At 49.4% G+C, this 54,552-nt stretch overlaps 1 protein-coding gene across 3 annotated transcripts; it reads left to right on the top strand.

The window, feature by feature from the left end:
- The first annotated feature begins 226 nt into the window (after nt 1–226).
- Nucleotides 227–25,838, top strand: RAB7B (RAB7B, member RAS oncogene family). Of its 3 annotated transcripts, none has more exons than XM_015128959.3 (6): nt 227–462; nt 8,982–9,050; nt 9,583–9,709; nt 10,432–10,647; nt 17,445–17,570; nt 23,660–25,838. In XM_015128959.3, exons 2-6 carry the CDS (start codon nt 8,998–9,000, stop codon nt 23,735–23,737), a joined length of 600 nt encoding a protein of 199 aa, XP_014984445.1. In that variant the 5' UTR covers nt 227–462; nt 8,982–8,997; the 3' UTR covers nt 23,738–25,838. The 3 variants fall into 3 exon arrangements, with proteins under 3 accessions (XP_014984445.1, XP_077860813.1, XP_077860817.1); XM_078004687.1 differs by lacking the exon at nt 23,660–25,838 and adding an exon at nt 18,893–20,555 and having other exon boundaries at nt 228–462; XM_078004691.1 differs by lacking the exon at nt 17,445–17,570 and having other exon boundaries at nt 242–462.
- The last annotated feature ends 28,714 nt before the right edge of the window (nt 25,839–54,552 follow it).

Raw genomic sequence — 54,552 nt, 5'->3', positions numbered from 1 at the left:
ACTAAAACAAAAGGGCTCCTTTACTGGGTGCCTTCCAGCAGTGGCAGAAGTTTCTAAAGCCAACCAGAGGCTGTTTATGGTGCCCACAAATGGGGCATGTTACCCTGCAGGCCCCTGACCCACAGCTCCCATCACCATGGGCCAGGGTTCCTATAAATGAAATTCTTCAAGGGCCCAAATCCAGTCAGCCTTTCCATTCCACTCCACCCCCTCCACCCACACAGCTGAGGTCACCCGGCCCAGCCTCTTTTGCAACTTTCCCAAGTCTGTGCACGAGAGGGAGAGGAGGAAAACTCAGAGGGAAGTGGCGTGGCTTCAACAGACTTTTTTTTTGGCCCGTCTTTGTCCCAAAGCCTTTTGCTTGGCCCTGCTGAGACCATCGCTCTAAGAAGAGACCACGAGACTGAGAGAGGACTCCCAGCCGCCCTCAGAGCGGAGGCCGAGTGCTGCGCAGCCACAGCTGTAAGTGCCCCGGGAGTTTGTCTCAGTGCTTCTGTCTGCCCCCGCAGCCCTGGGAGTTATTTGGGTGTTTGGGTGGAGGAGTGGAGGCAGGGAATGCAAGGATGAGATTTCCAATCTGGCAGCTTCAGAGTTTAGATCCAGCCCAAAGATCCCACCCTGGAGAAGCTCCCAGGGTGTGGCAGCAAGAAAGGACTTCCCTGCCTGTGCGAAGAGCTAGGGCCCAGCTCGCGACCCACAGAGGCCATCAGTCCCAGGACGCAGCTGCTGGCCCCGTCAGAAGAGGGCGGCGCTGCTGCCTCAAACCTGCAGGACCTGCCAGAAACTAGAGCCCTGGATGAGGGCAAAACCCTGCTGGCACCCAGAGTCCCCTTGTGACATTGACAGAGTGCCTTCTGGGATGCAACTGTGTTGGCCAGGGTCTCATCAGGGGAAGCTTGGCCCTTGGAGTAGGAAATTGTCACTCCTGTTCTAAATCATAAATATTTCTCCTTGCCCAGTGCTGCAGTGCCAGGGGAGCCAATGAATAGGGTCAGACGGATCTGGGTTCTATACCCAGTTTACCACCAACTAGTTGTTCTTGACCCAGGAGTCCACTGGGCTTCAGTGGCATTTTGTAAACTGCAAGTGCTCTATAATTGCTAGGTATTATGTATTAATACAAATAATTTCTTTGGGCTTACAGATCAACCTCCCACCAAAAAGTTCCCACGGAGATAGTAACTTGTCTATATCTTTAGACCTACACAGTGCTGGGGCTTAGTAAGCACACCCTGCCTGTGCCGGACAGATGAACAGATGGATGGATGAGTGGATGGACGGTTGTTCATGGAAACCTCTAGAATCCCAGCATTGGTCAGGCTCTTTAGTGGGATACAGAGAAGTGTGAGGCACAGCCCTGCCCTCCAGGAATGGACAGTCTACTCGAGGAGACAAAACCCACAAATAACCTAAAGGAAAAGAGCACCGAGCCTCCTGAAACCAGGGCTGTAGGTGCACTTCCCAGAGGGAGCAGGTCTAGACCTGCTAGGGTTGAGGTGGGTGAGGCGGAATTGTGAGCATTACTGGGAGGTAACAAAGCCTTGTGCTCTCTACATAGCCTCTTTTCACAGACAAACTTTGCTTCCAAGACTGTAGGTCCCATTATTTTTTAGGGTGGATATATTTGTCCTTTTCCAAGGTATGGGATCGGGAGGGAAGGTCCTGAAAGTGGACGAGAGCCTAGTAGGATAGTATGATGGGGGCGGGAGACTCTGTCTGCTTCAGAATCCTCACCTGTCCCTGCTCACTAGTCTCCTGTCAGCAGAAGTGATACCCTACACAACACAGATGGGACAGAAGATTGTGCCTGGTTTCAGGTTGGAGTCAGCGGGGTAAGGAGAGAAAGGAAGTGAGAAGTGAGAGCGAAGGGGGTTCCAATGTTTTTGGAGGGCTGGTCCCAGGCCCGGGGGCTTGGCAACAACTCAGTGCTTCTTACTCCACAGGGGCTGAGCTACCCTGTAGCTTTGGCAAATGGGCAGGACCAGGACTCCAGGCTTAGAAGTGCTGCTAGGCAAGAAGGGGAAAGAGTTAGGGACCTCCAGTGGGGAGTGAGTCACTGCAAGTTCTGCTCTGTGTGGACCAGGGCTGGCAGAAGGCAGAGTCTTGCATTTCAATCCTGCTTTTCACTGTTACTTAACTGTAGAGGATGACTCAGCCTGGCCTCTAGGAGGATTCCCTGGTTTGAAGCATCTGAGTCAGCTGAGTGGGTGGGATGAGGCTTAAAAAGACAGCTACTGCCAAAGCCCAGCAGAGATGACATGGAAAGGGACTCCAACCACTGTATGAGATCTGAATGTGCCTCCTAGGTGAGCCAGCCTGTGTCACCCCACACGCCGCCCCCACTTCCCACAGACCTGGTCCCAGTCACTCTCTCGTTGCTCCTAGTGACACTGGGCCCAAGGACTAGGCTCTTATAAAATAGCAGCCTCAGCAAACTCCTACCCTTCTGGGATGGGGTAGGGGAACCTGCAGCGGCAGCACACCCAGAGTGAGCATCCAGGGGAAAGAAGCAGGGAGGAGGTGAGATGCAGGAGTCCAAAGTTAAGGCCGAGGTAACTTACAAGGATCTTGAGCACTTTTTGTGTGGCCCTCAGGAGAAATACTCCCAGGAGCGGGAGGCAGCTCCATGGGGCCAGTCTGGCTCTACCTTTTGTGGATGTGGAAGAGATGACTCAAGCACAGTGTGGTGCTTGGCATCAATGACATTTGAGGTCCTTGTAGGAGTGTACTGGAGCAGGCTCCATGCTGGTGGCTTGAAGTTAGCCATGGTGTAAGTGTTTACACCATAGGAAGTGGCAAGCATGACCAACCAGGACCGTGGCCTCTAGACTCACCCCGTCTCCCAGTTGGTAAACAATTATCTGGATCCTTCCCAACTTGGGGACCCTGCTGTGCTATAAGATCATGACACATGTCACCTGCAGAGGAAGCCACAGCCACGAGTGATGTCCATTTTACCCATGAGGGAACAAATGCCCCAAGGTTCAGTAACCCACCCAAGGTCACAGATGTGTGGAGCCGGGATGAGAATTCTGAGTCCTGAACTCACAATCACTCCATGGCACCAGACGGCCTCACTCTCTTGCCCACAGAAGGAATTTGTCCTATCTGAAATCACGCTCAAATTACTTTGGCCTGCCATCCACACGTCTTTTTAAAGAAATGTTAAGTGATTAGTTGATATTCTTAAATTACAAAAACAACTTAGGCTTGTGTAACAAATTTTTAAAGCAAAACATATATAACATAAAACGATAGCTCTCAGCCTCTAATCTACCTTTCCCATCTCTCTTATGAATCATTTAATGTATATCTCCCCTTAGCTTTCTGAATCACACCATATAAAACATTCAGTGATTTTCTTTTTTCTTACTTAAAGGCCTCATGTATAGCTTCCCACTTCATTATTTCGTGTTTTTAAAACTGCCCTTGGCCCGGCGTGGTGGCTTACACCTGGAATGCCAGCATTTTGAGAGGCCGAGGTGGGAGGATCACTTGAAGCCAGGAGTTTGATACCAACTGGGGCTACAAAGCATGATTCCATCTCTACAAAAAATGAAAAATAAAAAATCAGCCAGTCATGGTGGCATACACCTGTAGTCCCAGCTACTTGGGAGGCTGAGGCGGGAGGATCACTTCAGCCCACGAATTTGAGGTGGCAGGGAGCTATGATCATGCCACTGCACTCCAGCCTGGGCAAAAGAATGAGGCCCTGTCTCTAAATAGATAGATAAATAAATAAATAATAAAACTTCCAATTGTTCCAGAGTATTAATGGATCAGACTTTATGTAGAGAGTCTCATACTGATGGACAGTTAGATTACAACAATGCTTTAGCAATCACCTTTGTACACATATGTGTTTGAGCTTATGTGTGAGTATTACTGTAGGACAGATTCCTAGAATGAGAACCTAGGCTGTGTGCATATTAAGTTTTGATATTGTCCAATTGCCTTCCAAAAAGACCATGCTAATTCATGCTCTACCAATAATATACAAGAGTGTTTCCCCAACACACTTGCCAACCCCAAACATTGTCATCAATCTTTTTAAATTTTTGCCACTCTACTGGGTGAAAATAAATGGTATTTTGAAATGTCAATTTCCTTGATAGTAAGGTTGAGTGTGTTTTCAAAGCTTACTAATTCTTTATAAGATTTCAATTGGTAACTTGTTCATGTTCTTTGCCCATTTTTGATAGGTGTGTTGCCTTTTATTATCTATGAGTGCTTTACACATTGTGCATAGTGATCTACCGTTATGTGTCTCACACATACCTTCTACCTTCCTCGTCGTGGCCTCCCTGCATCAAACCCTCACCCATCCAGCCCCTGAGCTCTCTAACAGGGGCACTATGGAGCAGGGCATGTAAGTCTCATTCTAGTTTTACAGACAGTAGAACCTAGTAGTTAAGAGAGCCGGCTCTTGGGTTAGGCCTGGACTCCAATCCCAGCTTCAAACCCTGCTCTGACACGTGCAGGCTTTCTATCTTTAGAGCTGAACTGCTTAACCGCTCTAAGCGTCCGTTTCTTCAATGGTAAAACAGAGATAATAATAGTATCAGTCTCACAGGCTATCTTTGTGTGCGATAAAATAGCTAACGTTTCTTGAGTCCTTAATTTGTGCCAGTAAATGTATAACAATATTCTATGAATATTGTATTCTATGTGTTCAGTGTATTATAATAATGTATAATTTGTTTAACCCTCACAATGCTATTGTGTATTTGTGTATTCACAAAGCCCTCAGCACAGTGCCCACCAAACAAATGTTAGCTTGTAACATGAGATGTACTCCAGCACTGCTGCATGGTCCTGTGACAGCGTGTGAAAGCATTGCCCTCTGCCTAGCATGCTGTGTCTCTGACCCTGTGGTCAGTCCTTACATATAGCTCCTGTTGGGCAACTCCAGTTCTCTCTATCCCCACTGTACCTCTCTGCCACTTTGGCAGCCTTTCTCTGTCTTCTCCAACTCTCCTAGGATTTTGTTGAAATTCACCAAATCTGAGCCCAATCCCCTAGATTCCTGTGCACACAGATTCTATGGGTTCAAACTCTGATGATTAGGAGGCATGACACAGGAAAGTCTTCTCAGCGTTTTTTGTTTGTTTGTTTGAAACGGAGTCTCACTCTGTCACCCAAGCTGGAGTGCAGTAGCGTGATCTCGGCTCACTGCAACCTCTGCCTCCCGGGTTCAAAGGATTCTCCTGCCTCAGCCTCCTAAGTAGCTGGGATTACAGGTGTGCGCCAACAAGCCCAGCTATTTTTTTTTTTTTTTTTTTGTATTTTTAATAGAGATCGGGTTTCACCATGTTGGCCAGGCTGGTCTCGAACTCCTGACCTCGTGATCCGCCCACCTCAGCCTCCCAAAGTGCTGGGATTACAGGCTTGAGCCACCGCACCCTGCCTTCTCAGACTTTGATTCAAATACTAGCTCTTCTACTTACCCCCTGTGCAGGCTTGGGTGAATTGTGATTACTCAGCTTCTTGGAGCTTGGTTGTACTTGTCTCAGAGGGTGATGGTGGAGATGGCCTGCCCTCGGTGGAATACTTAGCACAGCCCACTGCAGGGGCTCAGCCAGTGCTGCCTCTTCTCCTGCTTTTTCCTGCCTGCCTTTGGTTCTGACTTTCTTTCTAAGGTATTGTGTTGCTTTTTAAAGCTAAGCTAGCATGTTGTATCAATGCCTTTAGGAAACAGCTTCCCTTTGCTCCTAGGCCCCTTCCAAAGTGATAACAAATACTTCGAGAGCCATGCTTTTTCAGGGGTTTCTGAACCATTTCTCCTTTGACTGATTTCCCTCGTGGACAGCAGCATCCGTTACAAAATGCCAGCCCAGGTTCAAGCCTTGAACTGCCTTATTCTACATGTTGGAATATAGGAAATGTTTGCTGAGTGAATGAATGAATGAATGATTGAGTCAATGCCAGGATCTTTGGTCAGATATTCACAGTCCATCTTAATCTTGCTTTCTCTCCAGCCTTTCCTTCCTTTACACCTTTCACCTCACCCTTCCCTGAAGCAAATCGGCCACTTTCTCCATTCATCTGTTCCCAAGGCTTTGGTTATTTCATTCCCTCCCCAACCACATGCTTCATTTCTTCAGGACCTAGTTCTGCTGAATTCTCAAGCACTTTCCCTGTGCCTCTCCTGGGGTACTGTGTACTTTCTCTCTGGTGCCATCACTCAGCCCCTGTCCTTTCTTCTTTGATGACTCCCTGTGGTGGATTCCTATTTGTTCCATCTCTGTGCTGTTCCCAGTGTCTAGTACAAGACTTTGCATGCAGTAGGCATGTAGGCATTTGAAGCATGAATGGATGGACCATCAAGAAGACCCATTGCTCACCATGCCAACCCAGCACTCTCAGGTTACAGCAGAAGTTCCAGTGCCACCAACTCCAGCTCCTGGGACAAACAGCTCTGAGCAGAGCTTCAAATCACCTTTGGTCCATGATATGGTTTGGCTTTGTCCCCACCCAAAATCTCATCTTGAATTGTAATCTGAATTGTAATTCCCATGTGTTGGGGAAGAGACCTTGTGGGAGGTAATTAGATCATGGGAGTGGTTCCCCCATGCTGTTCTTATAATAGTGAGTGAGTTCTCACAAGATCTGATGGTTGTTTAAGGGGCTTTTCCTCACTTTGCTATACACTTCTCTCTCCTGCTGCCATGTAAAGAAGGATGTGCTTGCTTCCCCTTCCATCATGACTGTAAGTTTCCTGAGGCCTCCCCAGCCACGCGGAACCAACTGAACCTCTTTCCTTCATAAATTACCCAGTCTTAGGCAGTTCTTTATAGCATGAGAACAGACTAATACAGTCCATGACATGGTTCATGAAGGGGACACTAACAATCCTAAATCTCTGGGGGATTCCCGTTTTAACTTTGTGTCTCAACTCTCATGGCCAATGAGGTCCAGCTCCAGCAGATAAGGCATTTTTCACCAACAAGACATCTTGAGTCTTTGGGGCTTAGCTGGTTCATTCTCCAGTTGGAAAGCCCAGACTCAGAGAGGGGAAGTAACTGGCCCATGGTCACACATTGGCAAAGTGAGAACCAGAACCAACACCTTAGGATGTCCTATTTACAGCTTTGTTCCAAGTACCAGGGGAAATACAAGCTGGCCGACTTTTGACACCTCATCTGAGCAGAGTCAAATCAAGGTTTACTCAGCATGCTTAGTGCATCCAAAGACAAACGACCCGGATGCATATGTGCATGTATGGGTGAAACAAAGGGCCAGTTAAGCGTGTATCCTACAACAGTTTTGCTTTACCTTGTTAAACACACACACACACACACACACACACACACACACATTTACATTTCTCTTATAGGAACAAGACATATTTATTGTAAAAAAAAAAAAAAGAACGTATTAAAAAGCATAGAGAAAAAAATTAAAATCATGTGATTTCCTACCACCCAGAATTAATAACCTACGTTTTTTAATTGACAGATAAAAATCGTACACACTTACCATATACAAGATGTTGTTTTGAAATATGCATACATTGTGGAATGGCTAAATTGAGGTAATTAACGTCTGCATTATCTCACATACTTATCTTTTAGTGGTGAGGACACTTAATATAAACTCTAGTAGGAATTTTCAAGAATACAACACATTGTTGTTAACTGTAGTCACCATGCTGTGTAATATATCTCTTGAATTTACTCCTAGCTAACTGAAATAGTTTATCCTCTGACCAACATCTCCCCAACTGCCCACCCAGCCCAGCCCCTGGTAACCACTGTTCTACTCTCTACTTCTATGAGTTCAATTTTTTTAGATTCCACATACAAGTGAGATCATATGGTATTTGTCTCTTTCCCTGAGTTATTTCACTTAACATAAGGTCCTCCAGATTTACCCATGGTGTCATAAATTGTAAGTTTTTTTTAAAGCTGAACAGTATCCATTGTGTACATGTACTGCATCTTCTTTCATTGATGGACACTTAGGTTGATTCCATATCTTGGCTACTATGAACAATGCTGCAGTGAACACAGGAGTGTAGACATACTGATTTCATTTCCTTTGTCTATATATCCTGTGGTGGAATTGCTGGAATTTTTAATATATTTCTTTCCAGGCCTTTTTCTATACAAGTGGGAACTCCTTTAAGTGTTGGGGTGGTATTTTGTGTACAGTTTACCATCTTCCGTTTTCTATTTAGATCTTAAGGCATCCTAGGATCCTATTTAGATCCTAGGGCATGAGCGTTTCCCCATATTATTGTAATATTCTCAAAAACTCCATTTAATGGCTGCTTAATAGTTCATTGTGTGCTATGGTTTAACCACTACTTTAGTGTTGGATATTTATAAACAGTACAGTGAAGAACATTCTTGAACAAGTCTTTACTCACATTTCAGATAATTTCTTTAGGACAAATTCCTAGAAGTGGAGGGTGGGAACATTTTTAAGGCTCTCAACACTTGCTGCCAATAGCTTTCCAGAAACATGGATGAATTACACCCCTGCCAGCTGCATTAGAGAGGAGCCTTTTGATTCTGCAGTTGCAGCAAGACCTCAGACTGGGGGAGGGGCACTCTTCCACCCAGAGCCTCTGGGCAGTCCTGACAATGGACCCCTTGTCCTGCCCACCCCCATCTCTTCCTCCTGCACGCCCCTCCATCCCTGGCTCCAGGCTGGGCTGTCTGCAAGGCCTGTGTTCAATCCGGTCCTGCCTTCTTGGCACTCCAGGCTGCCTCCAAGAGCTGGGTTGGTAGAGCTGAGGGATGAGAGATTTACCCGTTCTGGAGGGTCACCACCCTTCCAGCTTTGGGGAGGCCCCCAGGGAAAGTGAGGGAGAAGATGTATGAAGATTGCTGAATTATGTGCCTCTTTCGGAGAACCCCACCCAGTCTCCAGGGCAGTAACTTGCCCATTTAAAAGGGGAAAGCAGAGGCCACACTCAGTGACAATGGCTGTAAGGAACACTGGCCAGCATGTGGATGACCTCTGTTTCCTTACAGGCTCTGAAGCCCCTCCATGAATCCCCGGAAGAAGGTGGACCTGAAACTCATAATCGTCGGAGCCATTGGGTAAGCCAAGCTCAGCTCTGGGAGTTGGGAAGCAGCCCCTCACCCAAGGACAGTGAGACTCCCGGTGTGTTCCCATCTCCCATAGGTCCCTTTCTGATTCAGGGTGACACCAGCAACGGTATCCCACCCTCCAAAAAGCTTAGTTGGGAGAAAGAAGCTGTGTGTAAACAGATGGTTTCTAGTCCTAGATCTGCAGTGACTCTGCAGTAACCAGCTGTGTGAATTAGGCAAGCCATTTAGCATCTATCTGTCCTCCCACGTCCTACACACACAGAAAAAACCTGACCATCACTGTAAGATATTCCACTGTCTCCAGACTACTCTGCTCACTCTGCTTGGCTTCTACTTCTGGAAACCATTTCCTACTCCCTTGCTATTCAAAGTGTGGTCCATGGACCACAGAAATTTGAAATTCAGAATCTCAGGGAGAGACACTGGCAAGAGGGGCCTGGGGAGATTCTGAGAATGGTATGGAAGCATGTGCACGTGTGTTTGCATGTGTGTGTTCACATGTGTCTGGAATTTTCCTCAGTGTGGGAAAGACCTCCCTCCTTCACCAATATGTGCACAAGACGTTTTATGAAGAATACCAGACCACGCTGGGGGCCAGCATTCTCTCCAAGATTATCATATTGGGTGACACAACTTTGAAGCTACAGGTGAGCAGCCTTCCTTTTCCCTCTTCAAAGTACATACACTGAAAATCCGCCCCACACCCCGACAGCCACTCATGTAGCAATGTGCACCAGAGCTGGAAAGGTCTAGAGCAGAAATGGGCAAACTTCAGCTCATGGACCAAATCTGGTCCACCTCCTATTTTTGTAAATAAGACTGCACTGGGGCACAACCATACCCATTGGTTAACTTATCATGTTATGCACTACAATGGCAGAGTTGAGTAATAATTGGCATACAGAGACAGAATGACCTGCAAAGCCTAAAATATTTACTATCTGCTCCTTATAGAAAAAAAAGCTGATGCCTGATCTAGAAGGAAGGGCATTAATCCAGGAGTTGAGAGTCCCCATGCCTAGTCTCAGGTTCTCTGGAAAACTTGGCAGGTGATCTTAGGCAAGACATTCCCAAGGTCCAAGTTTCCAAATCTGTCAGATGGGAATAACAATTCCCACCTTGATGACCCAGAGGAAAAATGAGAGGTCGGATGTGAAATTACTCTCAGGATGTTAAATGTTACCGCAAAGGTGTTGGAGCGTATGTGTGTGGGAGGGTCAAGATGCCTCGGTGTGAAAGAACCATATGCACCTGTACCAGGGCTTGCTGCTCCCTACCCAGCACAAGAAGCCTTGACATGATGTAACCCAGCTGGGCCACCTTCCAGCCACTCATCACAGTCTCATGGGGCGGCTGCTTTCCCCTCCAGATATGGGACACGGGCGGTCAGGAGCGGTTCCGCTCCATGGTGTCCACGTTCTACAAAGGCTCCGATGGCTGCATCCTAGCTTTTGATGTCACCGACCTGGAGTCTTTTGAAGCCCTGGATATCTGGCGGGGTGACGTCCTGGCCAAGATTGTCCCCATGGAGCAGTCCTATCCCATGGTGTTGTTGGGGAACAAGATTGATCTGGCAGACCGGAAGGTACTGTTCATTCATTTATTCATTCAACAAATATTATATGAGCATCCACTATGTGCCCAGCACAGTGTTAGGTCCCACACATACAGAGCTGAATCAGGCATAGTCCTTACTTCAGGAATTTCACAGTCTAGTAGTGGATACAGACACTTTAAAAGATAATTATAAAATAAAATGATAATTACGATACCATATGGTAAATGAAATAATAGAGATATACCTTGGGCATTAAGGAGCCATAATAAAGGGGCATCTACCCAAGCCTAGAATATAGGACAGGCTTCCTAGAAGAGTTGCGTTCTGGGCTGAATAAACAGCATGATATAAACTGAGAACTAAAGGCAATTTTGTCCAGAGACAGGAAACGGAGGAGTTAAGGCATCAGATGTAGGCAGGAGGCAGGTCTCAGTGGAATTTGAATTAATCTGTAGCACAGGGTTTCTGCCTAGGTCAAGTTGGAGGTCTGCAGTTATAAATTCTTGGGTATACAAGTTTTCTGGGGAAGTAATAATTTTTTTATTAGCTGAACCATATTCCAGACCATCGGGTTAACCGCTTGACAGCTGGTCTGCCCTGTGACTACAGTGACCCCACTTGTGTTTACCATTACAGGGCACTGAGAAGACAGCACTTTTAATCCTTGCCTACTAATGAGGAAAGAATATGGCAGACTGAATTTGTAAAAGATGCTCTTGGGCCAAAAGTCCAGATGCCACCAAAAAGAGCTGTTTAAACCAAGTTTCTCTTTTTAGTGTTTCAAATAGAGAAAAGTAATGGGGAACTGGATCATCTTGTCTGAACTGCATTTTCACAATGGTTCAAATTGAGAAAAGCAATGGAAATGAGGCATCATTTGGCGTGATGAAGTGTGTTTATGCATGGAGAAAGGGAGGGAGGGATGGTGCTTCCAACTGAGCTACCATCTACAGAAGAGAGAGCCTCTGGTTCATAGAGAAAGAAACATTTTTGGTTTGGACATGCTGAGTTTGAGGAGCTTGTACAACTAGTTGGAAATGGCCAGCAGGCTTTGGAATGCATAAGAATGAAATTTCAAAGGAGAAGTATGTGCTGGAAATAGAGATCTAGGAGTCATCTGTTCCGTGGTCACTTCAGGTTGTAAACTCCATGTCAATTCTCTAATTACAAATATCCAGCCTCAGATAATAAGCAAGGTCTTAAGTTCATTCAAAGGCAAGGTGTCTCCATTTTTCCCCCACTGGGATCAGCTGTGGGTGAGAACCTTGTGGTCTAAGAGAGGGAATAGGTCCTTGGAATCTCACCGCCAAGCTTAATGTCCATCCACACTTCCTCCTCTTGTCTGGGGTAGTAATTCCAGTTTCAGACCCTGTCAGGAGTAAAGCAGGAAGAGGGAGAAGAGGTCAGGAGAGCAGGGCAATTCTAATTTGACTGGTACTATCATAAGACAGTCTTGGCTGGGCGCGGTGGCTCATGCCGGTGATCCCAACACTTTGGGAGGCCAAGGCAGGCGAATCATGAGGTCTGGAGTTTAATATCAGACTTGCCAACATGGTGAAACCCCGACTCTACTAAAAATACAAAAGATTAGCTGGGCATGGTGGTGGGTGCCTGTAATCCCAGCTACTTGGGAAGCTGAGGCAGGAGAATCGCTTGAACCAGGGAGGCGGAGGTTGCAGTGAGCCGAGATCGTACCACTGCACTCCATCCTGGGCAACAATGTGAGACTTTGTCTCAAAAAAAAAAAAAAAAAAAAAAAAAAAGACAGTCTCGCACTCTCTGGCCTGACAGGTGTTGCAAGCTCTTTCTTCTGTGGGTCACTCGTGTGGGTCCTTTGGAAGTCTCCACTGGGAACATTTCGCTGTACCTCCCATGACAAGGGTCTTGCATTCTCCTCCCCAACCCCTAGCTTTCAGCATCCCCACCCCATGGGGGTCACCTTTTCCTCCAAGCAGTTTCTAAGTGGGATTTAGCCAGCCCCAGCCTGTTGTGCACTCTCTTTCTCTCCCTTGCTCTCTCTCTCTCTTTGTTGAATCCACATGTCCTTCACAAGGTACACACATGCGTTCTGGCTCCACTGGGGGACAAGGGTAAGCTGGTGCTCGGTGCAGCCTCTTCTCTCTCTGCCCTGTTGCCTGTTGCCTCAGATACCTCAGGTATGTGTCAGACACCAGTCCACCATGTCCACCAAACTCCAGGGGTTGTACATTAACGACTCTCCTCAACACCATCTTTCAGCTAGAGGTGAGTCCTTACCTGTTCCTCCTCTTGGGAGAAGCAGGGGTAGTTGTACCCACAATACAACTCTCTCCAAGGAAATCCCTCCTAATCCTCATTTTCAAGCCTTTTATATCCATGCTGTGGGATTTCAAGTCATCCAAGAGAGTCTTGGTCATGAGCCTTTGGGGATATGTACCCAGGGTGGACTGTCTCCACTTGCTTTATCTCTGACATCTGTCCAGTTGTTGTGCCTCTGCCAAAACTTTCATTTTAACTTCCATCTTGTTTCTTGTCTGTAGGGTCGGGGGAGGGAAGCTGGGGAAGTACAAGACCAAGAGTCAGTGAAATAAGAGGTGCCATCTTCTGTTGAAAGGGAGGAAACCAATACGAGGCTTAAGAACCATGAGGAAGCTTTGCCAGTTACTCTTGGAAGAAGTGGGAGGAGGAGCCACTTGGGGACAAGGACAAGATCTGATGGGTGACACCAAGGACTCCACCGAAGGAGGAGACCATGAGTTTGAGGTGGGGTCTGTGTAGGGTACAAGCCAGGAGCAAGGAACTTTGGACTAGGGCTTTTCCAACCAAGAGAAGAGGAAGGACAGAGCTGTGAGGGCACCAAGAAACCATGAAGGAAAGAAGAGGGACCAGGGAAGGCGGAAGGGCCAGGGCTGGGGTGGCAGAGGCTGGGGAGCAGGGCAGCAGGAGGGAGGGCCTGAGGGGGTTGAGGGAAAGGAGATCAGGGCACAGGAGACCAGGTTTCTTCTTTTACAGAGGTCCTGAGAGGAAGAGGCTGACATGGAGAGAATGTGGGCAGCAAAGGATTTCTGAGGCTACCATGAGAGGTGGCCGTTGTGTGTTGAGGGGTTAGGAAGCCTCACTAGATGGCAAGTGTTTAGTGAATGAGGGGCATCTGGCAAGGTGAGGAAGGCAGGTGTTGACTTGCGGGAGTAGAGGGGGTCCAATCCAAGCCTCAGGGTTGGGTGAGCTTTGGTGCCCAGAGAGAGGAAGAACAAAGGTTTGAAAGAGGCAGTGAGGCACCAGGCAAGCCAGCCCCCTCTCTCGGATCTGTGATGAGTAAAGTCTGCAAATAGCCCCAGTGCGGAAGGCAAGAGGGGGCGCTGGGGAAGCATGACTCTAGGAAAAACCAGGGTTCAGCCAGACAGGGAGGTCCCTGGAGAGGTGGAGGAGGGGTGAGGAGAGGATGGAGGAGAGGGGAGCCTGTCTCCCAACAAGGTAGGCCCAGGGATGGGGTTTGTAGGGGAGGTGGACTAGGATAGGGGAGGGGAGGAGGCACTGAGTGATAGTGAAATCAGAACAGGGACGTGGAGAGGAGGAGATGGGTGGGAGAGAGCAGAAGGACTTTAATTCTGAGACCTGGGATTATAAAGCCCCAAGAGGGGAGGCTGGGAAGTGCCAGCCTTCAAATGTCTTTACTCTGCACAAACCTAGCAAGGGCTCTGCCTTCCCCTGGCCAGGTGTTGACATGGAGAAGGAGCCAAGAGGTACGTTCTTGTGGGGCGCCTTCTCCTCGGAGCCCGTCCCGCAGATGCGGGCTCACACCCGCCCACCTGGTCCATATGCCTCCATTACCTCCTCTGCGGGGTGGAGACCAGAACACAGACTTCCTGAGACTGAGTAATAATAGGAAGGATGTGATTTCCATAATGGAAATAATGGAACGAGGAAATGATCCTCCTTATTATTATCTCCAAGGGACAGCTGGGAAAATACAGCAGCTTCTCCTATCTAATAAGAAGAAAATTAGTATTTAAAATGTACTGCAGCTTGGTCCAGTGGCTCACGCCTGTAATCCCAACACTTTGGAGGACCAAAGTTGGGGGACAGCTTGAGCCCAGAGTTCGGAACCATCCTGGGCAACATGTCGAGACCCCATCTCCACAAAAAAAAAAATTTTTTTTTTTAATTAACCGAGTGTGGTGGCACACCTGTATTCTGAGCTACTCGGGAGGCTGAGCTGGGAGGATCTCTTGAACATGGGAGGAAGAGGCTGCAGTGAGCTAAGATCACACCACTGCACTCCAGCCTGGGCGACAGAGCAAGACACTGTCAAAAACAAAACAAAACAAAACAAAAAACCGCACACACACACACATACATCATATATACACACATATACATACATATATATACACACACACATATTTATAATATATATATAGCCAGTTTAGGAAGGTGAGAAAGTTCTGAAGATGAATAGTGGGGAATGTACAGTGTGAATACAATATGAATGTACTGAATACCCATGAACTGTATGCTTAAAAATGGTTACAATGAGTCAGGTACATTTTATCTGTAATCCCAGCACTATGGGAGGCTGAGGTGGGAGAATCGCTTGAGGTCAGGAGTTCAAGACCAACCTGGGCAGCATAGCAAGACCCCCCCCCCATCTCTCCAAAAACAAAACAAAACAAAACAAAAATTCAAAAAAAAAAAGTGTTTCATTTAAAAATAGTAAATTTTATTAGGTATATTTACCACAATAAAAACAGGCATATATGGCCAGAATAATTTTAAAGAAATTACTGATTTAGCTTAAAAAAAATCCCTGCTCCTTCTACAGAAGGTAATAGGGAAAAAAATAGTTTGTTAGAAAGAACAGCTTTGCTGGCATCTGTGCTACCAGGAGTTTATTCACTGGGGCACGAATTATTTGCTGTGTGCTCAGGTGGGTAATTTCTGATTTACCAGTGATTCCATAGACTTAAGATCATGTTTTCTAAAAATATCCTTTGTTATTTTTAGTGATGGCTTAATGGTTTAGTAATTAGTATTTGACATGCTAATTTTAGCACTTGTATAATCGATTATTTTAAATGCACATGAGATGGAAAAGCATCATAAATAAAATGATGCCAGCTGGACTAATTTTGTCAAATGTTTGCCTTCCAATGAACAAGCAAAATTGTAACCAGAAAAGTGAAATGTCAATAGTATATTGTTGACCAAAAGTAACATTAATGCAAGCAATACTTGCAGAATTGTCATACTTCCCAAGTCCCCAGTTATCACACCCTGAGCTTATTTTCAGAGTCAGAGCCTAAATTATAAATAACTTTCATTTTATAAATAAAAGATGAGACAATTTTTAAAATCATGAAACTGTCTCTGGGATTGGAAGAGAAAAGTGAAAAATACTGTCTGGGTAGCTTTCTTTCCAGGCCAGCTTTCTGAGGTTGGGGTGGGGAGGAGGGGGAGATATAAAAAGAATGTTAATTTGCAACATAATCACAATGATATTTCGGAGTCTGTATGCAATCATTCGAAACCAAACAGAGAGCAGGGAGAAATGAGATTAAAAGTCTGTCATAACCGGGCACTTGGGTAGATCTGGTCATGGTAAGTCAGAGGAAAGGGTCAGCTGAGATCAGCTGGGACTTTTTATCCCAGTAAGACAGACATTCCCAGGACCTGCAGGAGCCACAGAGACAATTAAACAGGGGCAGTGTTTGATCGGCCTCGGCCTGCACTGTGTTCTGAGAGGGGTGGAATGGTCCTTTCTCCATGAGAAAGACCTTGGCTCTCCTAAATACATTGAAATGATGATTATAAAGTACCAGGCTCAGCAAATGCTCAATATGTGCTCATTTCCCCTTCCCCAAATAATCAGACATCAAACTCGGTGTACCAATTGTCTTTGGAAGGAACCCAGAGGGCTTCCAGGGCATTTCCAGGCCAACATCACAAGTTGAACGCCGTTAGCACTTGAGCGGAGATATAGTCATTCAGCCTGTGCCTAGTGGCTCGTGTGTGCCAGGCCAAGAGCTGAGCTCCTGACCCTGAGCTCCCAGAGGAAGACAGTAAAGGAGAGGCATGGTTCTTATGCAGCGCCCTGTAGAGGGCGACTCAGACTTCAGGGGGAGCACTGAGCTGGGGCTGCATCCAAGCTCTGCCTTCTCTCAGCTGTGTGATCTGGGGCAAGTTGCTGAACCTCTCTGAGCCTCAGTGTTTTTGTCTGTAAAGTGGAACTGACAATGCCCATCTCACAGGGTTATGGAGAGGATGAGATGAGTTCATATGTGATAAAGTGACGTTTAACACAGTGCCTTGGCCCATAGTAGGAGCTTATTAATTGTTCCTAGGACCCTACCCTGGGGAAGCAGGGTCAGCCAAGACCCGAGTCTCTGCCCAGCAACAGGTGTCCTGAGTGTGAGCCTCCTTAGCTGGGCTGGAGAAGAAAGTCCTCCATTCCAGCCCTTCCTGGTTGGTGTCTCTCATGTGCAGGTCCCTTTGAAGGGACTGACAAAGGAGGCAATGGTGGAAGAAGTTCTTAGTTTAGGCTTAGGAAGGCAGCAAAATGCAGTGGGCTGTAATTCCACCAGGCCTGTGTTCAAATCCTGCTCAACCTCACAAACTCTGGGCAAGTTTTTTTTTTCTCCAGGCCTCCGTTTTTTCATCTGTGAAATGGAGCTAACAGTTCCCACCTCCTACATTTATATGTAAAGTTATAGACACTTGGGAGGTTCTCAATAAATGGGAGTGGTGGTGGTGGGCCTGGTGGGGATGGTGAGGATGTGATGGTGGCAATGGTGGTGATGGCGATGATGATAATACAGGAACCATGCTTATTTCTTCCCCTCATTCAGGTACCCCAGGAAGTAGCTCAAGGCTGGTGTAGAGAGAAAGATATTCCTTACTTTGAAGTCAGTGCCAAGAATGATATCAACGTGGTGCAAGCCTTTGAGATGCTGGCCAGTCGGGCTCTGTCGAGGGTGAGTGGCTGTGGTGGCAAGACCTGCTAAGACCGCCCCCTGGATTGGGGAGGGTCTCAGGAGCTTCCAGAGAAGAACATCTGGGGTACGGGCAGGGATGTGGGTGGGACGGGATTGCTCATCGTCTCAGTTAATTAGCTATGGAATGGGTTCAACAGCACTCCAGTTCTGGAACCGCAGAATGCCAGAGGTAGAAAGCTACCTTAGAGGGTGCAGTCAGCGGTCTGTCAGTCCAGCTAACTAACCAAATCCCTTGTGGAGTATCTAAAAACTCCAGTCCTGTACCTCAGCCCTGGAGATCCTAACTGAGGAAGGGTTTGAGAAGTGATGGTCTAGTCCAACCTTCATTGGCAGGAGGTGCCAGGCATTCACCCAAGTGAAATATCAAACCTGCAGGAGTTACTGACATCTTCCAATCAAAAAGATTAATAGACGTAGACCCCTAGGTATGAAGGTTCGTCAAGAATGTGTTGAGTGTGTGGCAGGCGCTGTACAGGCCCCGGGACCCTCTGTCTGAAGAGGCAGGCAGATAGGCCCCTAAGTGATTGTAATACAATGTGGCATGGTGGGACAGGACTTGGGGTAGGGCCTAGAGGAGGGGCGCGCAGACAGCCCATGCCGCAGGGCAGGGGAGGGGGTGAGGAGGAGGGAAAGTGAAGAAGGGATTGGGAGAAGGGAGCAGTTTAGGTTGATGGCCAGGTTTCCAGCTTGGCAAATGAAGGGACAATGGATTAGTGATTCCATGAGCCAAGCAAGACAGGGAACAAAGGAGAAAGCAGGGGCTTCACGAGAGAAACGAGTAATGACGTCCATGTGAGCACATTGCATTCAAGGTTCCTTGAGACACCAGGTGAAAACGTCTGAATTCGGCAAGGAGGTGGGGAAGACCATGGAAGGCTGCCTGGAAGCAGTGGCATGGTTTTAACGTCAGTCTGGTGTGGAGTTTGGAAGCCCTGGGATTGGCAGGGGGAGGGACTCGGCTTGTGTCATCGTTCTGCCACATCTCATCAACATGGGCTTCTTAGGAGAGGGGAAAGCATCATCGCAGCAATGGTTCTGAATTGAGGAAATGGGCAAATAAGGGTAGGGGACTGGAGGCTTCCCCTATGTGGAAGCATCCACCGCCCCCATGGGCTGCCCTCTGCAGCTGCGCTGGAAAGAAGCGCTCCAGGCCCCAGTGAGGGGTTGTCCCAGACAGAGAGAGGCAGCAGCTACCTCTAGCGGCTGCTCAGGGAGAAGCTCCCAGCTAGGCATCCTCAGGCTTCAGAGCCCTGATCTTAGGGTTCCCCTGACCCTCACTGGCTCTTCTGCTTCCCCTCCAGCCCTCACTGTCTCGGGAAAGGGAAAGCAGCGAGGTGTCCATCTCTTAGTGCTTGGTCAAGAAGTGGGCGGTGTAGTCTGCTCCCGAAGCACAGGCGTGCCTGCTCTTGCCGTCCTCCTGGAGTGCTGAGGAATGCTGTTTGCCCTTGGTGGTGATATTGATCAATAATCCTCCACAAGCACAGTGTGCAGCGACTGCCAAATGCTTAGTCACCAGGAAGCGTCCATCAGCCCACAGCCCGTGTCTGTGCATGGTTAACACCTGTGCTATCTGAGGAAGGAGTATCCTTTCTTCTTCAAATGATGTCCTTCCTACTGTATTGTGGGTAAATTAGGACCTTCTGACTCTGTCGCTGTTATGACGTGGTGCTGTTTAGTAGACAGTGGCTTGTCTGCTTGTTGCTTTTTTTAAACACCCTTTCTTGGCAAAAGACTAAATGGGTAGCAATCCATGTCAGTCCCCCATGTTTATGGGGCATGTGCACTGATCAGAAGTCTGAAAGTCACAGGTGTGGTACCTGCGGTCAGACTGGCCTGGATTTGAATCCTGCCCTGGTTCTTTCAAGTGGACCCCTTGGCAAGACATATGACTATTCTGCGCTTCCATTTCCTCTCCATAAAACGAAAATAATTTGAGTCCATAAATATCCATTGAGTTGTCAGGCTAGACCTGGAGATACAGCCCTCAGTGCACTTGAGGTCAGTAGAGTGAGATATCCATAAGTGACTGTCCCGGAGTGACGTGAGTGCTGTGGGGTGTGGGATTAAGGTGAGAAGGTGACTCCCAGGCAGCTGGTGGCGAGGATGAATGAGGATGCCTGCTCGGAGAAGTGACATGTCAGAAGGTTTGGAAGGCAATTCACAGTTTGCAGGTGGAGATGGTAGGCCATGGTGGGTGTAAGCAGGAGGGGAAGAAGGTCAGAGAGAAGGCCAAGGCCAGAGACCCAGGCATGAGTTCATGGGGCTTACAGGAGACACCTACTGTAGGTCTCGTTGGCAAGAAGAAGAAACCTGGCGTGGAGGAATGTCAGAGCATGGGGACGTAGTTCGTGATGAAGCCAGCAAGGCCACCAAGGCCTGGTGAAGCCCAGCCAGGAGTTCAGACGCCATACCACAGGCCCACGCCTTCCACATGGCACTGCTAGGCCACCCAGGGTACTCAGGAGCTCACCCAGGACCTTGAAACCCAACAGGGCACGACTTTCTGCAGTGTCTTTTTTGCTTAAAAACTTGAAGGAGAAATATTTTCACATAAAAACAAACACACTTAACTGGACATAGAATGTAAAATTCCCATCGATTCTTAAGATGAAACAGAAGTTTACAAATACAGATTTTGAAGTCAAAGAAAAGTTTTCAAAGGCATTTCCTATAAGGAACTTCCCTTCCTTCCCACGGAGATTGTGGGTTCATTTGCTCCAGCCCAGGGTGTTTTGAGAGGAGGATGTGGAAGGTGCTTCTACAATAAGGAGTGAGCCCCCAACAGGGGTGGGGCTCTGAAGTTGGAACGATCTGGCTTTATACTCAGCTCTACGTCTCACTGTGTGTCCCTGAGCAAGTCATGCAGCCTCCCTAAGCCACCACTTCCCTAACTTTAAAGTACAAATAATAATATCTTCCCCATGAGGTTATTGTGAGGGTTAAATAAAATACTATTGTAGTGCAGAGAGGGCACTACGTGCTGTTTTAAAATGGAGCTGTGTCATAGGGTTTTCAGCAGGGCAGCTTCGTGCTGCCGAAAGGATGGGCTCCATGGGTGGTGATGAAGAGGCTACTGCAATAGTCCAGGCGTGAGAGGATAGAGCTGGCAAGGTGAGGGTGAATTAAAGAGACTTTGGAGGTAGAAACTTCAGGAGCTGATGATGATCAGATGCAGGGAGAAAGGAACAGGAGCAGTTTAGGCTGATGACCAGGTTTCTAGCTTGGCAAATGAAGGGACAATGGATTAGTGATTCCTTGAGCCAAACAAGACAGGGAACAAAGGAGAAAGCAGGGGCTTCATGAGAGAAAGGGGTAATGACGTCCACATGAGCACATTGAATTCAAGGTTCCTCGAGACACCCGGTGGAAACATCTGAGTTCTGCAAGTGAGCCTTGTAGTAAAAAGAGCAATATGTGAGGCACCTGCTGAGTGCAGAGTAGGTGTTCAGTTAACATACTGAAAGAGACCAGAGTAGGTGTCCAATTAATATTCGGAAAGAAACCAGAGTAGGTGTTCCGTTAACATGCTGAAAGAAACCAGAGTAAGTGTTCAGTTAACATTCTGAAAGAAATCAGAGTAGGTGTTCAGTTAACATTCTGAAAGAGACCAGAGTAGGTGTTCAGTTAACATTCTGAAAGGAAAGAAGGTAGGTACATTACTTTAGTAACCAATTTAGCCACATTCAAGGTTTAGGGTATTTAGTTATTACAAAATATGACGAAGGATGCCCTAATAATTAAAGAAGAGATACCCACCAGCTTTGAAAGATGTGGGGTGGTGAGGTTTTGCTCCTAGAAAGTTAGCAATGCCAGCCAGGCATGGTGGCTCACACCTGTAATCCCAGCATTTTGGGATTACATCCGCCAAGGCAGATGGATTGTTTGAGCCCATGAGTTTGAGACCAGCCTGGTTGAAACCCCATCTCTACCAAAAATATAAAAAACTAGCCGGGCATGGTGGCACGTGCCTGTAGTCCCAGCTACTTGGGAGGCTGAGGTGGGAGGATCACCTGAGCCCGGGAAGTCAGGCCACTGTGAGCCGTGATTGTGCCACTGCACTCCAACCTGGGCCATAGGAGTGAGACCCTATCAAAGAAAGGAGGAAAGAGGAAGGGGAAGGGGAAGGGAGAGGGGAAGGGGGAGAGGAAGGGGAGGGGGAGGGGAAGGGGGGGAGGGGAAGGGGAGGGGGAGGGGAGGGGGAGGGGAGGGGGAGGGGGAGGGGAGGGGGAGGGGGAGGGGAGGGGGAGGAAAAGTTAGCAATACCATCCCTGCTGGGGCTTGTCAGGCCCAGCTCCAGTAGCCCCGGTAGTACCGCCTAGAGGCCCAGTTCTGTTGGGGTTAATTGGAAAAAGACAGAATCACCACATCCAGTGGAGGGAAGCGGGCTGGCTGGTGGCTGCTTGGTGAATCACAGCAGCTTTACACGGTCCTCAGGATGCAGGACTTAAGGCAAGGCCACTGGGCCACTGTGGGGGACAGGGACAGACTCCCACAGTCACACCCCCACTGTAATGCTGCAAGCATTGGAATAGCATTTTATTACTTGCACAGTTAGATTCACAAGTTGTCAAGAGGCCTGGGGCCTGGAGAACAGAATGACATAGAAACCTAATTATGGCCTAGAGGTTTTGCAGAAAATCTGAGGAATAAGATGCTGCCATTGTCAGTGAAAATGATGTCGTTAATGGGAGGGTGCAGATGTTATTAGGGCAACACTGGCATGAAAACCTCAGGCTCTGCCCATACAACAAATGAGGACGCCTCTCACACCTACCCCCGACGGCACTTGCTCTGCTGGCCCCAAGATCCTACCAGGGTGGGGTGAGGGATGGGGGATCCCCAAGAAACCAACTCTGTGACGAAGGACTGGACCCCAGGTTCAGCATCACGAGCTCTGTGCCATCGGGTTAAATTACTGCTCAGTCTGGGGATGGCAGGGAGTGATGAGGTGTCAAGGGATCTTCTTATGTATTTGGGGGGCCCAGCATCATCAAGGTGCAGGAGGCAGGGCTGGACACCGCCTCCTGAGGTCCAGGGTCACGAGCATTCACCAGCTGGGTGTCTGGCCTGAGCCTGGGAGCTGCCAGGGAGATAACATCAGAGAGGAGGAGGCAGCACCCCTGTCACTGGAGGTTGCCCCCCTGAGTAGGACACTTGAGATGGACTGCCAGGGACAGTTTTGTGTGACACACAGGAGGCTCCGCCCTTGCTCAGGTCCACGCCAATGCAGCACAAACCCCTTCCACACAGAGTGAATGCTCATCACTCACCCCGAGGACCACAGTACTGGCTGTGGGAGGAACATGAAGGAGATTGAGCTCTGTGACTAGCGGAGGCCACAGCAGCGTGAAGAGATGGGATTCCTTGAAGAAGAAACCCTTCAGCCTGAGGAACCCATCTGCTTAAAGAAGGGCCCCCTCCATATCACCCCAACCCCTGAACTGGGTCGGGGGCAGGCTCTTGGTGAGAAGTGGAGCCAGCTGGAAAGGCAGAAGCTTGACAGACTGAGAAGGGGCTTCCTCTGAACCCTTGTTGGGACAGGAGAGGCTGGAGAAGCAAAAGGGCCCAGGATTAACATTGAGTCCATTTTAGGGAGGGCTCCCTGGACGCAGCCAGCACAGAGGACCAACTGGGTTTTTCCAGGCACGAGTAGGGGAAGCTGGGAGACGGGCAGAATGAAAAGGAGGTTGGGGGTATTGGGAAATTTGCGGGAAGAGGTCTCCAGGAGAAATGAGGAGTGGCCATCACCTCTCTGCCTGAGCCCAAATGACAACTCAGCTGTCCCCTCTGGAGAATGGAAAATTATAGGACTTGGCTGGAGGTGAGGAGACTTGGACCGCTAATTCAGACACTGACCTGCTCTGGGCTCCTGGGAAGAGGCTGGAGGGGGAACACGGGAAGAAGGAGGGTGGGGAACACCAGTGGCTTCCCTGTCTGGGCCTCAGTTTCCCACAAGTACAATAGGGAGGAAACAAGAGCCCAGGCTCTGAGGCCCATTAAGAAATGAAGGGTGGGCGGTGCTCTCTGCACCTCAGGACATGAATGCTGGCCTCTCTTTCCTTCCCCAGTACCAGAGCATCTTAGAGAATCACCTCACAGAATCCATCAAACTCTCGCCAGACCAGTCAAGGAGCAGATGCTGCTGACCTCCGGACGCCTGCTCTAGACGCCCAGAAACAAAGCCTGCCCCAGGCCTGGTCATCCCAGGCTTGAGAACAGATAACCATCACCCTCCAGCCCCACTGCCTGCCCAAGCACAGCGCAGGGGACCTAGGCTCTGCAGCAGAGCCCTTGACCCGGTGCTGGGCCCAGAGTCAGAGGGCAGCCCCTGGCTCAGGCTGAGTCTAGTGACAGCGTCTGGGTGAAGCCGGAAATGTCACAGCCAAACCCTGGCCCTGCAGAAGTCACAGTTTCCACAGTGGCTGCACATTTCCCCACCCGTCCACCCCTCAAACACTCCTGCTCCAGAACGCATATCTCCGCAGACCGGCCACTGACTGGAGTCTGGTTACATCCTCCTATGGACAGACCTTCCTCACCCCCTCCCACCTCACACCCCTCAGCCACAAGCAAAGCTTTGGACAATGGCACAGCTCAGCCTCCCTCAACAAGCAGACGAAGGAGTAAAGCTCTGGACCCCACGGGCTGGGCCTGCCTCACCTCCTGGCAGAAGCTCGCGTGCCTGAGACCCCCTCTGCTCCCTCCAGGGTAGAGGACTGAGGGAGCACAGGAGAAGGCACGAGGGACCCTGGCTCATTCCTCCTTGCCGGGTGCTCAGGCAACTCACATAAATCTCTGAGTCTCCATTTGTTTATCTGTCCTGTGGGGGTGATATTTGCCTTGCCTGTATCACAGTGCGGTTTTGAGACCAGAAGCTGTGCTTAAATCTAGTAGCTGTTGTTGATATGCATTTATTTACCTCTTTGACAAGTATTTTTGCGTATCTACTATATACAATGCATTGAAGTCCAGTGACAAACAAAACAGACAGGGACCCTGCCCTCCTGGAGCCGACATCTGGTGAGGGAGAGAGGCAATGGATGCAGACTCTAGAGAGATACTTCCAAATAGCAGGTAAGTGCTATAAACAAGGGGAAACAGGGCAATGGGATAGAGTGACAGGGGCTGGGATGAGTTGCTATTTTAGACGAAGTGGTCCAGGAGGGCTTCCCTGAGGAGGTGGCATTTGGTCTGGCGGCTAGAGAATGAGAAGGCAGCTGTCACCTGAGAGCTGGAGAAAGAACATTCCAGGGAGAGGGAGAATCAAGGCCCAAGGCCCTGAGGCAAGAACAAGCTTGCCATTTTCCAGGAACAGTGAAAGGACATCCATTGACCTAAGACTCAAAGCTACTGTCCCAAAGACAAAGCAAAGGGGACCCAGTTCCCTTGGGAGGCTCCTTGATGCTCTGCTGCCTGACCACCAGAGGGCAGCAGTGCTCCTTGTCTTCCAGGCTGAACAGAAAGTGGGTGCTCATGAACGCTTTAGGAGCTGGGGTTTTGTCCTTCACATGCTCAAAATTTGTTCACGGGCTTGGGGCATGTTCAGCCCTTTGGGATTTGTGAGGCAGAGAATTCCAATTTCTTAAGCCTAGTAAGAAATGAGCAAAAACTTCAATATACATGACTCAGGCAAGAAATCAGCATCTGTGGCAAACGCTGGAATGAGATGCAAGAAAGCTCCTGGAGTTTCCATCCCAGCAGATTGTAAGGCTGGAATCTTTTGCTTCCGGCTCCAGGCAGCACAGACAGGGCCCAGCCTGCAGAGGGTGGGCAAGATGTCCTCTCAGGGTCTTCAATGGCCAAGTCCATGCCCACCGCAGAATCTTTCTTCTACCCAGAAGTATCCTTTCCTGAGTTCCAAGCAGAGCTGGGGATGTTAGCCTATGACTGTCATCTGACTTGGAAGGTACACCTAGGGGTCAGGGGAGATCAGCAGGGGAGTCTGGGAGCCGCTTCTCCCCGCACCTGGCTCTGGAGTGGACACCAGCATGGAGCCAGCACAGGAACGGGGGTGCGGGGGGGGCACGGCCTACAGCACAAGCTCTATCTGTGTCCTTCAGAAGTCCCGGGGAAAAATGATGTGCCCTCATGGGAATGGCATTTTGCACATCACACAGGCTGTCCTGGGAGTCAGGCAGACTGGATTGTCAAGTGTGGTGTGTATATAGCAGCTTGTGCACTGCAGTGGACATGTGGACCATTTCTAAAGGTCACAGCAAATAATAAATGTGTCCTTCTTTGTTTTTATCTTTTGTGCTACTTAGATTTTATAGTTATAAAAATACATCTACATGGTTTGACATGAAAAAGATACTAAAAGGCAGACAACTAAAAGTGAACTGAGACTGGCTACATAATGTACAGAACCCAGGGCAAAATGGAGATGCCGGGTCTCTTGTTCAGACATTGTTAAGAGTTTCAAGACAGCAACAACAGAGCCTTCAATCAAGGATGGGCCCCGCTGAGGGCAGGTCACTCATTCATGAAATCAATCCTTAGCAAACAATGAGTCTCAGACACACTGCAGCTAGAATGGAAAAGATTCTGGGTCTGCAAGAGCCAGAGCCACGCTGAGATTCAATGCGAGTTCCAAACCACACATTTTGCACCTTCTTCAGACTCAGGAGCCAGGACAGAATGTTCCAAATGTAGGGTGGGGATTGCAGGGGCTGAGAACCCACAGCCTCCATTCTGTCACAACCAGGGGACACCTCAACCCATCCCCCAAGCAGAGGGAACTGAGCCAACAATCAGGGCCACATAGAGGCCCTCCCTGTGCACCACCCCCACCCCACTCCCACCCTGCTCCCAAGTCTGGGACTGGCCCTCGGTGCCCACCCCAGCAGGTATAGGGATTGGCAGAGGAAGGCAGCATCTGGGGGCTGTGACTTCAGGCCGGGACAAGTGGCACCCACTGGAGCCTGGCTGGGGCTGTACAGGCACCTCTTCTGGAGCCCTTCATCACCATCCCTGTGAAGAAGAGGGCCAGGATGAATAAGACCACCCTGTGTCCATCACAGCCCCGCTCTGAGGCACAGCTCCAGGCTGCCACCCAACAACAGAGGTAATCCGGGCCAGGGCTCTGGGTGGCACACGCCCTTGCGGCTTGGGAAAAAACAAAACCAAATCTTATCACCAAATAAACCTGGGCTGGGCCTGGGCGGGTGCCAAACCGCCCATGGGGATTTGGGGAAATGCTGACTGTTCCTGCCATTGACTCCCATTGATGTCCCCAACCCTCACTGCGTGAGTCCACCAGCCACAGGCAATACCTTAAGCAGGTCCCTGCAAGGTCAGGCGCCAGGCGGCACCCATGGTGTGGGAGTCCTGGGACTGCACAGTCCAATGGGGTCCGCAAAATAGTCACACAGGCAGTGACACTGGACTGGCTGAGAGGTGTGTGGCAGCCTAGCCATGACAGTGGGCTGTGCGCACTCTGGGACGCTCCCTAATGTGCGATGGGGACGGGCCAGGCTAGGCAGGAAGTTGAACTCCTGCAGAGGGTCAATGGCCTGTACCAAGATTGTGTACGTGTCTGGGGGTGGTGTGTGTTGTGTGTGGGGGGGTGGTATGTGGTATGTGTGTGTCTTTGATGTGGCTCTGTGTGTGTGGTGTGTGTATGGTATGTGGTATGTGTGATGTATATGTCGTGTGTATAGTATGATGTGCATTTACAGTGTGTGTGGTGTGTGTGTGTATGATGTGTGTTTGTATATGGTATGTATGGGTGGGGTCTGAGCATGAGTGTGTGGGTGGGTGGGTGTAGGTGGCATGTGTGTATGTGTGATGTGTGTGTGGTGTAATGTGTGTGGTGTGTATGTGGTGTGTGGGTATGTACATGTGTGGCGTGTGTGGTGTGATGTGCATATGTATGTGGTGTGCATGTGTATGATGTGTGGTGTGGTGTATGTATGTGTGCATGTGTGCTGTATGTAGTGTGACCTGTTTGTATGTGGTGTGTGTAGTGTGGTGTATGTGTGCTTGTGTGTAGTATGTGGTGTGTGCATGTGTGGTGTGTGTGTGGTATGTGTGTGGTATGAGTACTGTGTGTGGTATGTGTGATGTAATGTGTGTGTATAGGTTTGTGTTGTGTGTGTATATGTTTGTGTTGTGTGTGAGGGGTGTGGGGGTAGTATGTGTGGTGTAATGTGTGTGTATGTGGTATGTGGTGTGAGGGGTGTGTATGTATGTACGTGTGTGTGTCCATGTGTGTGGTATGTGGTATGTGTACATGTGGTGTGGTGTGTGTGTGGTGTGTGTATAGTATGTGTGGTGTAATGTGTGTGTATGTGGTGTGCGGTGTGGTATGTGGTGTGTTGATGTGTGGTGTGTTGTGTAGGGGGTGTGTGTGTGGTATGTGTGGTGTAGTGTGTGTGTATGTGGTGTGTGCATGTGGGGTGTGTTGTGTGTGTGGTGTAATGTGTGTATGTATGTGGTGTGGAGTGTCTGTGTGTGTGCGTGTGTGTATGTGTGTGGTATGTGGTGTGGGCATATGATGTCTGTATGTGTGATGTGTGTAGTGTATGTATGATGTGTGTGTTGTGTGTGAATATGTTGTGTGTTTGTGGTGTATGGTGTTTGTGGTGTGGTGTGGTGTGGGTGGGATCTGTAGGGGGGGTGGGTGTGGGTGGTTGTGCTGTGTTTGCATGTGTGGTGTATGGTGTGTGTGTGGAGGGGTGTATATGTGATGTGTGGATACGTGCATGTGTAGTGTGATGTGCCTATGTATGTGGTGTGCATGTGTATATGTGGTGTGTATGTATGTGTGCACGTGTGGTGTAGTGTGAAGTGTGTATGTATGTGATATATGTGGTGTGGTGTGTGCCTGTGTGTAGTATGTGGTGTGTGTGATGTGTGTGTGGTATGTGTGGTGTAGTGTGTGTGGTATGTGTGGTGTAATGTGTGTGTGTGTGGTGTAGGGGGATGTGTATGGAGGGTGTGTGGTGTAATGTGTGTGTATGTGGTGTGTGGTGTGGGGTGTGTATGTGCCCGCATGTGTGTGGTATATGGTGTGTGCATGTGTTGTGTGTTTGGTGTGTGTGGTATTTGTGGTATAATGTATGTGTGTGGTGTAGGGTGTGGTATGTTGTATGTGCACGTGTGGTGTGTGTGTGGTGTGCAGTGTGAGGGGTGTGTGTATGCGTGGTATAATGTGTGTGTGTGGTGTGAGGTGTGGTATGTGTTGTGGTATGTGCATGTGTGGTGTGTGTGTGTAGTGTAGTGTATGTGTATGTGGTGTGCAGTGTGAGGGGTGTGTGTATATTTGGTATGATGTGTGTGTGGTATGCGGTGCAGTATGTGGTGTGTGCAGGTATGGTGTAGTGTGTGTGTGGTGTGCAGTGCAAGGGGTGTGTGTGTATGTGTGTGGTGTGCAATGTGGCATGTGCATGTGTGGTGTGTGTGTGGTGTAGTGTGTGTGTGGTATGTGGTGTGAGGGGGTATGTATGTGTGGTGTGTGGTGTGGTGTTTGGTATGTGGTGTGTGCATGTGGTGTGTGTTGTGTGTGTGTGGTGTAGTGTAAGGGGTGTGTGTGCGTGGTGTGGTGTGATGTGTGTGTGATGTGTGGTGTGGTATGTGGTGTGTGCATGTGTGTGTGCAGTGTGCGGTGTGGCATGTGGTGTGTGCATGTGTGGGGTGTGTGTGTAGTGTGTGTATGTGGTGTGTGCATGTGTGGGGTGTGTGTGTGTAGTGTGTGTATGTGGTGTGCAGTGTGAGGGGAATATGTGTATGCATGGTGCGATGTGTGTGTGTGGTGTGCAGTGTGGTATGTGGTGTGTGCATGTGTGTTGTGTGTGTGGTGTGCGGTGTGGAATGTGGTGTGTGCATGTGTGGTGTGTGTGTGTTGTGTGTGTGGTGTGCAGTGTGACATGTGGTGTGTGCATGTGTGGCGTTTGTGTGATGTAGTGTGTGTGTATGTGGTGTGTGGTGTGAGGGGTGTGTGTGTGTATGCATGGTGTGATGTGTGCATGTGGTGTGCAGTGTGGTATGTGGTGTGTGCATATGTGGTGTGTGTGGTGTGTGTGTAGTGTGCAGTGTGGAATGTGGTGTGTGCATGTGTGGTGTGTAGTGTGTGTGTACGTGGTGTGTGGTGTGAGGGGTGTGTATGTATGCATGTTGTGATGTGTGTGTGTGTGATTTGCAGTGTGGTATGTGGTGTGTGCATGTGTGTGGGTGGGTGTGTGGTGTGAGGGGTGTGTGTGTGCATGGTGTGGTGTGATGTGTGTGTGATATGTGGTGTGGTATGTGGTGCGTGCATGTGTATGTGTGCAGTGTGCGGTGTGGCATGCGGCATGTGCATGTGGTGTGTGTGTGTTGTGTGTGTTGTATGTGTGTGATGGGGAGGGGAGTGGGCTGAGAAGGCAGGAAGGCAGAGTGCCTGCTGGAGTATGGACACCATGGCTCAGGGGTGAGGTGGGGGCAGCACGGGAGCAGATGAAGGGATGGGTCTGGGGCTGTGGCACAGCACCACTGCCCTGAGCCTTACTTGTATCAGAGAGTCTCAGAGCAGCCCAGGGACAGGGTCATTTGCCTCATTTTATATGAGAGGACTGAGACTTCCGTTCCCTCCTGGTCAAATCCAACCAAGTCCTGCCAACACCACCCTCATTATCTCTCGGTCCACCTATTTCGTCCAGGTAGCCTTCCCTGACCCCCAGACCGGGTTAGGGGCCCCGCCATGTGCCCACCCCCAACTCTCCCTTATCACAGTGCCAGAGCATCAACTCTGCTAGGACAGAAGTGCCACGGGGCAGGGATTTTCATGGGTTTTATTTTCCATCATCTCCCCTCTGCCCAGAGCAATGCTTGACAAGCAGTTGGTACTTCATATTTTGGGAATGAATAACTCCTGCAGTATTTCATCATAATCGTTTGTCTATTTGCCCTTAGGCTGTACTCTCCTTAAAGGCAGGACCTCTTTTGATTCATCATTTTGACCCCAGCACCCAGCAAAGAGATTTGTGCACAGTAAGTGAGAAATATTAGTGGAATACAATAGAATATTAACACAGCTTTTTAAAAAGAATAACGAAATGTTTATTATGATGATTTGGACTAGACATCCAAGATACCTCTTTATGAGAAAAGGCAAAGGCAGAATCATGTGTATAGTATGCTATCTTTTCTATAATAGGAGGTTTTAATAAGACTTTATATTCATATTTGCTTATACATTTAAAAACTTGGCCAGGCACAGTGGCTCATATCTGTAATCCCAGCATTTTGGCAGGCCAAGGCCAGTGGATCACTTGAGCCCAAGAGTTTGAGACCAGCCTGTGCAACATGACAAAACCCCATATCTACAAAAAAAACAAAGCAAAACAAAAAATATAAAAAAATAGCCAGGCCTGGTGGTGTGCACCTGTAGTCCCAGCTACTCAGGAGGTTGAGGCTGGAGGATGACTTGAGCCCAGGAGTTCCAAGCTGCAGTGATCCGTGATTGCACCGCTGCACTCCAGCCTGGGTAACCGAGTGAGACACTTTCAGAAATAACACACACCAAAAACAAAACAAAACAAAATCCGATTCTAGAAGGATATATAACAAAAGTGATGACCTTCAATAAAAGGTAGCAGGCAAGTGGCAGTGAGTAGTGGGAGCAAGACTTTCCCTCACAGTTTTATACTTTCAACTTCCACCTCTTTGAATGCATTACCCAATCAAAAATATAAAAGAAGGACATAAATATTAGTAGAAGGCAAGGGAGTGAGAAGGAGGAAGAGCAAGCAGGGAGAGAGGCGGAATCCCAGCCAGGATCTAGCTGCCTCCAGTCAGTCACATCACATGCCCTTGAATCCAAGGCTGACAAATTTAGATTCTGCTGCAAGAGAAGGACACGCTTTAAAAATCCCACAAGCTCACATGCTCTGCCATAGATGCCAAGTCTCGCAGGTCGGGTGAGATGGGCACAAATGTTCTTGGTTCTCCTGTGTCAGTTAAGAGGCCAGTTTTCTCCTGGGACGCTGGTCAGTAACTGCAGGTGTTTCCAACCTCAGAGGCTCAGCTCTGGAGATAAATATCAAGCCTGTGCACTGCTCCGTGGACTACCATATAAATTACCATTCTTGGGGTAGATGGTTCTCAAGGTTAATCTCAAGGTTTGCTAGGTAGTCAACACTTTGGAGCCCCCTTTCCTAAGCTCAACAGTGGCCCCTCAGAAGACTCTCCTCCAGCTTATAAGCTGCAAGGAAAATGGTACAACTACTGTGGAGCTGTATTGAGTAAAAATATGCTACACACAAGCCCTGCAACCCTGCAAGCCCACCCCTGCACCTACATAACGCCGTCAGGTGCATCAGAAGACATGATGAAGAATTTTCTTTGTAGCGTTGTTTGCAATAGCAAAACAAAACCAAAAAAAACCACAACTGAAAATGACCTAGACGTCCTTCTACAGGACATTGGATACATAAAATGTGGTACAGTGTGTTCAAACAATGGAATTTCACAGCAGTGGAAATGAATAAACTGAAGCCGCGTATATCAGCTGGGTGAATCTCAGAAGCCTGTGGAAGATGCAAAGCAAGCTGCAGAAGATATCACAAAACATTACATAAAGTTCAAAACAAAACTGAAGGGTTCTCTTCACACATGTTTATCAGAAACGCGTGGTGAAAACAACCAAAAACATAGCAAGGGAATGATGAAACTGGGATTTAGATAGCGGTCACCTTGGAGTGGGGGTGGTAGGGAAACGGGAGAATGTAGTAGGGGTGAGGCACACACCATGACAGGCCTTATTGGAAATGGTTTATTCCTTGATCACTGTCAGTCATTTTATTATCGTACTTTTGATCTTAGTTGTGCATTAACACATACTCTTTTTTTGTTGTTTTTTTCTGAGACGGAGTCTTGCTCTGTCGCCGAGGCTGGAGTGCAGTGGTGCGACCTTGGCTCACTGCAACCTCCGCCTCCTGGGTTCAAGCGATTCTCCTGCCTCAGCCTCCTGAGTAGCTGGGATTACAGGCATGTGCCACCATGCCTGGATAATTTTTTTGTATTTTTAGTAGAGACGGGATTTCACTATGTTGGCCAGGCTGGTCTCGAACTCCTGACCTCAGGTGATCCACCTGCCTCGGCCTCCCAAAGTGCTGGGATTATAGGCATGAGCCACCCTGCCCGGCCAACACATACTCTTTTTTATGACTCAAATATTCCAGTGTAAAGATCTAAACCATAGCCTGAGCTGTGGAGTCAGGCAGGCCTCCTGGGTGTGAATACTGACTTTTCCATAACTGAGTGACCTTGGGCATGCCACTTAGCCTCTGAGTCTCCCTTGTCTCACCAGGATGATGATACTTCCCTCGAAGGACTCTACTTATGTATGAAACGTGGCCGGCACATAGTAGATACTCAATGCATTTTTTTACAATCTATTTGTGAATTCGGGCATTGGACTCTGGGACTCCCCGTTGTAGGCTAAGGATACGATAAATGAGAGCTGAATGAATGAATGAGTGAGCAAACGAAAGAAGTCAAGAATTCTTTTACCACCTCTACATCTCCTCCTCTGAATGCCCTCTGGAACTCAAATCATCTGGTTAGCTTTGGGGTCACTTAAAACAAAACTTAAAATCCAATTCTTACACCTACTTAGAGTCTCTGGAAGCAGGTAGTGGACGAGCTTAGCCCCATGAAGATTCTGCCTCCACCCTCCAAACTGGACAAAAGATCCCTTCGGGACAAACTCGCCGTGTCTTCCCTGCCCCCACAGCACCTGGCACGTTCTGGGCCCACTAGATGCTCCTCATGAAAGCAGCCACTCATTGGAAGGAAAGGCCACCCGTAGTTGGCAGGTATCTCCCCAGATATTTACAGGCTTGGGTCAGTCCCTTTTGAATCTATAGGAGTTTCCCCTGACTTTAAACTCTCCAGCATCTTTGGTCTTATTTAGACAGCCTATGATTAGAGAAACTTAATGGATTTCCAAACCCTGAAAATAGGCCTTCTTTTAGACCTTATGAGAATCTCTGCTAGGCTTTGATTTCTTTCCCCCTTTGGCTTGTTTGTTTGTTTTCTTTCAGGCTAGATCTGGGGAAGGAGATTACCTGCAGAATCATTGAGAAATATATTTGAAGTCAGACAATAAAGCCTCTGTTTGACCTTGAGCCAGACCTGTCATTTCCAGCTTCATTCAGCTTTCTCCCCTGTAAAATGGCAATAGTAATGATTTATTGCTTACTTCACAAGGATGCTGAAAAGAGAAAATAAAGCCATGAATATATTGGTGATTTTGAAACTATAAAGTTCTTTATAATCTGGTACAGAGAAAGAATACTGGATTTGGAGTCAAGATACCTAGTATTTTCTCTTTAAGTGTTGTGGCATATTATGTACCAGGCATGTTCTGAGCACTTTATGAATGTTAACTCATGGTAATTGTCACAATAATCTTATGAACTAGGTATTATATTATCTTTCCCATTAGGCAGATGAGGAAAGTGGGGCACAGAGAAGTTAAGTAACTTGTCAAGTTGCACAGCTATTATGTGGCAAAGCTGAGATCCAAACCCAAACAGCTCGGCTCCAGAAACTGGTCCCCTTAACTAGCTTTTCTCACTCCTGCTTGAGAAGTTTGAGCCTAGCTCTGCCACTCACTAACTCTTCTGTCCTTCATTCATTCATTCCACATACACTTACTGAGTGCTTACTATGTGCCAGTACTGTTCTAGGGGCTGGGCATGGAGCAATGAACAAAACAGGCTGTCACAGAGCTTGCATTCCAGCAATTACACAAGGTGTCCAGAGGATTCAATGCTGTGGAAGATGAATAAAGCAGAGCGACGGGCTAGAGTGTGACCTTGAGCCCATGGTGTCTTCTCTTTGAACCTCTGCTCTCCTATTATACAATGTAGATACTGAGGCCTGCCCCACCTCCTTTAAAGGTTTAGGGGGCAATCAAATGAACTATATCCTATATAGAGGTGCATATAGGATATAAACCTTAAAACACTATTCTCGTGAAGAGGTTGTACATTCACTGCTCTTGCCTCTTTGTTCCTATGGTGCCTTTTCATACCTCTAAGCTACAGTCACCCTTGTTTCATAATTGGCCAGGCAGGTCTCTGTGTCATCCAATAAACTAAATATTTGAGGGTAGGACCAGATCCTGGTACAGAGTAAGTGTGAAACAAAGGTATCATTATTAGTATTAATAATCACAATTTAATGAGTCCCTAACAGTGCCAATTACCACCAGACACTTATGTACAATGCTGAAATTAACCTTCAGTGTAGAAGTTATTATTATCCTGGTCCCAGGGGAGAAATGGAGGCCCAGAGAGCTGAGAAATCTGCCCATGGCCATTCACCAGTGAGCGACAAAACCACAATCAGAACAGCCTCCAAACTCCACCATCTGTCACCAACCCCCAACTCATCCACACTTGTCCAGTCAACAGATCTGGCTTGAGCACCTACTATGCTCTTGGTGCTTTGCCGGGTACTGGAGACACAGAGATGGAGAAAGCAGGTGAGGTCTCTGTCCATGCGAAAAATAGAACAAACAAGTTATCACGTAAATAAGGTGGGCACGGGGTTGATCCACGGGGAGGGCCTACCTAGGCTGGGAGGTGGAGGAAGGCCTGTCTGAGGAAGGGACATCAGAGCTGAGCCCTGAGCAGTGACAGGGAGCTGGTAGACCTTCGAGGGACCTGGGAGGAAGGGCTGAGGTGTGAATGAGCTCGGAAACTTCTCCAAGCAGGAGGCGGCCTGTGCGCCTGAAGAGTCCCAAGAAAGGGAGACAGAGGTAAGAGGTGCAGTGAGAGGAAGGTGTGTCACCACCATACAGGCCCTAACAGACCTGGACAGGCGTGGGGGCAGCCACCGAAGCTTTCCAGGTAGTACAGCAATGTGATCTGAGGTCGATTTTGGAACAATTATGAATCGTTGAAATAACATTAGAGTCTGCTAATCATTATTATAACAATGTTTCCAAAAAGCTTGTTTAGGAGATAAGAGAGAAGAGTGAAAAAGGCCAGAGAAGGTAGAAGTAGGCTGGGAGCAGAGAAAGGTATTCAGCCAGCAAATGACTCTTGCTGGTGTTTCCCTTCAGTTTAGCTTCAGCTGAATCCAGCCTCCTTTATCTTATACACAGTCATAACTGACTGTCAATGGAAATCGCTAAATAGATTTCCAGGCTTCTGCTATGAGAAGGATCAGTTTTCTTCCCCCTTCTCTTCCCACCCCAAGGAAAGAGAAGGCCCATAACCCGGAAGAAGAGGGGCCCTTCGTGACTGCCTGGGGCAGGGTGTCTGCTGAGAGGCTCGGAGGATGCTTCTTAAGACAGTGTCTTGTCCTCAGGGGCAAGGCTTTTGATTTCTAGATGCAGGTGGGTCTCTGCCAAAATGTGGCCTGGGAGTTGGGCTTTCTGGGTGGCTTTGGCTGCCCTATGAAAAATGAACAGATAAACCAGCCTCATCCCTGCTCCACTCCCACATATCTGTGAGTGGAAATTAGAGCCCACAGGGCGGGCTTAAGGAGAGCATGCCAGACTTGAGGATCTTTGGGGCATCCTGGATGGACTGGTGGAGGAGGGAGGTGGCACTGCTGGGACCTGGCAGAAACCTCAGATGTCTACACTCAGATGTCTACACTGCCTGTGTTCACCTCCCCACCCCCTGCACCATGCTGCTACCCAGTCCGCTTCTCCCTCCTGGAGAGGAGGCAGATGCACGTCTTAGGAAGCTGACAAGAAGCAAAGGAAAGAAAACTCAAAGAAAGAAGAACCTTTTAGGAAACAAAAAGATTGAATTAAAAGATGTCTCAAAAACTGAATAATTCTGCCCATGCAAATTACATTAAATTATGTAAATTTATGTAAATCAGTCACATTTCTCCCTCTTCTTTCCGAACCCATCATTTTGCACCCCTGGAGGTGTCTGGAAGTGAGGGATCCTGACCGAGCTCCTTGTGCTAACACAAAGCTTGAAGAGTTGGGTTTTCCAATCTCTCCTACTCCTGGGATTGCAGATTTCTCCCTTGGGCTCTGCTTCACCCCACTCTGACCACAAGAAAACCCCTTTCCCAACAGCCCCCACCCCTCACGACTCCCTTGTGCTGGCGACTGGACAGGACATTTATGTAGCATATTTAGAGATGGTGGGGCAGATTTGGAGGAGGGAGGAGCTGAAAATAGACTTCATGCAAATATAATCTCTTTATGCTAATGATATGCAAATATAACGTTTCCCTCTCCTTGGCCCCCTGAAGCCAAGAAATGACTTGTCTGTGTGCAGTGGACCAAAAAGAGGCCAGGAGAGAAAGCCGGAGGGAGAGAGAGAGGAGAGAGGCCTGAGAGCCCTGGCTGACCCCTACCCCCATTCCCACCCCCAGACGCAAGTGACCCCCAGTGAAGGAACAGCTGCCAAGACAGCCCAGGTCTGGAGAGAGCTGTAGTCCAGGCATGGGGCTTGGGGCGCATGGGGGTATGGGGAGAGTCGCCTGTGCTTCCGAGCTTTCAGGACAGGTGCTGTCCCCCCTCACCCTCCCTCCTGTGGGGAGTGTGTCTCACCACCTCCCTCCACCTGTGTAGAGATTGTCTCCCTGGGCGCTATTATCTCCTGCAGTTGCTCGTAAATGACAGCACCCCCAGTGGCTGGCCCACCCAGCACTCAAACCCCTTCTGGCTGGGCTGCTTGCCGGAGGATTAGCTCCTCTTTGGAGAACCCACAATAGCCCTCCACATCCTTTGTGCTTCTGTTTGCAGCAAATATTGAAGCTCTCTCCTGAAACCCATTATGCGCCGCTGGGACAAAGGCTTTCCGCTGGTTTCCAGGACAGAGCCAATAGCAGGATGTTCCTTGCTACTGTACCTGCCGCCTCACCTGCGCTTCTTCTCCGGTTACCCCCGGAAGGAGATGATCCACATTCAGATGAGGCATCTCTGTGCCAAGGCAGTGGACACAGCAGATGCCATAATGCCCACACCAGGGTTTCCCCATTGGGGGGGATGCGCCCATTGCCCATTGGGTGGGCGGGGGTCACAAGTAGTTGGGAGATGCAAAGATCAAGGGCAAGGGAGCCTGGGCGGGAGCTGAGTAAGCAGCAGCAGGTGCGCTGAGCTCCCCTGCAATCAGGGCTTCACGACTGCTGTTTGCTCTGCCATGAACATCCCTCCCTTCCACTCCCTACCTAATTTTCAGGGGCCAGTTTTATTCATCTTTCAAGTCTCAGCCTAGACTTCACCTCATTACCTCCTCCAGGAAGCCACCCTTGCCTCCCACATTGAGGTGTTCCTCCTCACACTCCCATCTGGTATTTTAACGGCCGGCCTGCTCACTTTCTGCTTTCCTTATTCCGGCCTCCGAGCTCCTGAGGCATTTTCGTGCTGAGAACATCTGACACAACTCCTAAACGTGGCAGATCAATGTGACTGAATAAATGAACGACTGAATGAATGCAGCAAGTACGGGCTGTGCCTCATCCTGGAGTCCTCAGAATTCTGATTCAAGGGGTGTTAGGCCATGAAGGGCCCTGGGAGCAGGGCCGAGAATCTTTCATGGCCTTCCACGTGGACACCTCAGTTTGGTGAAGGGCAGGCTGGGGTGAAAGTCCACCAACCATGCGGCCCCGGGTGAGTCTCTGAACCAACCCAGGCCTCTCAGTCCCCTCATCTGGCAAATGGGAAGAACGGCATTGGAAAGACAGAGCGGGAGAATGCTCTGAAAACAGCAAAGGAGTTGTGTGGAGCTGAGGCGCGTGAGCATGGTTATGTGGAGGGGACGTTATGGACCTCAGTTTGGGGCAAGAGAAGAAACATAGGTGTTTTCCAGCAGGTGTGTTGCTCCGGCAGGCAACCGGCGGTCACTCTGTAGCATGCACTGGGCGGGAGAGGACTTGGGGGTCCTGTTTCCAGGTCTGAGGGAGGAGGCGGCATCTCTGGGCCCGGAACTTCCAGTGGCAACCCTGGGGCCTGGGAGCCGCTGGCCACACTCCCCTGCCTGCCCTTCCTCTCTCCTGGTCACTGCCAGTACGGAGCCTGGTCCAACAGGCTGGGAGCCTACTCCAACTCACTGCTGGGCAAGTTACTCCTTTCCCCTCACCTCGGTTTCCTCTTCTATTAAATAGAAATAATAACAGTGCTACTGCATAGGGCTGCTAAGATGATGAAATGCGATCAACTATATAAAGTACTCAGCACTGCTCCCAGCACATGATAGGTGCTCAGTAAACACAATCCGTCATCCCACCCACCCCTTTACTCATCCTGCCTTGGTTCTGGGAATCACAGAAATCACCCTCCCATTTTACAGAGGGAGAATCCGAGAGGTTCTGGAACTTACCAGAGGTCACCGGTGACTCAGGAATGGGAGTTAGACACAGACCTGGGGTGCCTGGGGTTCTACTCCCATTTCCCTGTGTTTTGGGGCTTGAATGAATGAATCATTTGGGGCTTGAATCATTGCTCCATATGTACAAATCCAGGTCACCCTGAGAGGCTGCAACAGAGGCTTCTCCTGCACTCCTCTTATTCCCTTGCAAATGCTGGGCTATAGAAACCCTCAAAAAATAAAGTGGGTTGGCTGATATATTAAGAGACAGACAGCAAAGCAGAAACAATTCCCTGACCCCCACCAGGTTCTCCGAGAGGAAGCTGAAGTGAGCTGAGGACCCCAGTGAGGAAAAGAGGTATCTGAAAACCAGACGTCCAGCTGGGGAAAAGTAGGGCCCAGGCAGCTCCAGCAGCCACGGGGTTGAGGAGGGTTCCTCGCAGTCCTGGCAAGCCAGGCTGGGGCACCTGCTCTGAAATGGAGCTTTCCCCAGCAGGATGTCAGAGTTTGGGTGGCAGCCTGGGCTGCTCGGTGTGGCTGTCTCATAGCCTTTTAGTCACATAGGAGGCTGCTGTGGAAAGGAGGTGACATGCTTGACAGCTGGCAGCAGTCAACCTTCTACATATGTCCCTGCATAAAGTGAGAGGCAGGTGGCAGGGGAGGGGGCACCCACAGGAAGGAGAGTGACTCCACAGAAGGGCATCCAGCCTGCCAGGTACAACCTCCCACTCCCACCCAGGATCCCTGGTACAGCCTCACCCCACCTCCCAATTCCCCTTGGGGATCCAAGCCATGCCAGGCTGTTTGGGCAAGAACCACACCTGTGCGTGCCACCCAGGTATCTGCCTGTGGACAGGGACAAGGAAAAGGCTTTCCAGACAGACAGGACACTCTCCCTGACCTTCAGCTCATGAGGGAGGAATCAGGCGTCCCTTGTTCAGGCTCTGTTCCCTGTACTGAGCAAGTGCCAGGCACGTAGTAGACAGTAAAACACCTTTGAGGAGCAGCTGAATGAACTAATGAACTGTCCTCCAAAACCACCAGGCTGGGAGCGTCCACAGCTCCCTCCTGGACCCGTATCAGTAACTCACAGGTCCCTCCTTCTGCTCTCACCTGAGTCCCTTCAGCTGTCATTTAATCTCCAGTTTCTTGGTCAAGAGTCTGATAAATAAGCCTCTCCCAGTTCTTGGATGGTGATAAAGTGCCTCCTCAGCCTTTTTTGGAAGAAGTAATCCTAAAAATATCTTTCATTACTTCCTTGGCTCTCGCCTTGGCCCATCTCCAAGCCCTTCCTCGGCTTTCCTCTTTGAACCTGAACCTGCTCGTTCCTGGTTGGCTCTGCCGGAGGGAGAGGGCTCTTGAGTGAAGAAGTCTGAGGTGGGGGTGGCATGGGAGTGGCAGACCAGGAGGTGAGAAAGCACTTTTCTGCTTCAGGGGCATCCAGCCAGGGTAAAGCCTTCCCGCCTGTTTCTGAAACTCTGCTCATTCAGCCGGTCTTATCTTACTGCCACCAACCCACACTCCCTCCTGGCATCCTGGGAGAGCAGTCTCCCCAGCCAGGGGATGGAGAGATGATCTCATGTGGTGGCTCTAGGCTTTACTGTTCCTAAGAACTCCTGGGAGAACTTGTTAGAATGCGGATTCCTGGGTTCCATTCCCCAACATTCTGATTCTAAAAACCTGGAATGAGGTCCAGCCAGCTCATTCTTCACAAGCTCCCTGGAGGATGCTGACGGTCCAGGAACGCTGCTCCCGGACCACCTTCCCAAAAGACCAAAGGTATTTGGTAGATGGATCCTGCAAGGAGGATGGATCCTGCCCACATCAAGCAGGAGGCAGATGGAGAGGCAGGCTCAGGACCTAGGATCTGCCCACTGAAGGACAGTGAAACCCTCTCCCACCATCCCCCAGCTCTGGGCCCAGAGCAGCAGGAAGCCAGAGGAGGAAGGGGTAGGAAAGTCCCAGAGAAGAAAAGAAATGACACAGCCTGGCCTGGCCCCAGCTTCTTCAGTGACAAGAGGTTTCACTTGGTCCCAGGCCCCAAACCAGCAGAGACTGGCTTCCTTGTTAATGAAGAAGTTTGGCTGCTGGATGAAGAGGGGAGAAGGGCAGGTGGTGGCTGACTTCCAGCCTGAGTGAGGATCTGTAAGCCTGTCCAGTCGACCCTCTCATCTCTGCCTCCCTGTCTCAGGAGTCACTCCAGCCCTGAACCTGATAGCCCAGCTCAAGGCTCCTGAGCCTCCCCGAGCAGCAAACACTCCCCCACTGCTTCTTCACCCCGTTCAGGGGAGACTCCACCCCATTCCTGTAGCCCTGACCTCTAGATTCAATCAGTCTCTGTGCAAGCCTACTGCCTACCCACCCTCACCCCAGAGAAGCTCCCGGGAGTTCCAGACACCCTTGTATTCAGAACTTCAAGTGCAGAGTCCTGGGCTGGGGATTCTGGCTCTGTTGCTAACTAGGCCTGTGATCTGGGGCAGGCGACTGGCATTCCTGAGCCCCAGGATTTTCAGTTATAAAGTGGGGTTCATGATCCCTGCCTCCCTATGAGGATGAATGAGACAAGCCATGTGGAGTCCTCTAGTATAAAACTCTCACTTTGAGTAGTCACTATATTTCTACCATAAGCTCAGCTTCGAGAAACAATGAAAAGGAACATCTATCCAGCTCCCTGGTAGTCAAAGAGGTAGGTGGCTTCCGGAAAAAGGTGGCTTCAACCATTGTCCTCCCTCTGCATGGTATCTGGTACTCTCCAGAAGGGGAGTGCTTGATCGATCCAATGCCTGCTCTGTTGAATAGACACTGCCTACTCAGCCTCAGCCAGCCTGGCCTTGCCACTGGCCCTCGGACACCCAACTCTCAACCCCCCACAACAGACCCTCCCTCTAACATACCCAAATCATAAGCACCTTTCAAAGCCCAGCTCAACCCCAGCCCTCAAGAGCCCCTGCAGACTCCAGTGCTCAATGAGTACTCCCCACATCAGGGTCACCCATCAGTGTTCCCTCCCCAACTAGAGCCCACACTCCTCAAGAGCAGGATCACATTCCAAAAAAGTCAAAAGACGCATCACACAAACTGTCCTCACATCTGCCCCTTGCTGGGGACTGGGAAGGAGCAGCATCAGGTAGTGTCACAGTGCCCAGTGTCACAGCACAGAAATCCAGGGTCAGGGGTGTTCCAGCTGGTGGCCTGCCAGTCTCCATGTTCCCAGTTCTGACTGGCAGGGGCTATGGCGCAAGAGAGAGAGAGCTGGCCACTGAAAGAGCCTTTTTTCTCATGACCAAATGATAGCCCAAGGACTTGGGGGCACTTTGCAGAACATTTTACTTCTCAGAGCAATTTGAATGTGAAAGGCTGGCAGGGGCCTTCGGAACCATCTTGTCCAACACTCCTGGCTCCATGTTACAGATGAGGAAACAGATGCACCCATAGTCACCTGGGCTGAGAGGCAGAGCTAAAGTCCAGGTTTCTAGCACCCTGATCTTACTTTGAACCCCCTGGGGTTGGGGTTAGGGGGAGGTAGAACAAAGAGCTATGGAATTGACAGAGCCTCCAATGTTCACATGTAATTTAGTCTTCCTCCCTAACCTGTGACATAGGTATTACTGAACGCATTCTAATTTTCCTGTTGCAGGAGGAGGCTCAGAGTGGTTATGGCACCTGCCAAAGGTCACACAGCTGGTACATCTGGAGCTCTGCCCCTGGGAGCCAAGCATGCCAAGCTTTATTAGAGACCTGAGCTCTTGGTATTTCACTGGGCTTGAGGGAAAGGGCCTCCTTGCCTCCTAAGTGGGAGTGGGAGTGTAGCCATGGTGGGAGGTAGGAGGGAGCCTCACTTTATAAATTCTTATTCTCATGGCATCCTGAGAGGACTTCCCTCAACATTACACAGCTAATATAAGTTAGTGGAAGCTTTGGGGGCTCAGCAACATGGAGCTCTTCTGTTTTGGGGTGGTTGCCCCTCTCTGCAGCTCTCTACCTGTATATAAAAGTCCCATAGTGGGGACACCTGTGGTGACCCAGAACTTATTCACTCACTCACTCATTCAACAAATACCTGTTGAGTACCAACCACGTGCTAGGCAGTGTGCTAGACACTGAGGATGCTAAAGTGGATGGGACAGTCTGACAGAGCCAGAGGGGCTGGGGCTCCTAGGGAGGGAACTGGGGTCCACCTTGGCCCTCACCTCTTAGCCACTAACCTATACTATATTCTAGTAGGGGACACAGATGTGCAAACAGAGAAGAGTTGATCATTCACTGTGCTGGTGCCATGACAGCGCTGTTCAGAGGGTCAAGGAGCCCAGGGGAAGGTACCTGTTCCAGGCTGGGGGGCGACAGAAAGAGAAAGTTTGCTAAGTTCAGAAGGCTGTGCAGAAGTCAGCCTGGCAAAGGAGAAGAAAGGGCATTCCAGGAAGCAGGGCAGACAGTATGGGCAAAGGCATGGGGAAACAAACAGCTTGGCACATGAAGCTGTTTGTACACACTTAAGAGAAAGATCTGAAAGGGTGTATACCCAACTGCTAAGGCGGGTTATCTCAGGAAAATGAGATTATTTAGACTGGCTTTTTTATTTGCACATTACTATCTTGTTTGCATTTTTATAGTGGGCAAAAAATTACTTTCATAAGCAGAAAAACATATAACTAATAAAGAGCGTTCTGTGCATGATGGAACTTTGAGAAGCATGATGTTTAGAAACAGAAAATTGGAGGGGTTACTGCTGGGAGTGGAGGAGGAAAGCCAGGGAGCCGTCACAAGTCCCCGGACCCAGGGAAGCAGCAGGTTGACACCAGCCTCTAGGCGGTGGCCTGGGGTGTTCATTAATTGGGTGATTCCTTTCCTGGGAAGCTGCAGGGCAGACCCAGGGGCCTGAGGGGAGATGTCAGTCAGTTCAAGCTGATGTCTTCCAGCTAAAGCTCCAGGGAGTAAGCAGATTTTTGGGGTTCTGGTTGCCCCGTCAAGCTAAAATTCTCATGTTCCTTTGAGCAGGAGCCATGCTAGAGTGAGGCTGAGAGGTGGTTCCCACCAGCAGAATCAGGGGGTTCTAATTGGAGTGTCTTTCTTGACCTCTGACTCTTTTTCACCATCTCACTCTCCAGCCTGGACCTGGGCTGGACTGCTAAAGGACAAAATGCCTGAAGCTCTTTGAACAAGGTCATTTGCAAAAAAAAACAAAACACACACACACACACACACACACATCTTAACCTTTCGAATGAGTTTTTGCAGACTTCAGTCATTTTTCTCTAGAAAATTCTCTATCTGTCCTTTGCCAGAGGAGGCAGAAATAACCAGCAAACTGTAACTCAGGTGTGTCATTCAAACACACACACGCATTTAGTTTCTTCTCCATTCAGTGTGTTCCATAGGAAGTGGCTGCAATTTGAGGAGTTGGACAACACTGTCCCCAATTCAGAATAACTTCTTCTTCGCTGATGCTTGGAATTTTGTTTTGGGGTTATCATCTTCGTCCTAAAGCTTGTTTGCTCAGTCTCCCGCCTTTCTTTTCTTTTTCTTTTTCTTTTTCTTTTTCCCTACAATGGATGCGGTGGAATGGTTAGGAGGGGTGATTTCCCAGTCATTTAATGCAGGTTCGTTGGTGCCTAATTTCCGAAGTGGAGGTCACAGGCTGAGATGGTATTATCAGTTCCACTGCTTAATGTAAGCTCAGTAAGGAAATGCAGTGCCTGTGGACAAGATACGGGTTCTGGCCGATGTACGTAACCAATACGTTCTCCTCACCTTGGGGACTGTGGAGAGTCTCCCCCAAAAAAGATTGGAAGAATCCAGTTGTTCAGAGGAAGAGGGGCTTGATTTGGGGCTGAGACAGACACACATGGAGCCAGGCCCCAATGTGACCGTTTCGCTCTTGGCTAAAAAAATGTAGAGCTGCACTCTCTCCTAGCTCGGGCTGCCTTCTGGAGCCTCCAGAGTTAGGAGCAGCTCCGAGAGACAGGGATGAGGCTTCTACAATGACACTGATGATAAAGATGATGGGCCTCAGGGACGGGGTAGAAACAGTAGGCAGACACAGGGACGTTTCAGAGAGTATCTGATTTTAAAAGTGATGATGTGGAAAATCATCAATTACCAATCAAAGTCATGTCATGTGTGCCAGAAAACATAGAACACATATTTGGGAGGCAAGTGGGGAAAGAAGGCAGGTTTGGGGGTAAGGCAGGGCACCCCTGACCTAGTTGTGTGCTTGAATCAGTTGAGGAGCTTTGACACAATGCTCACAACCAGGTCCCATCAAGGCACAGTCAACCTGAATTTCTTGGTACAAGGCCTAAGAATCTGTACTTTTAAAAACTCCTCCAGAAGGTTCTGAAATACAACCAAGTTGGATAAACCTAACTGTGGTTAAGATGAAGTTGGGAGCTGGAGGAACAACCACAGGGTTAGGGCAGGAGGGAGAAGGGAGCCTAGGTCTGGAAGGGAAGGACTGGAGGGAACAGGCTGGCGGCAGGTAGCTCTGTGCCCATTTCTGGTGGCCTCCTCATGCCGAGAGAGCCAGTGGAGAAAGAACCAGAACCCTTTCACTCTGAGTTGCTTCAGAAGCAAGCTTCCCGTGGCTCAGTCAGCCTCCCCAGGGGCAGAGGCCATTTGGGGAGGAGGAACACCCCCTCTTCCAACCAAAGCCCCGATAAAAGGAACGACTAGGGTTTCCCTTCAGGACCAGCAGGATGGACTAAGAGCAATTTTCTGGGTCCCTCAGGCCCCACATACCACTTGTCATTTCCCATCAATGCCTAAAATGCCTTTGCCAAAAGCTGTGCCTCTCCTGTGAAGCCATGCCATTGCGGGTCAGGGAACTCCAAGTGAAGGAAAAACTGTGACACAGAACCTAGTGCCTCGCTTTTCTTCGCATGTGGCAGTGTGGGGAGGGGAGAATTGCTTTCATATCACAGATAAACTTGGGCATAGTGGAGAGTGGATGCCTCATTCACATGCACTTTTTTAATGTAAGAGACAGGATCAGCTGGGCACAGCGGCTCACTTTGAGAGGCCGAGGGGAGCAGATCTCTTGAGCCCAGGAGTTCGGGATCAGCCCAAACAATATAATGAGACCCTGTATAAAGAAGAAAGAAAGAGAGAAAGAGAGAGAGAGAGAAAGAGAGAGAGAGAAGGAAGGAAGGAAGGAAGGAAGGAAGGAAGGAAGGAAGGAAGGAAGGAAGGAAGGAAGGAAGGAAGGAAGGAGAAAAGAGAAGAGAAGAAAAGAAAAAAGAAAAGAAAGGCAGCCTTGCTGTGTTGCTCAGGCTGGTCTCAAACTCCCAGCCTCAATTGATCCTCTCACCTCTGCCTCCTGTGTAGCTGGGATTACAGGCATGAGCCACTGTACCCAGCTCACATGCATTTTTGAGGTAATATATGATTCTTCAATGACACATCTCCTGAAACTGTTCCAACCTCTCCTCTCCCTTTTCTTAATTTTGTTATTTTGGGTCTTCTGGTTGCTGCCTTTGGGACTTTCAATATCTTTAAATCTTTCTATCTCTCTACCTATCTGCTTTCCTTCCTTCCCTCCTTCCCTCCCTCCCTCCTTCCCTCCCTCCCTCCCTTCCTTCCTTGTTTCCTTCCTTCCTTCCTTCCTTCCTTGCTTCTTTTCTTCCTTCCTTCCTTTCCTTATTTCTTATTATTAATGCATCATCTCTAGATAGTGCCTATCACCCCGCCTCTGGGAGGGATGTGGGAATCTGTATCCTCTGCCCCTCCTCCAGGTTTCTGTGAGCCACAGCGTTACTTTTATATCATCACAGTTTTAAGTCTTCCGCACTTTGTCTATGGGTTGTGTCTAAGAATGAAGCTGCGCCCACTGAGTGCCGCTGAGTTGCACCTTCGCATTCCTGTGGAGACACAGTCACACTCCCCGTTCTTAGAGGAGCCTTGGGGAGAAGTCCAAGAGGTGCAAGGCTGCGGAGCCTATCAGGTCCCATTCAGAGATAAACCCAAGTCATACCTTGTAGAGGCAACACCTCCGTGGAAGGCGGTGCAGTCACAGTGTAACCGGGACTATCAGTCATCTAGTGTAAAGGGCTGGTGGTCAGATCCTTCTGGTTTTGTTAGGGAGGTGGAGGAGGGCATGAAGAAGGCAGAGCCCTATGTACCTGGAGTGGGAATAGTCCATGAGGCTGGGGGCAGGTGGTGCCCCAAAGAGCAGTTAGTAGCAGAAACAGGAGACTAGGAGCTAAAAAACTTAGCCCAGCTCGCAGATGTCTCTTGGCTCAGCCCTGTTTACCTTCAGGTGGTCAAGGACAAATAGTATGAGTGCTCTGGGGTGTTGACCATGCCCTTGTAAACACAGCTTCCCTGGACTTAATGAAGATTAGATGTGGGGGCATGATTTTTGGTGGTTAAAAAGAAAAAGAAAAAAAAAAAGTCTGGCTTTTTATAAAGCAGACTCTTTCCCATGTCTGCAAGAGTCATTATGCTGAGGGAAGAAACCTTCACCCAAGTCCATATTGTATGATTTCATGTATATGGATGAAGTCATAGAACAGGCAAAACTAAATCTGGTAGGAAAAAAGAATCAGAATAGTTGTTGCTTGGGGATGGGGCAGGGATTTATTGGGCATGGGGGCACTTTCTAGAGTCATCCTCATGTTCTGTACCTTGATAAGGATTTGAGTTGCACAGGTGTAGGTGTTTGTCAGAACTCATGTGCGACACATTGGAGAATTGTGCATTTCCTTGTATGTAAAGCTTATCTCCATAGAAAAAAATAACTGTGACAAATATTGAACTTTGCTAATGATATGGTGCTGAAGTATTGGCCTAAATGGCTACTAATGTCTGCACTGTGCTTTGAAATGCTTCCAAAAATACAAGGGATCTATGGATGGATAGAGGAATGGGTAGTTGGGTAGACATGTGTTCTGCAACACAGAACAAATGTTAAGGGAGGACTCTAAGTGGCAGGTGTACGATGTTCACCATAGAAGTCTTTCAACTTTTCTGTACGTTTAAAATGTTTCATGATAAAATGTGGAAATAGGAAGAATTAGGGTCCGAGAATCATCCTACCTCCGTAGGACCCTCTCAGCTGCTCTCCCAAGGCCTTGGTTTGTTTGCTTTCGTGGAGCAGAGGCCAGCAGCCACTCTGTAGCTCTCCTCCCTGGCTTCCCTCTCACACTATCCCCTGAGTTCATTTGCTTGGGCAGTCCAAATAACCACTGTAGATGTCACTGGACCACCAGACACGCGGAAATCTGCATCTCACAGACCCCCCACCATTTCCCTGTTCTGAGAGTCAAAGGGTCCTGCTTCCCTGGTAACCACTCGCCCAGCAGGCAATTAGTTCCCCTTCTCTGTATTGGAAGCCAAGAATGATCTTTCCCCCTCCCAGGCATAGACATAAGCAAGGGGTATAGTTCCTACGTGCCTCTTGCTTCATTCTTTCATTGTTTTTCTTTCTGCCTGGGCTTGAAGGCTTTGACCAGTAAGGTTTTACACATTATTCATCCAGCTACCTCTAGGCAAGTCCACTTGAACTGTCTCTACCAGCCCCACCCCCACCTCCTTCACCAGAGGATAAGCATTTTTTTCATGTTTATAGAAACTATCATACACCCTTCAGAAAATTCCACACTATCCAGTCTCTGACCTAATACCCATACCCTGGGAAGTTTTCCTTTGTGTCTAACCTGAATCCTGCATGCTGCTTTTCTATAGAAGCTGAGGGGCCTGGGGCTTGGGGTCTGTGGTTCTTGATGTGGGTGTGCTCATGTCAGGTGTGCAGGGCTGTGTTTGTGTAATTGGTGGGGCAGCAAAATCAGGGGCACTAGGGTCAAACCAACCTTTCTTCCCCACTGGCCCTTTATCCTACACTCCACCCAGGCACCTGGTGTGGCTGGGCTACTCGAGGTGAAAGAGCAAGTCCTCACCTCAGCCCATCCCAGTCTCCCTGGGCTGAGGACTTGTCTCAGATGACACTTCCCCACCCAGAGGACAGCCTGGTGTGGTTCACCTCGGGGTAACTTACCTGCAAGCAGCAGCCCCAGGACACATCTTCCTCTCAAACCCCGACTTCCTCAGACAAATCTAAGCCCACAGACCAATTCACCTTACAGTCTTAGAGTAAGGGCAGGAATTGGAATAGGGACCATGTGTGTGACAACAACAAACTCTCTGCTTGGTCTGGGAGAGGTCGGCATGTCTTTCACATTTACACAAGGAACTGAGACCTCAGTTGGTGAAATGCCTCCCCCAGAGTGAACACAATGCCCTCGTCTCGAAGCCATCCTCAATGTTCACAACTTCCTGAGTTAAGTCACAAAACATTATTGTTCAGCCTGGCAGTGTATAGAAATAAGAGCACAAGGCTAGAAGTCGGGAAACCTGAGAGCTAACCCAAGCTTGGGCATATCCTAGGTGGGGGTAACTGATCCTCAGTCTCCACATATGCAAAATGGGGATAAATAGCTTCAGATAATGCATGCTAAAGCACTCTATAAACTCTAAGTGCTCTACAAATGCAAGGAACTTTTAAAGCACTATTTTTTCTTAACCTCAATTAGTAGCACAACTTCATCTATCACCTGCTTACTATAAGAGACAGTAAGAGGGGCCTGGAAGTTACTAACCCACAGGGTTCTTTTCTGATCCGAAAGACCTCCAATGCCTGCTTTCTCTTACTCTAAGCAGGAGACAGAGGTGAGCCAAGCAGGAGGACTGAGCCCTCATTCAATGAGGCTTAACTTATGCTGGGGCATTAATTACTAAGCTTCCGTTGTTAAAGATGCACATGGCTAGGTGACCCGGATGACCCTATACTAGAATCCAGAGTCTGGGTAGGTCTGATGAGCTAGTGAATCAAAGGTCCTCCAGACCTGCATTTACAGGAAAGGAAGAGTCCCTGTGATCAAATCCCTTGGCACAGAGAAGGAGAACTCAGGAAATGGGCTTCTATGACCTCTTTCCCCAGTTAGGCCCTTGGGTTCCATTCAGCCCTTAGAGAGGGTGTGGCGGGCAGCGGGGTGGATGTGGTGCCGGACTACAGCAGAAGCAGAAAGAGCTGTTCTCACCAGGGACTTAATGAGACTCAGGGCCCATGTGTGTGTTAAAGACTAAAGTCCCATTATAAAGAGAACCTCAGTATGGTAGATTACAGAGTACAGGAGTTTTTCTCTTCTTGGGGCACTAGTGAGTCTCGAAGTGAGCAGTCCAGGCTGCTGGCATTCTCCGCTTCCTGAGGTCATTCACAGGCCCAGGTTCCTTCCCTCTGTTGCTTTCCCATTTGCCAGGCCATTGTCATCATGCATAGTGAAAGCTGAGTCACCACCTCATCTAGGCTCCAGCTGGCAGGAAGCAGAGAGGGCATACAGGAAGCATGCCCAACAACTCAAGACCCAGACCTGTAAGTGACCGGCCTCGTTCTCCATTCCAGAGTCCAGTGAGGACTCAGCCACATGGCCACACCTCATTCCAAGGAAGGCTGGGAAGTGGAGTCTCACTTGGCCACCATGTGTCCTACCATAATTCGTCTCTGATGGTGGATAACTAGCATTCTGCGCCATAGCACCCTCAGGGTTGGGACAACACAATGCGATGCAGATTGGAGAGATGCCACAACCCACACTTCTCATGGCACACGATGTGGCAGCTGGTCATAGTGTGCCCTGAGATATGGACCCTCAAGGGTTGGAGCTCTAGGACTTGACACCAGAGCAAGAGGGCAGAATTCTCAGGAGGGACTCTGTCTCCATGACCCCTGGGCAAGAGACAATAAGAGCAAGTCTGGAGCAGAAGAGCCTACCCAGAGACACCCCAGAGACTCCCAAGCATAACCACAGCAAACTGTAGCTGAGGAAGGACACGAGCTCTGAGTCAGAGGGAGGGGACACAAGCCAGCAAAATGTGGGTAAGTCACACTCACATGAGCTCACCAGCTGGTGGGGTGTGGCTGCAATTGAAGCACATCTTTGGAACCCTCGGATCTCCAAAGAGCATAACTACAACCACAATAAATTATGGTTACTCTAATTGCCCAGGGGCAGGACCCAGGACGGGTACGTTCAGTCAACAGGTAAGCACTCTTGTTAAAATGCTTAGTATGTTTTGGTCCGCAAAGGAGACAAAACAAGCAAACATCCCAAATCTTATGCTCCAGGAATGAAGCCTCCCATTAGAGCCAAATCCCTGACAACACATGGTCAAGTATCTAACTGCAGTTACCACCTGAGAGTGCTAGGGGAGTGTGGGTACAGCCAGAGCAAGCGGCAGGCATCAGGCAGATGTGGCTTGAGTTGAAGTACTTGGGAAGACGAGGCGAGAAGGGAGAGCCATCCAAGCTGGATGAGGAGAGAGCATAGAGAAAGGGCAGTGTTCGTGGGCTGGGCCCTCTGGAGCTGAGAAGTGTTAGACCTTGAGCTAAGTGCTTTTCATGCATTACTTTGTTTAATCTTCACAAAGTCGCTCTGAGGTAGGTGCTGCTACATCTTGCAGATGAGGAGGCCAAGAGCTCAGGGAGGTTTATTAACCCACCCATAATCACACAGCTTGTTTCTGGAGGGGACAGAGCCAATCTCAGGACACTGGTTGCAGACAGAGCCTGCACTCAGTCTCCTTGCCAGGGCCAGCGGGGCTCTCAGAACTTCTCAAGCAAACTTGCTCCTGCCCTTGGCAAACAGCCCCAGATGGTCACATCCCAGGCTGGCGAGCCCCTGCTGCTTCTGAGCTCCCGGCTCGGTGGAGCCGCTCAAGTCCTGCCCGCAAGCTTGGCGTCCTGCCTGCCCCATGAAGATGTCTGCAGCAGGAATCACAGCCAACAAATGTCCCAGCAGGACGAGACAAGCTAAATGCTCAAGAGACTCCCAGGGAACAATGCAGCCCTGTGAGCAGGCCAGGCCAGAGCACAGTCCTGGAGGGCTGACAGGAATTAGCCCCAGCTGACCAAGAACCCACTCGTTCAGTGGCCTGTTTCCTGTACTCTGAGGGTGAAGGTATTTCTTGAGGGCTGGACCCCAGCGCCACTCAGCCAGCCTTTGTCACACCTACCTAGGGCCTGCCTGCTGTGCTGGGAGACCCAGAGAAGTGGCCCCAGCTGAGGTCCCAGCAGGCCAGTCCCTGTTTTCCTCCTCCACCCTCATACTGGGCCCACCTTGCTCAGGGAATCCCATGCACAGTTCACACTTGACCCCAATCCCAGATGGAGAGTGGAGTTTAGGCTGCTCAGGGCACCCAAGTGTGTCCCAGACTAAAGCCCTGGCTTGGTTCCAGTCTCCTTCCTAGGATGGACATGCCCTTTCTCTAGGGCTGCAAGCCTATCCTTGACACTGCTACCATCTCCACTTTAGCCCTCAGTGATCAGTTCTGGGGAGGGTGCTGGAAAGAGGGAGAGGGTAGAATCAGGGAGCTAAGTACCCTGACCTTGGAAGGTAAAAAACCCCACAGCAATAGGAGGTTTACTTTGCAGAGGGGTGCTGATAAATTTCTGGGCTTGTCCCCCAAACACTCATGGTAGACACATGCCCCTCCACACTCCCTTCTCTCCAGTGTGAACTGGAGCAGCCCCTGCTGCAAGGCTCTGTTCTTGCAAAAGCTGCCTACACCTGTGGGTCTGGCTCTAGAGAGTCTGGTTCATTCCTTAGGCAGGAAAGCTCCAGGTGTCTAGAGGGTGAGAGGGCTCAGCTGCATCCAGGGCTAGGCAAAGATCACTGGTCACTAGGGAGCATGTGGAGGTGAGGAGGGAGAAAGAGGAAAGGTGTACTATATACCCAAGTATCCCTCTCTTTTAGAAAAGCATTCTCACTCCTGTTCAAAATTCACACTGCAGACACCACACACACATACACACACACGCATTCACTCACACCCTTTCCACCTGGCACATTCCAAAAGGAGAAGAAGCAGAGGGGGCTGGGGTTCCAGGGCTCAGGTGCAGTTACTGCCACCATGGTTTTGCTCTGCTGGAGAAGCTTGGGAGGGGAGCCTTCTGGAACCCATTCTGCCACTTGGCTGTATCTCTGGGAGATGGTGAGGCAAGACCTGCAAATGGGAGCTCAGCACTACTGGCTCCCCGGGACAAGGGAACAAGGGCCATTCATTGTGCAGTTGAGAAGGGTCTTGCCTAGCTGGGGTGTGGTTGAAGGGCTGATACACTGCGCTCTCAGAGAGATGATGGAGATAAGCAAATGGCCATGCCACCAGTGGTCATTCCTGGGCCCTGTCTTTCCTGGGCCCTGTCTTTGTGCCCAAAGGAAAGGAATTCACCTTACAATCGCACCTCCTTTTTTGTCACTCGGCCCCCTTCGCAGATGAATAAATTGAGCCTGGGAGTTTAATACTTTGCCCCAAGTCTCATGGCTAGCAAATCCCAGAGCCAAGATCTGAGCCTAAAGTTTTCTTTCTTCCAGTACATTCTGATGTCTCACAAGTGCTTGTGATACAGTCCAGGGCTTCAAGGAACCACCCTCACCCAGGCCAATTTCTGGTTCGGAGCAGAATCCTTTCCTCCTTCTAGAAGCTGCAGGACCCACCCACCTAGGAGTTGTATCCCCCTGCGCTCCCAAGCTTCCCCCACACCCCCAATCCCAACCCTAAACCACTCCTTTAACAAGGTCAGCCGAGTTCACAGAGGCAGAACAGTCCCTCTGCAGCGGCAGCCGGCACATGCGCACCTCAGAGCACAGGGTGTGTACTAAACCTGACCTAGAAGACCTAGAATACCTCACCTTCCGCCGGCTGTGAGGTTCAGACTGCACAGCTGTTGGCATTCAGAAAACAGGGGTCTATGTGGTCAGGAGTCACCAGGGAGGAAGAGTCAGGTGGGCTGGATCAGGTGGTGGGTGTTAGGCACCTTCCAGTCTCAGACTCTTTCCTGGAGAATGTGGAATAGGAAGAGAGAGATGGGAAGGTATCATTTTCCTACGGCTTTACTGCAGTCAGAAAACACCACCTCTGCCGTAATACCCTCGCTGCCTAAGCCAGGTCCTAGAGACAGGGTGAGGCCTGGTGCCCAAGATTCTCAATTCCATGCTTCTCCAGCTCTCTCAGTTCTCCCTGAATTGGGGTCTACATCCCACCCTTAGAAGCAGCCCCTATGCCCAGGTTAATATGTGCTTGGTTTAAGGCCCCAGTGTCAGGATTGCAGCCAGGAGGCCCATCAGTCAACAGTAACCACCTGGAACTCACCTCCTCCCCAGCTCCAGCCCCAATCTCAGCATTCCCAGGGCAGTGTGAACTGCCCTGAACACCCTCACCCAGGCCAATTTCTGGTTCGGAGCAGAATCCTTTCCTCCTTCTAGAAGCTGCAGGACCCGCCCGCCTAGGAGTTGTATCCCCCTGCGCTCCCAAGCCTGACGCTGCAGACCTGCTTCCCCCACACCTCCAACCCCGACCCTAAACCACTCCTTTAACAAAGTCAACCGAGTTCAGACAGGCAGAATAGTCCCTCTGCAGCAGCAGCCAGCACATGCCCACCTCGGAGCACAGGGTGTGTCTGGGTAATGACCAAATGGGGAGTGGGAGGAGGTCCCCACATGACTTCTTGCCCTCTTTGTGGAGAGAGGGCTTGGTTTGTGCTCCAGAGCCAGGGCAGAGGGATAGGCTGGGGTCCTGAGGCAGACACCAACCTGAGCCATCTCCTCAGCTCTGCCATTATCTCTCTCGGTGACTCTGGGCAGGTCCCTGGCCCTTTCTGGAGCCTCAGGTATCTCATATGTAAAATGAGGGAGGTGAACCAGATG

This window comes from Macaca mulatta, chromosome 1 (assembly GCF_049350105.2).
Source record: "Macaca mulatta isolate MMU2019108-1 chromosome 1, T2T-MMU8v2.0, whole genome shotgun sequence".
Taxonomy (NCBI): Eukaryota; Metazoa; Chordata; class Mammalia; order Primates; family Cercopithecidae; genus Macaca; species Macaca mulatta.
Note: the sequence above shows the minus strand (reverse complement) of the source record. Positions and strands in the feature narration are given on the sequence as shown.

What these genes read in the sequence shown, in the direction of transcription:
- RAB7B (XM_015128959.3), top strand. Translation starts at nt 8,998, where the DNA reads ATGAATCCCCGGAAGAAGGTGGACCTGAAACTCATAATCGTCGGAGCC. An exon ending in TTGATCTGGCAGACCGGAAG is followed by an intron (nt 10,648 to 17,444) that starts GTACTGTTCATT and finishes CCCCTCATTCAG; the next exon opens with GTACCCCAGGAAGTAGCTCA. An exon ending in CCAGTCGGGCTCTGTCGAGG is followed by an intron (nt 17,571 to 23,659) that starts GTGAGTGGCTGT and finishes TTCCTTCCCCAG; the next exon opens with TACCAGAGCATCTTAGAGAA.